We start from the raw sequence: 72,089 nt of genomic DNA on the forward strand, positions 1-72,089 counted from the left end.
TCAACAACCTTACCAGTCATGCATGGCACATCTAACCCTGCTATTGTAGATTTCTTGGTGTCCTTTCTAAGGTTTTCAAGATGATGAAGTTTTCCTCCACCTTGGCTGCTAGGATTCCCTACAATAAAATGACCTAATAAATGTCACATTGGGTTACTCTGAGCTGCCTAAAAGGGTATTAAGTGTTCAATAACTGTTTTAATTTTTAAATTTTAGCTTAATGCCATTTTAAATATATAGGGATAACCATTTATTCAACAATATTTTTTCAGAAATATCACTATATATTTTCATGTTGGTTTTAGTTGTTCTAAACTATGTTCACATTCCATGTTCATAAGATCATCTTCACTAAGACTAGTTTTTATTTATATGGTAGTTTTATTTACTTCAACATTCTCTCTAGATTCTAGATTCATATGAGCACTTTGATGTTTGAGATCGTCCTCTATTTTTGTGGTAGTCTCCACTGCTTTACCACTCTCTTCAAATTCCCCATTCATAATACCAGTCTGCCTAATCCATGCTAATGACAACAACTTCATCACTCTTTTGAAATTCTAAGTTTGAATGTTTAGTTTTCCTGGCATTTATGATAATAGGTCAGTTTTGTGTAAGCCGAGATGATTTCTCAATCATTTCAAGTTCCTCTACCAATGGATAGTTCTTGTTAATATCTTTATTCTATGTTGCCATGCTGGTTTTGGCTAACTGCATGGTGTCTACAAGCATCAATTGCATTTTCCTGCACATTTAATATTAGTTCATTAGACTGTTGTTTAAGATGAGGCTCCTAATTTGTGATGATTGGTGGGGTTCCCATTAAAAGAAGAATGAGAGATGCTTTCCCTCATTATATTTTCAGACTTGATTATGAAGCTAAAGACATTGCAATGCTAAAATTTAGTTTCCAACAGAGTTCTACTATGCTAGGGTATTATCTATTTAGTGATCAAATTCCAGAGAAAATTCCTCATTTAGTATTAAAAAAAATTGGTAGCCCAACACATAGCATACTATAGCACATATTTTAAAGTATGTTTGCATTTCTATTAAATGAATTGAAAGAACTTTCCCTAAAAAATTTGTTTTGAAAAAGTCACCATAAATCTAGAGAATAATACCTTGTGATGTCATAAACCAGTAAGCTCCAGCTGCTGCTCTATAATAAGATCTTGTGATAGATCGAAATGACTCTTATCCGACCTGCAAGATGCCCAAAGAAATTTTTTGTCAATGAATTTGTAGTTCCTAATGAGGGCTATTCCATTGTGACTTAGTAAGCTTGAAGTTAAGAAGGCATCATACAGACAATCACGACAAGGGGGACCCACAAGCAACCATTTTTTCATATTCAACTGATGGTTGAAACTATGGGGAGAAAAAAATTCTCAAACAAAGTTATTATTAAAACTAGGAAAAAATCACTTATTAATCACCTTGGTGATAAATATATATTCCAAACTGAAACTATCAAATTGGATGGATTTGTTGTGTATAATGCAAATATATAGCAATATTCCTCCCAACTTTTCTTTCGCACTATCCTACCCACTACAACAGAAACTGGAAAAGATGCTATAAATCTCTAATCATAAACGACGACAAAGTACATACTTGGTGATAAGGAAAATGTATGTTTTAAAGAGTTATCAGGTTGTCATGCAATATAACTTATTGTAACATTGCCATGGACTATTTTGTTTTCACTCCATTCTAGAGATTTCCTTGGCTTCAATTTGCAAAGACATTCTTCTAATAAGGCCATCCATAGCTAAGTTCTCTTGCCACTCAAACACCGCCAAGAAGTGAATATAATGAATATGCAAGTAAATTGCCCTTTTTAACATTATAGCAAGAACTAGTGAATCATGCATGCAATATTTCCTAAACAGATCCAAATTGTATGCACAACGTTGAAGCTTTTAATTTTTTTATGGTTTCCTTGTCCAACATTATCCATAAAGAAAAGTTGCATGTCATACTTCAGTGGACAATTTTGACTAGTAATTGTGCAATGTGCATCAATATGCATTGCTTGCTAAGTTGTCTTGACTCCTAACTCAGGAATGGCTTGTAACAAGACAAATTCCTTACTAAGTTTTCCTGACTCCTAACTCAGCCAACAATGGCTTGTAACCAAACAAATTGAAAATGAACTTATTGATAGAGCCTACATCTGGAATAAAGAGGCCTGCTCATATAGGTTTTTTCTATGCATCAAAAGAACACATTGGTAGAGGTGTTTAGACCTTCAGGTGCAACATAAGAAGCATCTGAAAGCATTAGTACTAGAGGAAAATGAATAGTACCATGCCCACATACAATGCAATAAATCCATAAAATAAAGGACCAGTTCAATTTTCATTTGCTCATCCTCTTCTGTAACCAAAATGCTATAAAAAGCACCTTGCCAATTTGAAATTTGTATTCAATTTTCCATTCCCTCTCCATTGGTACCTATTGAACATAAGTAGAGTTAAAAAGTTAGAAGGAATACACTTTAGGCATTTTATTTTCCAAATTTTACTCCCTTGCATTGAATGTCTTGTCCCACTGATTATATCAGGCCATTTCTAGACATCAACAAATTTATATTTATCTAAACACACATGCACATACCGACTAACTTGTCAAAACATCATCTTCAAAAAGATTTACCAATGAATTCCTTGAGTGTCTCACGCTTTCAGAATTAAAACTCATTCCACAAAATCAGGTTCTTCCAGTTGAATGGAACTTGGAAGGGATATATATTAGAAAATTTCGATGTATTTCTCATAGAAAATTGCTATAATGCTTTTCCACCAAAAAAAAAATATTTTACAAAAGTCGCTTAAGGGGTTGGCTAAACACCAAGCCAAAACACAGCACAACCATGAAGGAAAAATGGAAAACAAAAGTAGAAACTACATAGATCAGCGCACATGGCTCCATGAATTAATTCAATTTCTTTATAACATAAGACATACTTGTACATTATGATTAACAATCAACCTGTAAGCCTTTATCAAGAAGAATGTGGATAGAAGTCTCCGCTACTTCAGATTGTTGGACATGAACTGGCAGAGTAGAGGATGGTGGTGGAAGAGTAGGTGACTTGGTTGCAAAAGAAGCAGTAGATATAGGTGACTTTGAAAAGTGTGGTATCATACATGGAAGATTTGCAGTATTCACACCATCTTTGGAAAATTGAGGTAGCAAATGTATCAAGACAACCTTCTTGAGCTCTTTGAGTAATGCTCTGATTCTCTGTGACATCCAACCCAACCAAATTCTATGAATGTTGCAATGGGATACTTCCCATGCTATCTGAATGCTTTCTAAAGCCAATTCCAGGGATTCCATTGACAACATTAACATATAGCTGCTCTAAATTCCTTCTATCAACTAGTGCATCAAATTGGCAAGATCTTGGTCAACTGCAATGAATAGAAATATTAAAATTCTAGAAGATCCATCACTGTCTTCTAGTTTGTTTTATTCTTCCATCATATTATCAAGATCCTCCTCAGAGGTAACAAAAACAAGAGCATCAAGATCCTCACTAGGTATCTGATACTTCATAATAAGAGCCAGGCCATAAATGTCTCTAATCTTGTGAATGAGCTCCTCATAGATAATATCCTTATTCACATTGATGATGCGGGTCTCACCCCCCACATACCTGAGCTTCCCATCACTTGGCCTGGGTAGGATTGTTCCTCCAAAGATGCACATGAACATTACCTTCCATGAGGGAGAATCATTTGATGTCCCTGAAAGGTAAGATTGATATGTGGAGTATGAAGACATTTGTTGAAGTCTAGTTTGTCGAGAAGATTGAGAAACAAATCCTCTATCCAGTTGATACATATCATCATCAACATAGTGGGAAGTTTGCATTTCTTGGAAAGATTTAACATATATAGGATTCAATTTTCTCCCAAAATCATTCAAGTTGCCTTTGTTTATTTCCCACATAGAAATTTCAAAATTTCTACCCGAATCTATTCGACCTATGTAAAGTATGCATGTTATATCCTCATAAACATAGGGGTTAGCCTCAAGAAAATTCACCTTCGGAATTGGTATCCTTCCAAATCCATATCCATTCTAGATCTTTGATGCTTCATGTGAAAATTATAGAGCAAATTCCTCACCATTTTGCAAGTAGTGATTTGCAATGAACATTCCTCCATTTGGTTTAATTAAAGATTATATGAGTTAAATTTGATGGAATAAATTTTGACTCACATTCTATCCCCTACCCTGATTGTAAAAATGCCTCATTTGTGATAGCTTGGGGTCTAGAGCCATCCTTCCTGTAAACATTGGTGTTTTCAACTGGCCTCTCCACTTTTTCATCCATCTCAATAATCTTTGCTTGATGGAGTAAATCTTGTTGCCTTGTAATGGGCATGAAAAAATTTCTCAATTATAAAAAGAAGAATCACAACCACCCTATGTGTTTCTTAGAGAAATGAAGAACAAAAGTAACTACTCCATTTCCATTTGTTCCCTCCAAGTCATTTCAACAGAGCTAAATGTGTAAGGAAACCTCAAATCCCTTGTATTAAACTTTGATCAGTGTCTAGAGATAATCTATCTACATGAAAGTCCTCTCAAAACTAAAACTTCAACTTTGCTTCATGTTTAGTGCTTTATAAACCATATCACTCTTGAACTTTCTCTCCACATAAAACTCCAATCTGAGTACCGAATACTTATAAGAGGATACCAAGCTATGTGTTTGGGGAAATGACTCAGACAAATTTTGGCAACTGAGGCACTACATAACCTGGTCGTTTTCATATATGGAAAAGTTTAGATAGATAAAGAAAGATAAAACTTATATTAAGAGAATAGACTATCAAAAATGATTAATGGTTCTGGTTGGTTCGTCATGATTAAGAATATTTGATCAAGTACATTGTCAAGGTTGCATTGTTTAGCAGTACTAATGATACTATTGACTATATGTGTGCCTCTTCCACTATCCTTTAGTGACTGGTATGAAGCTATGAGTTCACTCAGTTGTTTTAAACCTTTGTATAAGCCAACATTCTCTGTTGGAGGTGTCAGGTAACTTGTATTGGTGTAATTACAGTGTTTGGCTATAGTAGCTTGAGAAGGATTGTTTGCAACATAGTAGTATATGTTGGGGATATTTCCTATCAAACTGTCTGGGTAACACACATCACTCATCCCCACTTGCTTTCTAAGCATAAATTCCAAGGATCCATGAGTTCCAAAATGCAAGACAACATCGACCTTAAAGATTTTATCCAAAAATGAGTAATAAGCAACAAATCCATGGTGTGGACTTGCTGATTTTGTGAAAAGAAGCCTCATTGGATTGCCTTCATATCTGAAAGTTGGTTTCACTCCAATGAAATCATTGCCAAACTATTTTCCATATACAAGTAGGTTCTCCCCATCAAAATTAAAGTTCCCTGGAGGCTTGCCCTAATTTTCTTCCAAAGCCTTAGCATAAGGTGTGAGCTGTTGGTACTCTCTCACATTCATTTTGTAAGAAATATTAAGATTTGGGTTGTTGAACTTAGCTTCTTTGTCATGAATTATGTCTTCAATTAGTGCTTCAGAAGTATATGACAAACCTTCTACATTAGAGCCATCTTTATTTAGTTCTTGTAATACACTGAAAATTGAAGAGAACAAGAGGTAGGTTGCAGTGCCAACATTACCTTTGTCGGGTGGGAAGCTAAATTATGTTATGGATATTTTCTTATCCTCCTTTAGCTGAGCCCACTTGATAGCCCTTGTACAAAGATGTTAAAAACGCTTATGAAGTGCATGAGACTTACCTACACATCAATATAAAGAATTTAGAAACAAATTTTTACAACCACTTCGAAAGAACCTTGCAATGGGTAGAGAGAAACTTTGATCCTACATATTTGTATGGTACCATGGCCCTGTTTTGGTATTCTGACATTGATGTAATGATAATATGGGTTTCACAACAAGGTTAACAATTTTAGAGAGATTATATTGTCATGGGATTATCTAATTCATGAACTTGTTGAAACAGTGTTTAGAAAAACAATAAAACCTACCCATTCTTGCATCACAACCCGAGAAAAAAATTGGCTCCAAACCACCATCAAGCTCAGGATGAGCAACCTACAATGTAAATTGAATTGGATGCAATCCCAAAGTGCTAATAATCCATTCCTCTGTAGTCTGGAACACTAGTGGCAAGGCCACAATGTAGGGAACATCAAGCTTGGACAAAGCTTGTATAGCACAAGGATGATCCTATCTAGTAGTTCCAACCACAAGTGAAAATCAATCCAAGGAAACCATGACACCTACAAGAGATTTCTTTGTTATTGGATCATACAAGAAACACTCCACCAATATTAATAGTCTTACCAAAATTGGTTGGACTACTAACAATACATTAATAGTCTTAATATTAAGACCAATATTAATAGTCCAACCAATAGTCTTACCAACAGTACAATGATGAAGATGTGTATTCTTCTGAAATTGGTATTTCATCTCTATGGAGTAGTTCTGATTTCAGCTTAGGAGGTGGTGCTACAAATCTGATTGGTTATTCCTGTTGACAAATAATTTAAAGGTCCATTTAGAAAAAAGAAACCCCCATCATTAAAATGCCAATGTGAGAAGCTTCTAGCAGCTAAACAAGGATGGTTGATGAGGTGCAGAGCATGTTGTCTTCACGTAGAGTAGGCATGGGAGGAAGATTTGTTGGTGTCAGGGATTGAATCTCATGGCTTGTTGACAATTATATGAATGGCCATGCTATTACCCCTAGCCATCCTGTCATTCATTATCACTATTTTGCTACAAGTAGAGATGTTGTTAGTGTTGTGAAATGTTAACTAGACTTGAGTAATGTTCAGAAAATAGCTCTTCAATGACTTCTAATAATGCAATAGTAGATTGGGCATGAAATGCTACTTGAATTTTGGGTTCAGTAGTAAGTGTTGTTCAAGGGATTGTCAAATATGCAATTCAAGATAGCCTGCCAACAGTACAATGATGAAGGTGTATTCTTCTAAACTTGGTATTTCATCTCTATGGAGTAGTTGTGATTTCAGCCGAGGAGGTGGTGCTACAAATCTGATTGGTTATTCCTGTTGACAAAAAATTCAAAGGTCCATTTAGAAAAAAACTCTCATTAAAATTCCAATGTGAGAAGCTTCTAGCAGCTAAACAAGGATGGTTGATGAGGTGCAAAGCATGTGGTCTTGATCATGTAGAGTAGGCATGGGAGGAAGATCTGTTGTTGTCAAGGATTGAATCTTGTGGCTTGTTGACAATTATATGAATGGCTATGCTATTACCCGTAGCCATATTTTCATTCATTATCACTATTTTGCTACAACTAAAGATGTTGTTGTGGAAGATGGAGTCCAATTGTTATTTGTGTGTTTTCCTAGTCGGTACACGAGGAATGCCTCTAACAAGTATTGAAAATTTTTCTTGTTTATACTCCAATGAAGTTTTCTCCCTTGATCTAAGTTGAAGAGCATGGTTATAGGTTTTCTACAAAACAACATATGTCACAATAGAAACCCAGTACACTGCAACCACAAAACCCACAATCTTTTTCTCTTTTACTACAAAACACAAATGTTAGGCTACACCATGCTAATTTGATTTAAAAATTAGGAATCAGAACAACATCAAAAGATGAGGATTTTCTTGGCACCTAAATATAGACCATAGAAAGTTTTTCAAAATCATCACTATTGGAAAAACCAGATACGAATATTGAATTAAGAAAGCACCCACACCCAACATTTGTCAGTGCTTCCATAATACCACCACTTCAGCACACTGATCCCTTCTTTCTTTTAGGGAAGGAAGACCTGGGAAATCTTGTTGCATTAATTGAAATTTGACAGCTTTGTTGGGGTGGGGATGGGGGATCTACGAACAAGTCCCTTTTAGGAATAGGAACTACAACCAAAACTTCAGAGACATGGTTGTATGGATGGTAGATTCGCCGAGAGGCAGGGACGAAGTGGTAGTTATTAAAGAAAAACCCTTCATTCTCACTGAGAGCTCAAGTTTTTTATAAAAGTGGTCCAACAAGGTAAGCTTTATACTTACAGACAATAAGGATGGTTCAGGCCTAGACACTTACTTAAGGTGAAACAACCCCCACATTTTAGGGACTGCTTGAGCCTACAGGATTACTTCAATGTGACCTAGGGATACCCTTTCTTTTGAAGCATGAATGAAATCGAAACTTGCCAAATCCATCTACATTTCAGCCCAAGAGTGAAACCTGTCAGACCACTTCGGTGTGCTCAACATATCAGAGAAGGATTATTGAACATAGTGAATCTCGATGCTTGAATTCGAACACAGTTAGAACCTTGGGAATTCACTTCTAATTTCATCTAGGCTCGATGATGATCCAAACTCCACGATCTCATTACAATGCTCTTGGGTGAATGCGGTGAATCATGGAACCAGAACAACCAAATAATGAGAATGGATGAAGAGTAGCGGGAAATTAAATGATTAGATTTTAACAATTTGTCAATTGGGTAGTGGGAAATTAAATTTTAATGGTTCGAATTTAGATTTTAAAGTAGCCAAAGATTAATCAATTTGTCATTTTTTTATGTTGCCATTATTGAGTTAAGTTTTTAATCATTTAAGTAAAAGGAGGTCACTTCTATGTAAGGAGGTCACTTCACATAGAGGTTATATATTTAATATTGTTGAAGGCTTAGAGAGTGATAATTTTGGCTTGAGGGTATCAATAAAAACTATAAAAAACCTTATTTTGAAAAATGTTTTCAGTATCCATCACATGAGAGTGTAAAAGACCTCCCTAAGAAAGTATGTTCACATAAAGAGGGAAATAGGACATGAGGTTTACACATAAGGGGAATATAAACTAACCCTTAAGGAGGTGGAAAATATATCTAATTCTATGAATAATGTTATTAATAAACTCAAATAGTCCTAGGTAGCCCATTATTTTTTGGGAATAATGTTATTAATAAACTTCAAGTAGTTGTAGGTAGCTCAAAAATACCCTATTAGAAGTTAGCCATAGTTTAGTTTACATTAGTCCTTCACATTAGTCATTTTTAGTTGTATTACTTATTAGCTAGTCATATATTTTAACCTGTGACTAAATTTGTCATTTATGTTAGTTTTTTATAGTTGGGTCACTTAAAATTGATCATTTTTTGTAGTATAAAGCTATGGTGACTAACATTTTTAGTTACCTAGTCACTAATTTCTCATTTTCTACTAGTGAAAGTGGCCTCTGAGGTCACTTTAAATTTGGGAGCTTTAGGAATGGAGGCGAGCTTCACCTTGTTCCCATTCCTCCATGTGGACATGCTCACGATATCTTGGCATTTTACAATTGCTTAACTTTCTTGCACTTCTTTCTTTTGGAGAAAATGAGTAAATAATACTGATCGCCTATAGATATTTAAACTATTTGTGCCTTGGTACATGTTTTAAAGTGCATTAATGGAATAATCATGCTGGTGGATGCTTCCATATATTTATGATCTAAGCAACTATTACCCCTCAAAATGCATGTCTTTCTGAGGCACTTTTCACAACAGTGTGATGGACATTTATAGTAGTTATATTCAACATCCCAAGTAACAGTCTTTTATATACATGTTAAGGTATTTTCGAAGAGCTTTCAATTGTTGTAGGAAGGGTGTACACTTAGAGGGGGCTTAATACTCCCATTTTTTCCCTCATCCAAAGATAGAAGTAAATATAACAGGGATCATGAAGGAGAAGTAAAATCACTTGCCTTATTTAGATATATTTAAGGAAGGATTAGGTAGCAGTATTCTCAAGACTTTCCAGAGATATACAACCAAAGACATCAAGCCACAATATAGTGGGGATATAGTCCATTGGGATAAAAATAAATAAATTTCTCATTCTAGGCATAAGGTTGTTATTCTCATTGCTAGCTCTGACTTTCTCCATAACTGTTTTCATGTCTTGATGGGCTGAGAGTGTTAACGAGATCAAGTTTCAGACTTCTCAATAAGGAATACATTTATTTATTTTTTCCCTTGAGCACTTTGAGCAGACGTTTCCAGCAGAATGAGGTCTTTATGCCAATTCCTTGAGGAAAACTTGTGTCTTTGAAGCCTAGGGCCGACTTGTGTATTTTAATGATGAACAAGTATTTGTATACCTATTTGGGGGCACCTTTTGGTTTTTTATTTGGTGGCTGGTTCAAAACAAAATAATATTTATTAGGTGATTCTGTTTCATTTTATTATCTCGTATATACTTATTAAAATGGCACCATGCATTAAATATTAAAAGACAAAAAATTATGATACATGCACACAACTAGGAATATTTCTTGAAGGCTAAATTGAAGGTGTTTACAAAGAACATAAACTTCAAGGAATATGTGGACGATTAGGGAGAATCCAGTGATAACTTATATGGAAAGGCATACCCCAGATGTCACTAAAAGAAATATCTTAAAGCACAATCAAAGCTTGGGAGCAACTGAGATTTGTATGCAGGGAGGTACCCTTCCAGCATATTGTGGGAAGAAATCTTTGGATATTTTGCAAGAGTCAAAAGAAAAAAACCTAAGGAATGTATCAAAATTTCAACAGGCAGTGAATAAAAAAGAATACCAAGAAGCTTGTAAACACACCTGTCCATAATGGTTAGCAATTTATTTCTCACATCCTGGGCTCTCCTTAAAGAATGGATTGCACAAAATTTTCAAAACACCAGGGACCTGAGAATTTTTTTTCCTTCCAGGCCTCATACACAACTAATAATGTTAAGTGGTCCCCTTTTGGTTGGAAAAACTTTGCCCTTTTTTGGTCATTCTAAGCTTTCTTCTCTCGAGGCCTGTAGAAAATGTTTTGTGTCTGAAGCATTGTTATTATGGTCAAGATCTCATCACTACAACCAAGATCAACACTGGAAAGGAGCATCTTTGAAAAAGGAGGTTCCAGTGGAAATTCAACCATTTTCCTCCCCAATTTGGTTAGAAGACCCTCCTCATCCAAAGCTCCTAAATTGTACAATTGTTCCATTGTAGATATGAGTGCTTGAGGAGGAGGGGGATCCATAAAATCAAAGGAGAGGAGGTCATTGAGTCCCATGGCTTTCATGGTGAGTGTCGTGAGTCCAAGATTAATCCTCTGTATTTCTGGCACAGTGGTGGGCAACATCTCATTGTGATATGCACTTTTGGTGTATAAACTATAGCACTTACTAGGACATGTATGACCAACACATCCAACATGTTGCTTAGCCAATGCTTGAGAAATTGGTGTAATGACCAACGAATCCAGACCAAGTTTTGGATTGTATACATTCTGCTTAGAAAATCCAGGATCAACAACATAGTAGATTCCATCAATGGTCAAAGAAGCTTCTGCAATATTGGTGGCCACAACCACTTTTCTTTTACCTGGAGGAGCAGGCTAAAAAATTCTTGATTGCATCTCACTGGGAAGAGCACTGTATATCGACAAGATGATGAGTTTAGGAACATTCTTTCCAAGTCCTTTCATTCACTCATAGAGAATCTAACATGCAGTATCAATTTCCTCTTGTCCCATTAAGAAGAGAAGAATATCACCTTCTGGTTTTGTCAAGTGAATCTACATGATTGTGATCAATGCAACATCCAAATAGTCACTCTCTGGTTGCTTGGTATACAATATCTCTATGGGATAAGTCCTCCCTGGGTTAGTGAATATATTGTAGTTGAAGAAATATCCTGAGAATTTCTCAGCGTCCAGAGTGGCAGAGGTGACAATTAACCGAAGATCAGGCCTGCATCTAACCAACTGCTTCAGGAGCCCAAACAACACATCTTTGTGAATTGTCCTCTCGTGGGCCTCATCAAGCATGACTACTGAATACTAAGATAGTTATTCATCAACTAAAATCTCTCTAAGAATAATACCGTCGTTCATGTACTTAATCACAGTCTCTGGCCCAGTGCAATCCTCAAAATGAATGGCATACCCAACCTCCTCCCCTAAATGACATCCAAATTCCTCCGCTACTCTTTTTGCTATAGACATAGCTTCCACTCTATGAGGTTGGGTATAGCCAATCTTACCTCTAGTAGTGTAGCCTACCTCTGCCAAATATTGGGTCACTTGAGTGGTCTTTTCAGAGCCAGTCTCTCGATGACAACCAGAACTTGGTTGTCATTCACCGCCTAGATCAATTCCTTCTTCAACTTGTAGATGGGAAGGCTCTGCCTATGTTCCTAAATCGAGAGCTTTGACTGCTGTCTGAATGTTGGTGCTTTTCCAAAAGCATCCTTCTTCCACTCAGGCATATCATAAGCAGAAAGCCCCACCCCTCTCAACTCTTATGCAAGATGCCTCTCACCTGTCTCTGGCATTGGATCCTCCCATGGTCGATTCAAATCCTTGGGAATGGAATCCAACATGGTCCTCTTTTTTGTTCTCGAAGCTCCATTCGCTCCTTCACAAGTGTTGACTGTGTCATCGGTTCTCTCTGTAGTGAACCATCTGGATTCTTCACAATATTCACAAGTGAAACATTGATCGAGTAACAAGTCTGCCCCTACAAGAAAGCAGGCTCATCCTCATTCAACTCGATCTTGAGCTCCTCCTCAACAGTACCCTTGTCTTGGTAAAGCATGCCATCACCATCTTCATCATACATAGGATATTCCCTCACATCCAAGACCTTGGATGCAACCAGCTGCTTTGCTTCCCACTTCTCGGGAGAGCTCATTCTCTTCAGGGGCCTTCGGGAAGGCATGTTTTCCTCCTCATCCACAATGGTGATACCTAAAAGTCTGGTCCTCTTTGTGGGAGGCTGATTGGAACTGAGAGGATTGGCCCTCAGAGCATCATCATCGATTCTTTTCTTCATTGGAAACAGGTCCTCACTGGTTTTCTGATCAACATCCCTCAAGGAAAGGCTCATTTTCTATCCTGATATAGAAATGACTTTGACCCAAACCTCCTGGTCTCTCTTAACGGATTCCTTTGCATTAACCACTCTTGTTCTTGTAATCTGTGAAATATGGACCAAACCCTCTTTCCCTCGAAAATCATTCAATTGAACAAAGAACCCTGTATCCATTACCCTGGAAACCCTACCCTGATAAACCCCAAATAACTCAGGCTCCTTATTGTAGTTGTTCTACTCCTTATTGTAGTTTGGTATAACAAAGGGCTAGCTTGAGAACCTTGGAAAGGGAAGGTTTCGAAGGAAGTGATGTCTCCCCATGTTGAAAAAAATAAAATTTTCACCATGTTGAAGAAGGCCCTAGACCTTAAAGTTGATCAAATGAGTCAAGAAGAAATCATTTTTGGTCCTCCATTTGAAATTGATGAAGAAGAAATTGAAGAAAAATTCCCAAGTTCAATGGAAGGTCAAGAAGAAAGAATTTTTGGTCCTCCATTTGAAAGTGATGAAGAAGAAATTGAAGAAAATTTTCCAAATTCAATGCAAGGTCAAATTCTGGTTCTAGGCATAGATCTTGAAATATTCTCAGGAAAGGTATATGTTGCACAACCTATGTCCATGTCTAGCCCCAATACAAGCCCTCTTTTGTTTGAGGAGTAGACCCAAGCTTCAGTTTTCATAAAGGAATTGAGTAATTTTGGTACAAATTTGAGAATTTATGATAACATTTTGTCACATGATGGTTTTGGTACAAATTTGAGAATTTATGATAACATTTTGTCACATGATGGTTTTGGTACAAATTTGGGAATTTCCGAGAATAATTTGTCACATGATGTCTTTGTCTCTTCTGAAAATCGATTTTGGTCCATAAATTGTAAAGAATGCAAGGTGAAACTGCCATGAGTATACTTGAGCCCATTAAAGATGCATTATACATTAACACAACAAATAAGTCATCCCTAGTCATGGATATGAAAACATACTGATTATTTTAATATTTTTTAAGTAGGGGTAAAAGGTTATGCATGCCATAAGGTGGAAAAAACTTTTTCTTATTGCCCAAATTTTGCAAATCATGAAATCAACAATTTCTCACACATGCATTATCCTATGCCTTCTACCTTGATGATATGTTGGTATTTGACACTGAGTGTGATAATGAACAAAACATTAATTTCATTACAGTCATGTTACAGGTACCAGTTAAATATAGCCAAAAAACTTTGTGGTAGGTATTTGCCTTAAGAATGAAATGTGTCTCTTTCAAGAAACCGATGAATATGTTGACTTGGTGAATGAAGAATAGAATGGTGACAAATAAAAATTTTGTTTAATGAAATTTATTGATAAGGAACAAGAAAAATAATGCTTCCCTGATGGCATACATTTTGAGGACATGATCTACCCTATGTGTCCCAACACTTGGTCCACATAAGAAACAATCTCAATCAATAGGAATATTGAGACACAGGTATCCTCTTGTTTCACCAATGACACTTTCCAACTTTCAAACCTAAAAAATCCATGCCCTTGATCCATGACTTCTAATATCTATGATCTAGGTGATAATATTATGACTAATTTGATGCACATTAAAGGATCTAATTCCATGATGAATCACTACCTTGAGAAACAAATGGCCCCTAGTTTTAAATAAATTAGAGGGGATGATGTTTGCATTAGTTTTCCTAACCACATCTGCCTGGATGTAGAAAAAACAATGATGAGAGAAAGGGCTTGCTCTTGTATTTTCACCAAGGTACATATATTCGATCAATTCATCATGTATTATCACATTAATAAAGCAACATCGATCGGTTGGTGGCATAAGCATCCAATGGAAAATTTTGTGGAGGAACGTTGTTGACAGAGATCTCTGGGATATAAAATATGGAGAGATAGATCAAGTAACAACCTCAATCGGTAATCATATTGAGACAGAGGTCTACTCTTGTTTCACCAATGACACTTTCCAGCTTTCAAACATAGAAAATTCATGCCATTGATCTGTGACTTCTAATCTTTGTGATCAGGGTGATAACATTATGACTAATTTGATGCACATTAAAGAATCTAATTCCATGATGAATCATTTCCCTGAGAAACCAATGGCCCTTGTTTTTAGAGATATTAGAGGGAATGATATTTTCTTTAGTTTTCCTTACCACATGTGCTTAGATGCAGAAAAAACAACGATGAGAGATAGGCTTGCTCTTTTATTTTCACCTAGGTGCATATATTTGATTAGGTCATCATGTAGTATCACATTAATAAAGCAACATTGATTAGCTGGTGGCATAAGCATCTAATGGAAAATGTTGTGGAGGTAAACACAACCACCCATTCTGGTGGCCCTCATGTTTATGATTAGTCACGTAGAGGTGAAAATGAGGTGTTAGCTATATCTAAATCAAATACAAGTGGCTTTATACACCAAGCCCAAAATGATGTTGACAATTTAGATATTGGACAAAAACACTCATTCAAACTTGTAATTGATGACATTGTTTCTACAAACCAATCTTTCCCTAGGGAAATAGTTCAAATATGTGAAGAAAGGTTTATATGGAATACAGTTCATATAAATTCGAGCAAGAATGTTGAGATAATAAATGGTCTCCTCTTTTCCAGATCTTCATGGAAACCTATGAAAAAACTTGAGGATACCTAGGGCACTATGGTATATCCTTGGTTTTAATTTTAGTCTTCAACACACTTCTTTTCTGAGATTGGCACAACAATATATATATACTTATATGACAACATAGTTACATGTCTGCTTGGGATAAATTATCGGTATACTAGATCAGTCCTCAAGATAGAGTTGGAAGCAAAGTAGGAAAATATTTTGTGGTTTGATTAACATAGCACGATGCAAGGGTGTATCAACTAATTGTTGAAAATGCAACAAGATGATGGAGCTTAGTGGAAAGGAGTCGCCTTCACTAAGTGGTCTCGCAGGCTACTTTTGGCGCAAAGTCTATTTTTAGACATATGGATCATGGTCTATGAGTTGCAGGATGCTATTTGTGGATGATTGGTCATGTTGGTAAAAATAGATGGACTTCTATTTTTAGACATATGGGCGGTTTCTATTTTTAGACTGCCAGGCTAAAAATAGAACAATTGAATATTATTAGCTCATAATAATATTTGGACTATAAACATTACCTCATCCTCTTGGAGCACTTCAGTTTGAGCTACAGATGTGGCACATGCAGCTGTCACAAGGAAATACGCTTTTCTTATGGGTCAGTTGAACTATTGCATTAAAGACTTCAGTTAGAACTCATGTGGTTGAGTTTGGTGGAGTTGATGATGGAGTTGATGGAGTTGTGTTCAGTTTGACTTGGTTGAACTAGTTGTATTTTAGTCTAACTAAAGAATACACTAGTGATGAGTTGTGTGAATTAATTATTAATTAATTCACTAATTATTAACTCATAAAGCAACTAAAGAATACATTAGTTAACTTAGTGCATGGACAGTTCAGTGGAGACAGGTGTTAGAGGTGGAGATTTCTATCAGTTGTGACTATAGTTGTGCATGAGATTTTGCACATGCATGGATTGAGTATTGCCAATGAGGATTGCATGGTTCAGCCAAGGAAATACAAGTTTGGTTTAGCCATTCATCATTATTCTCATGCAGGATTGCGCAGTGGAGGCAGGCAAATAGTGGAGGAGATTTGAGGCATCAGATCTGAGCTAGTTTGTGTGTAACAGGTGGAGATAGTGCTGAGTACTTGTGAGGAGTATTGTACTATGTATTGTTACATGCTATCAATCATTATAATATACATATAGTGTGGGGTTTTTAGCTGTATGCTTTCCCCGGGTTACATACTGTGTTAATGTGCGCATGCGATTGGTGTTTCATTGTTTTTAATTCCGCAAAATTGATGATCAACGTAGAGGAGGTTATGTATTATGCATGTATTCTGCAATAGTGTATAATCGGGATAATCTCTGTGAATAAGTGTCATATTATTCAAAATTTCTACATGGTATCAGAGTAGAGTTGATCATCAGATCTATTATTCAGAAAGTGATTACATTTTATTTCTTCAGGCAGAGTCTGTAATCGGGCCAGGTAGCCACTAGATTCATCCTTCTTTTGGAAGGTGAGATATCCGGTAAAAGCCCATACATTGAATCTCTGTACCAGAAATACTTTTTTCTCATGAATTTTAGATCAGAAGCGGTTGAGTTTTGAGCTGGTGGAATTCAAATTTGCAGCAGTGTTTTCTTGGTGTCAAAGCTGAAATGTCTTTCTACGGATTGTGATTGGAGTATGCTCTTGAAGGCAGCTTGAACTATATTGCATGGAAAGACAGGATGGAGGCGGTGTTAGATGATAATGGGTTGAAGGAGTTCATAGAGGTTGAGGTCCCAAAACCTACTGATGCTGCTGAAGCTATGGTTTGGAAAAAGAAGACAGCAAAGTGTCGAAGGATTCTGTTGGAGGGCGTGAAGGATCACATTGTGTCCAGCCTGCATGGAAAGGCTTCTCCATACTTGATGTGGAAAGCGTTGACAGATTTATTCCAAAGCAATAACAACCAGAGGAAGTTGGTGCTCAAGGATAAACTTAGAAACATTAAGTGTGAGAATGGAGACAGTATGCCCAAGTATCTCACAAAGTTCACCCAATGCTGGGATGAGCTGGGAAGTGTGGGGCTGACTATCAATGATGAGGACTTGGTGAGCTTGGCTCTCCTTGGTCTTCCGAAGAGTTGGAATTCCTATCAGGACTATGTCAATGGTCGGGAGAAATTGCTAGGATGGGAGAGACTTTGGTCTGATCTTGTGCAAGAGGAGATCAGGCGGAATACTAGGGACGGATCTTCATCAAAGGCATCTGATGAAGAAGATTTCTCTTTGGCTACCAAAGCAAAGAAGGGGAAGGAGAAGGGTTCTCTTTCCGAATCCAGTTCTTCCAATGATGGGAAGAAGGTTGACAAGTCGAAGGTGAGATGCTTTCGTTGTCATGAGTTGGGTCATTATGCTACTAATTGCCCAAAGAAGAAATCCAAGAAGGGATCCGGGGAAGGATCTGAAGGTGAGGCACTTGCTTCACAGTTTGAGCTGGATTTCACACTCTTCGCGTGCATGGTTTCATCCATGGTGGGAAGTGGTTGGTTTGTTGACAGTGGAGCTTCTTTCCACATGACTGGTGACAAAAGTTTGTTCAGTACTTTGGAGGAGAAAGATCTCCAGATACTCATAGCGATGGGTAATGATGAGAAGTATAGTGTCTCAGGTGTAGGCACGGTTATTTTTCAGAGGGAGCATGGAGCTCGCCTTACCTTGACCGATGTCAGGTATGTACCAGGACTGAAGAGAAACTTGGTGTCGATCGCGATGCTGGAAGACAGAGGCTGTGATGTAGTCTTCAGTAAGGGAAAGGTTTTCCTTAGACACATCATCACTAGACAGGTGAAGCAGATTGGTTCACGAGTCAAGAACCTGTATGCTCTTGAGATTCAAGATGCATGCAAAGCCTTAAGCAGCGAGGCAACTGATGGAGACTTGGTGGTTGAGAGGGAGCGTATATTACCTCTCAACATGCAGAGCCAGAAGAAGTCTCAGACGATTATGAAGGAGCCACGATTGGTGCAGCAACTTTAGGAGGTTGTGGAGCAGCCACAACAAGGGAAGCTGAGAGGAGATCGAGTAGAGACATCTACTCATGCAGAGATCTCCAGTAGGGGGAAACTTTGAGCCAGGTGGGTTGAGGGATCACATGCAGCCATACCTCCAGGTAGGAGGTGGGGTGATGTGGATTGATCGTCCCAAGTAGGAGGGGCAGGATCCTTGAGGTACACAAACTCTTGGATGAGTCCTTGCTACGGGAGCCCCGATGTGGAGTAGCAGGAACTGACTAATTGGGTAGAGACAGATGCGGATGGAGCAGCAGAGAGAGCGACAGTGTAGGGAATCCCAGGATAGCGCATAGCTAGCAGGCTGCAACAATGTGAGAGGCACAAGTGTTTTGCATAGTGCTAGGTGGCACAGAGAGGTGTGAAATGGTGCGAGATGCATGGAGATGTTGCAGTAGCGCAGATGTCAGAGAGGGAGCACTTGTCAGCAGCAGGTAGAGCTTCAACATCAGAGTATGTTCCTAGCCCAACGGAGTGGTCAGTTGGGAGTGTTTTTGTTCCAAGTGTTGTTGGAGCAAGTGGACCGAGCAAATGTGTTGCATGCAGAACATTCCAGAGTTGCAGGATAGGGGTTGCAGACAATCCATATCTTGTTGAGAGGGAGTGTTGAAAATGCAACAAGATGATGGAGCTTAGTGGAAAGGAGTCGCCTTCACTAAGTGGTCCCGCAGGCTATTTTTGGCGCAAAGTCTATTTTTAGACATATGGATCATGGTCTTTGAGTTGCAGGATGCTATTTGTGGATGATTGGTCATGTTGGTAAAAATAGATGGACTTCTATTTTTAGAAATATGGGTGGTTTCTATTTTTAGACTGCCAGGTTAAAAATAGAACAATCGAATATTATTAGCTCATAATAATATTTGGACTATAAACATTATCTTATCCTCTTGGAGCACTTCAGTTTGAGCTACAGATGTGGCACATGTAGCTGTCAGAAGGAAATACGCTTTTCTTATGGGTCAGTTGAGCTATTGCATGCAGGACTTCAGTTAGAACTCATGTGGTTGAGTTTGGTGGAGTTGATTGTGGAGTTGATGGAGTTGTGTTCAGTTTGACTTGGTTGAACTATTTGTATTTTAGTCTAACTAAAGAATACACTAGTGATGAGTTGTGTGAATTAATTATTAATTAATTCACTAATTATTAACTCATAAAGCAACTAAGAATACATCAGTTAACTTAGTGCATGGACAGTTCAGTGGAGACAGGTGTTAGAGGTGGAAATTGCTATCAGTTGTGACTATAGTTGTGCATGAGATTTTGCACATGCATGGATTGAGTATTTCCAATGAGGATTGTGTGGTTCAACCAAGGAAATATGAGTTTGGTTCAGCCATTCATCATTATTCTCATGCAGGATTGCGCAATGGAGGTAGGAAAACAATGGAGGAGATTTGAGGCATTAGATATAAGCTAGTTTGTGTGTAACAGGTGGAGATAGTGCTGAGTACTTGTGAGGAGTATTGTACTATGTATTGTTACATGTTCTCAATCATTATAATATATAGATAGTGTGGGGTTTTCAGCTGTATGCTTTCCCCGGGTTACATACTGTGTTAATGTGCGCATGCGATTGATGTTTCATGGTTTTTAATTCCGCAAAATTGATGATCAATGTAGAGGAGGTTATGTATTATGCATGTATTCCGCAATAGTGTATAATCGGGATAATCTCTGTGAATAAGTGTCATATTATTTAAAATTTCTACACTAATCCTCTTTCATTTCATATCAAAATTTGACATAATAGAAGATGTTTTTGATTGGTAGATACATAGGCTTATTCACAACAAAGTAGTGACAAAAATCCAAACTTGCAACAATCCATATTTTTACATCTCACTGTTTCACTTGCTGATGAAGCACATACAAAAGGGATAGTGGATTGATGGAGAATTGAAGTGGATGAAATGGCTACTTGAATTCACTTAGCAGCTTAATAGAACACCAATAGTGGTTTCCTTAATCTATTGGTGCTCTCTTAACAATTTGGAAAAAAAAAACTAGGAATTAGATGGGTTTCCACGTATATCCAAGAGGATAAACCTTTTACACAGTAATATGAAACTTTAACAAAATATATAGACAAATATGGGTTCTTCAACATCTTACATATGGATATGGATGCTTAACCAAATGACCAATCTAGGGTCATCAACTCAGGTCTTCAACAAAATACCCATTATCATTAGTTTTGTCATCATTCCAATAGCTTGTGAGATATACTTTCTATGGTATAGGAATGCCAAGGGAGGTAAAACTTGAAGGGTTCCAATCGAATATTTAGATATAGCTATAGTAAATTTCTCCACAAAATGTTCATGGTGCAGAAACAGTTAACAAGTTGACCTCAGCTAAATCAAATTTCAGTAATCCGAAGAAGTTTTTTAATGTAGGAAGAAAAGTATGATGCAGGAACAAGCATGTCCAAAAATTAGTACATGGTTAAACCATTTCCTATCCAACCATGTAGACAATTAGTGTTGAGTCTTCATCATATGTTCAGACAAAATATGGCTTAGCTATCATACATCCAATGAGTGATGGAAGAAACAACTACTAATCTTATATAAAACTTGGTAGTAACTTAACATTGAGTACTTATGCTAGCACAAAATACATGTATGTTGGTGATTCAAAGGAGAAAGAGAATAGCCTAAGGACGAGATATGAACATCAAAATATAGGACATACACAACTAATGGCAATAGCATGAATTACTAGCATCTATAACCAAAGCAGAAATATATGACATGAATGGTGTGTAGTCATAGACACATTTTCATATAATCTTGTTTTCAAATAAAAAATTTGTGCCTACAATTCATTGAACTCCCTAGGTCATATTAAATTTGTCTCTCTGTAGGTCGTTGATATCTAAAGGAGCACATCATTAATAGTTAGACACCAATGCAACAATTGTACACAGACAATGCCATTTCTCATTTAACTGGGCTACATATCGCAGAAAATTGGAATGGACATGGTAATCATTTTCCACTGGAGTAGTAAATGCTATCAATACCATATAATAAGCACAACCAACATATGGTCAGTAATACCAACCCTGCTTAAGATCTCAATAGTCAACTGAAATTTTTTGGGACAAGTAACATGACACATGCATGGTCGTTGCTTGTTTCTCAATAGAGATATTGGAATGCCTAATTTCCTTGGCAAAAGCCAAGGCCTGGTTACAAAGTTTTCTCCCAAGTGGTTCAAGCAATTCTTTAGCATATTGCCTCATAAAATTCTTCACTTTCCTCATATATCCATTTCTATTGAGATTTCTAGTACGAGGTAAACCATCTGAAAGAGATAAAGTGTGTTGATTCGAATTACTTATGTTAAACTCCACCATGGATGATAAGGCTTTTTCTTCAGTTGAATTAGGATGCTCAACATGCTTATTGCTGCTAGAGCCGTCTGCAAGAGCGACAAAGCCTAATGGATCAGATATATTTAAATTACTACATAGATTTTCAATTGGCTTCACTTGAGGTAAAAAATAATTCTAAAGGACCAAATCATCATATACAATAGGAATTGCTCATGTCAATGTTTTGACAACAAATTCCAGATAAGGATCTCGCCAAAAATCTCCAAAATATGAGATAATTGGTGAGTCATCCCTTTTTTTGTTCAAATCAATTTCTCCTTCAACACTTTCTTTTGTTGGTCCTTTATGAGGACTATTTTCGCTCTCATAGACAACCTCAAATTGCTTACAATACTAGTGCCTTGGCACGTCTAAATTCTGTGTGTCTCGTATGATTCTAAGGAAATCAGAGACATCACACACACACACAAACACACATATAGGTTGGTTCATTCATCTAAAGGAGCAAGCCATGAGTTTCTGGTACTTCTTCACATATAAAACTCACATAAATATAGGCATAAAATAGTGGAGGCTGAGTAGTTCAAGGACTTACAGTTTAATAAGTTTTTGTAGAGCAATAAGAGAGGATAAGAAAAAAGAGAAACTCATCACATAGAGCTTAAAGCATCAATAATTCTACATTTAACACATAAATCTTGAAGCATTAGGAAATTCTACACTTATTTTAGTTACGGGTAGATATAATGGACCAAAGAGAGGCTGAATGTTATGATTCATGTAGTGCAATTTTAAAGATATAATCTCAATAATCCATACAGGCACATGCATTAATAATTCAATACAAATGAATATGTGAGGAAGTATGAAATATTTCTTGCAGCTATAATTGCATGAATTCAGAGAAGAAACATGAACATAATGGGTTTTAACAGAGGGATAACATATTGTAATACTCAAATGGGGAATCACCACCATTTACTTGATATCCTGAAAGATCTCTATTATAAAATCATACAGTCTAAGCATAACATGTATCTTTTTATTTAGGATTTCTGAACCTTTGTAGAGTGTTGCTTTCCCCTATTTATCTAGAGAGGGGAGTGTTGAACATTCATTACAACAAAATATATTTGATTGAGTCTTAGTTGTCAGGTAGACTAGTTGTCTCGGCCAGGGATGGCTCTGTGGCCCAAAAATATTATGAAATATTAATTGCCTCATTTAATGGCAGCACATTACAAGGTAATAAAACAAGTCAACAGTTAGATAAGAATGTTAACAAAATATCTTCATGCCCATCCCCGTGATAGCTTATGCTTCATGTTGAATTTTGCTCACGGTCTGGCCTCCTGTGTTACTCAGCTGACTCCCGTCGCTTCTGCCTTTACTGCTTGAACCATTCATCCTTTAAAATTGGGAGTGGGTGCTATCATTTTCATGCTGCATTACTAAAGCAGAGGAACCCTGGGTGGTACTTCGTCTTCCCTCTATATGGGGGCACCATGCTGGATAATCAAGTCCTCCCGAGCTACTATGTCCTTATTTACTTCTGTCAGCGTCGATCTGGATTTCGTGTCACAAGGAGCCTGTCTGGGTCTGTACATGTCGAGTTTGAATGCTCCATCTCCTTTATTAAATGCCACCATTAGGGGATTTTTGAGGTCTAAAATGGGCCTCCTAAGGAAATTATAAAATAATAATGAAAATAATGAAAATAAGATTATATTACATCCTCAAATTTTAGAGGAAAAAAAGAAAAAAACTATTTTTTCAACTCGTATTTTCAACTTATCTCCCCATGGGTTTGCTCAATTTTCAAGAAAAAGCGCTCCTTGGATGTAGAATTTGATTCCTCATCGAAGTAGTACCCATGTTGCATACTTTTGATGGACCCTGCTACATGAAAAATGAGAAATACATGAAAAACGTGATTGCAATCATGTTTTTTTCATGTATTTCTCATTTTTCGTGTAGGAGGGTCCATCAAAAGTATGCAACATGGGTACTCCTTCAATGAGGAATTAAATTTGGAATCCAATGAGTAATCTCGCTCGAAATGTTAGTAAAATCATAGGGAGATAAGTTAAAAATACGAGTTGAAAAGTAGTTCTATTATTTTATTATTATTTATTATTTTTACTTTTTTACTCCAAAAATGGTGCATCATCCCCCATGGTTGACATCATCATCTTGAATCCTATTGGTTCTTGTAAATTTTATTTTGGTTGTACATTTTTCTTAGGAAGCCCATTTTAGACCTCAAAATTCCCCTAATGAACTGCCGACCCACCTTGCCTTAAAGTTCTGCATTACCTGGTCGTGGCGTTCTCACATTTTAGATTTTCCATTAAAAGCCTTTACAGGACGGGGCCTTCAAATCCACTCTAGCCCCTTTTGATTCATGAGACGGGGGCTATGATCAGGTGTTTAGTCCTCGAGTTCTAGGGCCTTTAGACTCCCCTCAGGGGGTGTTTTTCTTTTGTTACGTGGAATACCGCATACCGACGATTTATAACACTTTTCCTTTGGTATCTCCCCTTGACACTTGTGATTGTCGATCTGTGGAATCGGGCTCACCCAGGATATTCCAATCGCAATGCGGGAGAGAGACCCTTTTTACCTCCTTTCATAGTGCTGGCTAATTATCTAGACGTGAAACTTTCATAAGGTATGACACATAAAATATCACATCCAGGAGGGTTGTTCGCATATCATAATCGCAGGTCGAGAGGGACTTCGACGAAGGAGGGACTTTGCTTTGTGCGATCGCCGATTTGTGATGGGTGATGTCATCGCTGCCAAGTGTCACTTTGTGAGAGGTGACACGTGTCACTCAAAAATGCCACCTCACGACCCTGAAAATTCCAGATCAGCATGCCACATGTCCTCCATACCACCATGTCATCTCTGTACTATCACGTCATGATGACATCAACAGCCATGTGGATTTATAGGGACCAATGATATTCCACTGTGTGGCCCCCTGGTGGAGAGAGAAAAGGGCCTGCTCGACCTTGTTTTTTCGCTGCAATCCTTTGTTAAATGGTCTTTGGTCCCTCCCGACGCTTGACACTATATCAGGACTTATCTGCTTCACAATCTTTTTAACCTTGGTCCTGTCCAAAATCACCGATCCCCAATATCGCGGGACCTACCCACCACCGATAAGCTAATAGACTGCACCCGGGGTCCTCTGATCACTGATAAGCTGATGCACCATGCTTTGGGACCTGCGGATTTGCGATTTGTGATATCAGCAATCGGTCGATCACAGATTTTGCTACCTTCCCCTACTGCTATTTTAGAAAATCCCTGATTGTGATTTGCGATGAGCCTGACCCTTAGCCATTTTTCCTTTGTTTTCTGGCTTTGAAAGGGTATCTTCAATCTTCTCTAACTTCTGATCCAGGAGTCCATTTTTGGACTTCCACCTACCGTTGGAAATCTTATTCCGAACACTATCCAGTGGAGAGGGTCCAATTTAGCTTTGAGAGCTTATGTGGCTTGGAATATGGATGAAAACCTCTTTGTTATTTGGTACTCTTTGGACAACTTAAACTCTATTTTCAGAAGGTGACAACATTGCTCCATCTGGGGATAGTACCTTGCTAACAAGGTGTTGAGAACCTACAAACTGTGAACTTCTCCTTTGGGCATGGAGTCTTTTCTAAACAAACAATAATTTTGTGAAAGTGGAATTTTCAACATAAACTAGAAATTTCATATAACAATTACAATACACACACCAGTATTTACAATGAGTGCAAGACAGGTACCTCTAGTTTTGGAAATAGAGTTTGAGGAATTAACACCGACAGTTGCAACGATTCATCGTCCATATTTTCAAGCATGTACGTGTTATTTCCTCTCTCTTCTGCAATCTTGAAAGGGTCGAACCATAGCGGATTGAATTTTTCGTGTTTTCCTTTGTCTTCTTGTCAGATGTCCCATCGGAGAACTAAATCTCCTGGTTGAAGAGGTCAATCCTTGAACTTCTTGTCAAACAAAGATTTCATCTTTTGTTGGTAATTTGAAAATTTGGCCCCCACCTATTCTCTGTTTTCATGAAGCTCGACCAACTGATTTATCCTTTGTGTCAAGGCACTTGGCTCTTCCTCAGCTTCTTGTAGTAACTTCACCACTGACATTGCTAATTGGAACAAGAAGACTGTAGCCTTACCATACACTAACTCAAAAGGTGATTTCCCCGTGGAGCATTTAGGAGTTACTCGGTTAGCCCATAGGGAAAACTTCAGTTGGGAGTCCCAGTTCCTCTGATTCTCGGTGATGGTCTTCTTCAACACCCTCACCATAGTTTTGTTTGAGGACTCAGCCAAGCCATTACCTTGGGGATAGTAGGTAGTGGAGTTCTTGATAATGATATTGAATTTCTAGCAGAAGTTGGTGAATTTGGCAGATTTGAAGACCTGAGCATTGTCAGTGATAATTTTGATAGGACAACCAAAGTGAGATAATATGTTCTCCTCCATAAACTTAATTACCACTGATTTTGTAGTGTTTCTAGCTGGGATGGCCTCTACCCACTTGGTGAAATAATCCATGGTCGTTAATATCCATTTGTGTTGGCCACTGGACAATGGGTTTATTTCTCCTATGAAGTCTAGTCCCCACTGTCTGAAAGGTTCTTCCACATGCACTGGAATCAAGGGGAGAGGAGAAAGCTTTTGTCTCTCAGCAAACATTTGGCATTTCTGGCACGACATGACCTGGGAATGAACATTTTCAAATAGTGTAGGCTAGTAGAATCTTGCCTTGAGGATTTTATGTGCTGTGGTCTTCCAGCTGTAGTGACCTCCACAAACTCCTCCGTGAAAATCCTCAATCACTTTATGGGTTTCGCCCTCTACCAAACATAGCAACAATACTCCCACCGGGTCCTTCCAGTAGAGTAAACCATTGGATATGATATATTTTTGTGCTTGCAATCTCAGAGTTCGATATTTGGATTTATCCAGCCCCAACAGGCACCTCAGGAATAAGAGATAATGAACGATGTTCTTATACCAGGGTGATCCCTCATATTTAGCATAGATCTTCTGCTTGGATGTTTTAATCTCGTTCTGATGATCCTCTCATGAGCCTTCCTCCATTATCAGGTTTATCCCTAAAGCTTGGCAATTAGATTAGGATAAAACCTTGGCCAACCCTTGGCCTTTTATGAGATTAGTAGGCTTTATGTCTAGCTCATATTCTTGTATATTTTCTATCCACCTATCCCTTTTTCCTTCATTGTCTCCTTGCACCAGGGTGTCCTTGACCGCTGTCATTGGGACAAATGCTGTGATTTACGATTGTAGCACATACATACGAAATGCCTTCAAAGCCTTTAATAATGCATAGGCTTGTTTCTCCAAGATGTTATATTTCAGCTCAACACCCCTTATGACTTGGATGAAGAAGGTGATGGGCTGTTCATAACCATATTTATTTTTCTGCAGTAGAACTGCGGCAATATTATGTAGAGAAACAAAATAAAAGATATAGAAAGGAACTAAATAGTCGGGGCTGACTAGTACTGGGGCTTCAGACAAATCTTATTTAATTCTAATGAAAGAATCTTGGGGGGTAGTGCTCCACTTGAATTCATTTTCCTTCTTAAGCATGTCTGTAATACCCTTGACTATTTCTACATAGTTGGGTATGAACCTCCCCAAGAAATTTATTCTCCCCAAAAAGGCTTGGACCTCTTTCTTATTTCTGGGTAGACGAATATGACTGATGGCTTTGACTCGTTTAGGATTGATCTTCACTCCTTCCTGCGCTACTAGGTGTCCTAGTAGCTTCCCCTCACTCACGGCGAACCGAGATTTCTTAGGATTCAAAGGAATACCATACCTCCTACATTTCTCAAAGGTGAGCTTTAAGTGGACAATGTGCTCTTCATAAGTCTTCGAAAAGACTGTGATATTGTATAAATAAGCCACCACGAATTTTTATTGCTCCCCTATGAAAGATATATCCATATCTCTCTAAAACGTGGCTCCTGCATTAATAAGGCCAAAAGGCATGCTAGCATACATGAATGTTCCCCACAGGGTGGTGAAAGCAGTTTTCTTCTAATCATCAGGGTGGACTGCCACTTGGTTGTAACCAGAGAACGCATCCATCATGAACATTCTGACTGAGACAAACACCTTCTGCAATATATAATCCATCTTAGGCAGCGGGTAGTTATCTTTCAGTGACACCCTGTTTGGATTCCAAAAATCTACATATAGCCTTATTTCTCCATTCTTTTTCTGGACTGGGACTAAGTTGGCCACCCATTCCGAGTACCTTAAAGGTACTATGACTTTGGCCTGTAGAAGTTTCCTCACTTCTTTTTGAATGGAGGGGAGTAAGAGTGGATTTATCTGCCTAATTTTCTACTTGCATGGTTTTATTCCACTCTTTAAAGGAATCTTATGCTGTATGATGTTAGTATCAAATGCTTTTAAATCCTCATAAGACCAAGAAAAAACATCCTTGTAGATTTTGAATAGATTTAAATACCTTTGTTTGTATTGCAAGGGGATTCCTTTTGATAGCCTGATCATATGGGGTTCCTCCTCTGAGCCGATATTCCAATCTTCTACTTGATCGTCTATCTTTAGAGCCATTTATTTGGAGGCTATGTCATCCTTATTAAAAACACTTTCTAGTGGGACTAGTTCGTGAGGAATGGTATTCCCCTTCACTTGTAGAATTTTGCGTCCAGCCACTGTGTCTTCCCACAAAGGAGTTTCTTGATTTGCTTCTTTTTCTTCTTCTTGATTCATGGTGGAGTTAGCGAACTCCCCAACGACTTCTATAAATATTTTCACCTACTCTTCATCCTCAAATACCTGCTAGTGCTTGACATTATCAGGTATAGAGGGTTTGTATTTGACTTCCACCTCATACCTGAGGAGCGGATTTTGAGGGGGCCTGAAATTGCTTGCTGCTACTGCAAGGGAATCAACCATTATGTTTCCTTCTCTGGGCAGAAATTGGATATTAAAGGCCAAGAAGAATTTATCAATTAGGTCCCACACTTCATTCTAGTAAGTCCTCAATCTAGGGTGTTTGGCCTAGCATTGATTTCTGATCTTCCTTACAACCATCTCAGAGTCTCCGTAGACCGTTAGGCATTCAATACTCATATTCTTTGCCATTTGTAGCCCAAGGAGCAATTCTTCATACTCCTCCACGTTTTTGGTTGCCTCAAACTCCAGCTTGAATGAGAGGGGTATCAAGCTTCCCTCAAGAGATACCAACAATACTCTTGCTCCATTTCCCTCTTTAGAATTTGCTCTTTCAAAGTATAATTTCCATACTTTGTTTTCATTTGCGTGTTGGTGTTCTAACTGCCTTGTTAGGTGTACTGATGTTTCCTTTAAGATGGTCTCATCTTCTTCTAGGAACAGGCATGAGAGGTCGCTTTCTTTTCCGTGCACTAGGGAGGTTTTTGAGCCTTTAGCTGGGGTCACAGTTTTTGCAAACCTGGAATCTCTGTACAACCTCCTTTTCTCGCCTCCAAAAGTGGGAATAGTGGCATAAGTTAGATCTAACTTAATAGAGCTCCCGACCTTGGAACCCCAAGACCTAGATAGGAGCATGCCGAATCGAGGGGGAATATATACCACTAATATGTCCATTACCATGCTCTTCACAAGGATTTGAGCTAGGTTTACCACCATATCCTTTATCATTCCCAAGCATTTGACCCTCTTAGAGTCAAAGGAGTATAGGTCCTTGTAGGGCTTGGTGATCTGCAAGCCCAACTGTTCCATCACTACTAGGGGCATGAGGTTGTGCGAGGCTCTGGAATCCAACATGCAATTATGCAATAAGAGGTCATGGATTACTAGGGTCACGTAGAAGGGTGCAGTAGAAGGATCAAGTTCTTCCACATGTGGCCCAAAAACAACCATTGGCCTCTCCTCTTGAAGGTTTAAACTGTCATGGGTTGGTGCTGAGGTGGATGGATGCATGAATTGAGAGACTTGAGCTTTATAAGTAGGCTGCTTTAGAAGCTCAATCAGAGGAACATGAATCTTTACCTTTTCAAGCTCCTTCTGAAGATTGAATGTAGGTTGGAATTTTTCTATACCTCCTGGATATGCTTCTCCTTCCTTACCACTGGAAGCTTTTTGCAGAATAGGTGTGTCCTTTTCTGTGTGTTCCTCAGAACTATTGCTTTCATTATTTGAGGAGACTTTAATCTTGGGCGAGTCAAGATTCAACTTACCTTTCCCTTTATCTGGTACCTGGGGAATATCTTGGGGAGAAGTTACCTCTTGTTGTTCTGGCTCCCTTGATCTCTTTCTTAAAGATATTAGATCATATTTCCAGTGTAGATGTGCTTGCATGAAATCCACAAATTGTTTAAAATATTAATCTATATCCTCCTCATTTTCTGCTGCTTCTCTATCATGACTGGTCTCCTGGTGAGCCATATTTTCATGTTCTTCTTCAGAGAAAGCGAAATATAAGTTTCCCTGCATCTCATGTGTATCCGACGATTGTTCATCGGGATCATCTTCTAAATATAGAGGATGAGGAATCTAATCGATTTGTTCCTTTCTTTCCCTTGTAAGTATCTTCAATGGAGGCCTTCTTTATTGCGGGTTATAACCATGGTTGTTGCCTTGAGCATTCTGTTTGGAGAGACTCTTGTTCTCAAGTTCAAGCTTTCCAACCTTATGTGATAAACTCCTGATGAGTTTATCCAGTTCATCCCACTTCAGATCTGGTGATTCTTTATCTTGACCAGAGGAGGATGCTTCTTCTTTCCCCCTTTTATTCTCAGTAGGTTCTTGCTTTCCTCTTGACTTCCCTACCGAGGTGAAATTTTCTTCCACCTCCAGAGCATCGACTTGGAGTTGATCTAAAGTGAGAGACTTCCTTTCTCTTAGGGTAAAACCAAAGTCAAATTCAAAGGCTCCCAAAAAAGCTACGTGAGCAGTAGCTGGAGGAGGCTTTATCTCACCAGGCAGGTTATTATATAGCTTATTGAACCTTTTTATAAATTATGAAGTGTCCTCTTTCGACTTCTTCCTTATAGCATTAAACTCTGTGAGGAGGTACTCATGATTTCTCTTTTCACCCCATTTTTGTGTGAAAGAGTTTTCAAGTTCCTCCCAGGTAGTGATGGAGGCATTAGGTAGGGATTTAAACCATTTTCTGGCTTCTCCATCAAGGGATTGTACAAAGATTCTCAGGACCACATCCAGTTGTTCTACATTTAGATTCCTAGCAAAAGCATAGAAGGTTTCAATGTGTCTCTGTGCAGTGTTTTCATCCTCCCCATTGAACCTAGGCAAAAGATTTAGGTAGTCCTAGGGCATAGCACTTAGGGGTTGAGGTAAATCAAGAGGGGCATATTTATTCAGTAAAAAACTCGGAACAACCATCTGAATTAATGGAGGGGGATTGAGATTTGCTAGAGGAACTTGGGTCAAAACCACAGTGGTTGGAGTGGCTAAACTGAAAGAAGGGTATGTAAGGGTCTTAGGAGTAAATCCCGAGGAGTGAGTAACAATGGGTTGGGAACTAGATGAGGAAGCTTCAAAGATTGATGAGACGTTAGTACAGGTAGTAGGAGTTTTTTCCTTCTAGACTTTCCTGAAAATTAATTTCTCGGGGTCGGATACAAATGGGGTTTTCTGCTGAGAGGTATTTGAGCGAGTGTGAGTCTTTTTAAAATCTAGGATGATAAATGATAATGGGGTTTTTGGAGTCACCAAGGTGATGTGGATGAAATCAGAATGCCTATGCTCACCTACACAAAGAGTGCTCAACTTGTCATATCCCAGGGGAAATATCCTTCAATATGTTCCTTGACAACGACGCTAGAAGATGTTGTCGCTTCCAGAGACAGACTCAGATTTCTTACAAGACCAGTGCCCAGGCACATCTAGATTCTATGTGTCTCGTATGATTCTCAGGAAATTGGAGACAACACACACACACACACACACACATATATTAAATGATATAGGTTGGTTCATTCATCTAAAGGAGCAAGCCATGAGTTTCTGGTACTTCTTCACATATACAACTCACAAAAATATAGGCATAAATATTGGAGGCCGAGTAGTTCAAGGACTTACAATTTAAAGCATCAAGAATTCTACATTTAACACATAGCGCTTGAAGCATTAGGAAATTCTACACTTATTTGAGTTACAGGTAGATATAATGGACCAAAGAGAGACTGAATGCTATGATTCATGTAACACAATTTTAAAGATATAATCTCAATAATCCAGAAAGGCACATGCATTAATAAGTCAATACAAATGAATATGTCAGGAAGTATGAAATATTTCTAGCAGCTATAATTGCATGAATTCAGAGAAGAAACATGAACATAATGGGTTTTAACAGAGGGATAACATACTATAATAATCGAAGGGGGAATCACCACCATTTAGTTGATATTATGAAATATCTGTATTATAAAGTCATATAGTCTGAGCATGACATGTAGCTTTTTCTTTATTATTTCTAAACCTTTGTAAAGTGTTGCTTTCCCCTATTTATCTGGGGAGAGGAGTGTTGAACATTCATTACAAAAAAATATCTTCGATCGAGTCTCAGTTGTCAGGTAGACTAACTGTCTTGGTCAGGGACGGTTCCGTGGCCCAAAAACATTACGAAACATTAATTGCCTCATTTAATGGCGACACATTACAGGGTAATAAAAAAAGTCAACAATCAGATAAGAATGTTAACAAAATATCTTCATGCCCATCCCTGTGATCGCTTCTGCTTCAGGTTGAATTTTGCTCACGATTTAGCCTCCTGTGTTACTCATCCCACTCTCGTCACTTCTTCCTTTACTGGTTGAACCATTCATCATTTAAAGCTGGGAGTGGGCACTATCAGTTTCATGCCACGGTACTGAAGCAAAGGAACCTTGGGCGATACTTCATATTCCCTCTGTATGGGGGCACGCTGCTGGAGAATCAAGTCCTCCTGAGCTACTAAGTCCATGTTTAATTATGTTAATGTCGACCGAAATTTCGTGTCACAAGGGGCTTGTCTGGGCCTGTCCATGTCGATTTTGAATGCTTCATCTCCTTTATTAAATGCCACAGCTGCCGACCCACCTCACCTTAAAGTTCTACACTACCTAGTCGTGGAGTTCTCGCATTCTGGATTTTCCATTAAAATCCTTTACAGGACGGGGCCTTCAGATCCACTCCAGCCCCTTTTGCTTCATGTGACTGGGGGCTATGACCAGGTTTTTAGTCCTCGGGCACTAGGGCCTTTGGACTCCCCTCAAGGGGTCTTTTTCCTTTGTTACATGGAATACCGCACACTGACAATTTATAACACTTTTCCTTTGGTATCTCCCCTTGGCACTTATGATCGCCAATCTGCGGGATTGGGCCCACCCAGGATATCACAATCATAATGTGGGAGAGAGAGCCTTTTTACCTCCTTTCATAGTGTTGGTCGATTATCCGGACGCGAAACTTTCATAAGGTATGGCGCATAAAATATCGCATCTGGGATGGTTGTTCGCATATTGCATTCGCAGGTCGAAAGGGACTTCGACAGAGGAAGGACTTTGCTTTGTGCAATCACCAATTGCCGATTTTGGATGGGTGACGTCGTCCCTGCCAAGTGTCACTTTGTGAGAGGTGACATGTGTCACCTAGAAAAACCCCCTTAAGACCCTGAAAATTCCAGATCAGCATGCCACGTGTCCCCCATATTGCCATGTCATCTTTGTACTGCCACGTCATGATGACGTCAACAGCCATGTGGATTCATAGGGACTAATGGTATTTCACCACATGGCTCCCTTGGGGAGAGAGAAAAGGGCCTGCCCAACCTTGTTTTTTCGCTGCAATCCTTTGTTAAATAGTCTTCGGCTCTTGTTGACACTTTACATTATATCAAGACTTCTCCAATTCATAGTCTTTTTAACCTCGGTCTCGTCCAGAATTGTCAACTGCCGATATTGTGGGAGCTCTGATGTTGCGGGAAGTCTGATATGCGGGACCTCCCCACTGCTGATAAGTCAATAGACTATTCCCAGGGCCCTCCAATCGCCAATAAACCAATGCGCCATGCCTTGGTATCTGCCGATTTGCGATTTGCGATATCGGTGATCTGACGATCACAGATTTCGTTGCCTTTCCCTGTTGCTATTTCAGAAAAGCCCCGATTGCGATTTGCGATGAGCTTGATCCTTAGCCATTTTTCCTTTGTTTTCTAGCTTTGAAAGGGTATCTTCAATCTGCTCTAACTTTTGATCCAGGAGTCTGTTTTTGGACTTCCACCTACCATTGGAAATATTATTCCGAACACTATCCATTAGAGAGGGTCCAATTTAGCTTTGAGAGCTTATGTGGCTTGGAAGATGGATGCAAACCTCTATGTTATTTGGTACTCTTTGTATAACTAGAAATATGTTTTCAGAAGGTGACAACAAGGACAAACATTCTTAAAAAGAGTTATTTTCAATTATTCTTCACCACTTGCAAGTCAAAGTATTCAGCAAGGCAAGCAACATAAACTAAAACTCTTGAAAGGCATTAAATAAGACATAAGAAATAGAAAAACGATGACAATATTGCTGCTAGTAAAATTCCTCCCTAAAAATCTTTAAGGATATTAATACAAGAAGCTTTAAATATTAAAAGGAGTGTAGTGGATGGCTACGAAAAATGAAATTTACATCAGTAAGTGGTTTGCAAGGCTATGTGAGAAATAAAACGATAAGAGAGAGAGGATGACCTCTAGCAAAGATGAGGGCATCTAGTGTGAAGGCCCTCGATAAGATATTAATCAGGACGATGGTTTCAAGATTGGATCTATAAGGGCATATAAATCAAATGCAGATGAACCCACAAGCTAACCCAATGACCACACTCCTTCACTTAGTGATAATTGAATGAGATCTATGGGATATGGAAGATGGGATCGATTAAGTAACAACCTCAATCAATAGGCATATTGAAACAAAGGTCTCCTCTTATCTCACCAATGACACTTTCCATCTTTTAAACCTAAAAATGTCTGAAACTTGATATTACCAGGGTTCAAAACTCCTGCAGTTATATGATTAAAAATATAAAGGGAAAAAAAATAGGGTACAAGCACAAAATCAAACCCTAAGCATGGTCTCACCCTTAGAAAATAGATTTGACATTTGAAGCACTATATAGACATAAGTCTTCGAAGAGAACGTCTGAATGAAAAAGTATGATAAGATGGCCATTGTCAAAACTCCAAACATCATCTACCTCAGGCCACCCTGTTGTTGTTGTTTCCTACTTGCAAGTGCAACGACTTACTTTCCTCTTGCAGGTGATGCCATGATTATTAATAAGATTAATGTATAACACTCCTTTCAGAATGCTCAGACTAACTCACATATTGAAATCGCTACAAACCCTATGAAAAAAATCAATGGGGTTTTGGGGAAAAAAGGAAAAATGAATAAAAGATCAATGGGGTTTTGGGAAAAAAGAGGAAAACTAAGCTTAGAAGATAGCATGGAAGCGTTGTCCAAGTGCGAGTCGAAAGTTAACATTTTCCCTATTATATTTAACGTGCTTCGAGACACCAAAAGAGATTCGTATCTTTCCCCCTAGTTAAAAAGGGGTCAACAATCCATTTCCCTTTGTTTCAACGACTACCAAAACTTCTAAAACATCATTGTAATCTTGAGGGAGATTGTAGGAGTCTACTAGGCACCCCATTCCCCATTCCCCAAGGGGATTTGTGTTTTGTCTCATTTTCTTGGTTTCCTCAATTTGGTTAAAATTTAACTTAAAAAATTTACCAAGAGAACTCTCCACAACATTTGACAACATATTTCATTGGGCCACGATTAAATTTTCCGTGGTTTCTTTTCAACAACACATGCATTTAATTTTTGCACTAGTCTATCTTGTTATTTAAATTTGTCAGTTAATTATCTTCTTGTCAATCATATAAATTATATGTTGTTGGTTAATGTATGTTTGTGTATCGAATTAACCCCTAGAGTAATTTATTGTTTTTCTATAGTTTAATAAAGCTCATTTATTTTAGGGACTACCCTAATGACACACCATGTTATCCTTTAAGGTCTTTTGTAACTTTTTCCCTTCTTTAAGGTCTTTCGTAACTTTTAACAAATGATTTCCAGCCAAGTGATCAGTGCTCAAACCGAGGATCAACCCCTGTCGATAAACACATGTTTTCACCACAATCGAGATCAAGTGAAAGTCCCAGCTATCTCGACAACCCAAGTAAAAATCCTGGTGACCTCGACCACCCATTCATGTGGCGGATTTCAGTGGACCCCTTTATAAACAAACAAGAAAACATTAATCTACAATAAATTGAGGACTTGTTGCTACAGACTCGGGAATCTTTAGCGAACTGAGCTTTTAAAAAGAATTAGCTTTGTGCATACTTGAATAATAAACATACTTAAAAACACAACCTAGTAATTTACAACTGTAGCTACAAGTCATTAGTTTATACATGTCATGGTTTTCCTCAACATTTAATTACATGAAATTTACGACTTCTTGCTACAGTGAATTGAGCATTTTAGAGAGTTTCATTCTCTGGGTATTCATATTTTCACATTCATGTTTCACAAAACCCTTGAACGTTAAAATTTTGAAAAACTTAATTAACCTAAAAATTGGAAGAAAAATTCAAGTTAGTGACAACTAACCATAATTTAGCTCACTTGGCGTCGATAAGTTGTGGCTCTTTTATCTTCTTCCTCTTCCCATTCTATTGAAGCTTGAGGGCCTCCTGCAATCCATCCTTGACAACGGACTCGACAACCTCCATGGCTCTGGAAGCTTCAGTCATGTACTTCTCCACATCCCTGGCACCCTCGTCGGAGCGAGGGTCACTCTTCTTCATAATATTTGTCTGCCTCTTTAGGTAATCGTCCACAATCTTCTCGATCTGGATTTCCTGCGCCTCCACCTTCAACTCCTCTAGTTTATTCTCAGTGTTCACGTGGCAAAGCCTCCTTCTGCTCATGTCATGGCAAGCATCAAAGTTGTTGGTCTTCTTTTGGTCAGCCTTGGTGGCGGTGCCCCTTAGAAGAGATCTAAAACCCCCTTTCCCCCCTCTCAGCTGGAGGAGGAGATGGACTTGTGGGTACAGGTTGTCATGGGCGGTGACTAAAAGAGCATCATCAACGATTTGGCGGGTGCCTGAAATGAGCCTCTGAAACTACGGAGGGATTTTCATCAGATCGAAGAGCATGTCCTTCAAATATGAGACCACAAGGTGGGGTGCAGACACCTACAAGAATTTTGTTCTTCCATCCAAACCCTTGACGAAGATTTGATACATGATGGTAGATGGTCTCAAGTTTGAAGCTTGCAATGCTGAATTCGAGATTTTTTTTTCTACTAATGGGGAAGCAAACACAATGCAGATAGATATTCTCATAAATTATTTATGCTTCCACGGGAGAAGACTCATCATCTACCAATATCCATGTAAATATATTAGGCTGGTTAGGTCGGTTGTGCTGTGATGAGTCGATCAAATTCATAGACAAACTTTTATGAAAGTGCCCATCAGAACTATTTATTTAAATAGAGAATGATTAAAATGTTCTGGTTAAGATGATTAAAATATTTATAATAAAAAATTTAATATGATAAATATAAATTTCCAAAATGATAATAATCTCAACTTTTTACAATATTAATATCCTCTTTGAAATATATTGACCTAAAGAGGAATATATTATTGTAGAAGCATTTTCACACATTTAAAAAAAATAACTTGAAAAAAATAATATTAAAATTTAATAATATTAAAGAAATAAAAATAAAATTCTAATTAACTTTGTAATTATTTAAATTAATTTAAATTTAGATAATAAAAAATTTATTTAAATTTAGATAATAATAAAATAAAATAAAATATAAAGATATTGTTATGCCACAGGAAAACTTAGATTAATTAAAGTTTCACTTATCCTAAAAGTTTTTATTAAATTTTGTGAAAGAAATTGTTTTGTTGTAAAATTAGGTAACTAACTTTACTCTTACTAAAATTCTCTTACACTATTAACAATGATGGAATAAATAAATAAAAATTCAAATTCAATTATCTGCAACTCTAGACATTATTGACAATGATGAAATAAATAAATAAAAATACAAATTCAATTATTTTTATTTATGAAAAATAATATTTACAAATAATTGTTTCACAAAAATAGTTTATATTTGCACATTAATTAGTAGAACTTGAGTGGGCCTAATGGTTAAGAGCATGTGTTTCCTTTAAGAGGTCATAGGTTAAAAACCGGAGGCTGCAGAGTATGTATGCCTTCGTAGACTTAGTAATCAAATCGTTGCGTGGAGGTGAGTCCCTTGTCCCACAAAAAAGGGGGTCTCATACACCAATTTGGTGTTTGGCTTGGTTGTAGCCTTAAGATTAGATAATAATAATAAACATTACTTATTGATCAAATAAAAGTACAACTTCAATCAGCATCCTTAGCGGTGATTGTTATGGCACGCAGATTTTTCCCTACTGATGGGAAGCAAACAAAATGCAGAGAGAGCTTCTAAAAAATTATCTATGTTTCCACGGAAGAAGACTCCTTGTCTACCAATATCCATGTAAATATATCAAGTCAGATGGGTCGGCTATGTTGTGATGAGTCAATTAGATTCATAGAAAAACTTTTATAAAAGTTCCCATAACAACTATTTATTTAAATAGAGAATGATTAAAATGTTTTGGTTAAGTCCATTAAAATATTTATAATAAAGAATTTAACATGATAAATATAAATGTCCAAAATTATGATAATAATAGGATGCATTTATGTTGTCATTAAAATTAAAATGATGTAAAATAATTTTTATCTATTACTAATAGTTTTGGTGTAAAGTTTTATTTATTTATTTTGAAACATATAATCTTTCAATTTGATTTCCATTTTCAATTTAATTTTAATAAAAATTAAATCTCAAGTAAATTGATTATACTTTTTTTCAATAACGGGAAATCCTATTATAACTTAGTTTTCAAACCAGAAGTGAGGACATCCATCTCTAACTATTATATACCAATGCATCCTAACTCACCACTGCTATTCAAGGAAAACCACATCACCTCGAATGACCCGTTGGTTGTCCATAAATGGGCAGGCTTTCATGCCTGCCAAATGCCTGCCAGATGCCTCTGTGTCTTGGCCCATTAACATATTTCCTTATGTTCAATGAAGATGAGCTCTTAGCCAAGAATAAGCAGTTTTAGGGCACACTCCAGGCCTAATCGATTAATTTAGATTTCAACGAATATATTAAAATTAATAGTTAATTTTTATTTATTTATCGAATTCTATATTTACACGTGTTGCCTTTAGTGCAAGATTTGTTAGCCTTACATAGATGAAAGCAACCCATGATTATCTTTCTATTTCCTTTTCAAGTAATGTTTTCCTAGTTCTAGAAGGGTCATACACCAAAACATTGGAGGACTGAGGAACTTTCACAGCCCAAACAAATTAGGCCTCTCTAATGGAAGAATAACCAGCTCATAAAGTTCCTATTTAACCTATTCTAACCCTCCAATTGAGTCAAAGGTTACATCAATATCATCTATATTTATAACATAACAAGCTACCACAACATGTAAGAGAAAGGAATCACAATCCGAAAAACACAGTGCACAATTAAAATTACTAACATAAATAACTAATTTATATTATTGTAGTACTTTTGAAGTAGACGTATTTTTGTTCCTAAACTAAATTAGTCATTCACATTAGTCATTTTTAGTTGCATTACTTATTATCTAGTTGTATATTTTAACCCGAGACTAAATTAGTCGTTTTTAGTTGGGTCACTTAAGATTGCTCGTTTTTGGTAGTATTTCACTTGGAATAGTTGTGGTGACTAAATTTTTTAGTCACCTGGTCACTAATTTCATCATTTTCTACTAGTGTACATAGTTGATGTCACAAAATATACATATAACCAGCATAATAGGAATAGATATACAATGGACATATCAACCATCAAAATCCATGTATACATCAATACTTTTACACATGAAAATCAAGGGAATGAATTTCTCATTAATGAATGCAATGGACCAACTGGAGATGGGACTACCATGTTCCACCAGACCATAGAATGACCGAGCCAAATCTCTCTTCAGCCATTCACTCCCGTTCCATATTCCAAGCATGAATGTGGGACTCAAACCAAAAGAACTCAACCAGGTCATACCAAGGCTAAACCACCTCACCCTCATCAATAAAAACTAGGCTTTACCGCAATCCATCCTAGATCACTAGGCTAACACAATGAACACATCATAACAAGATTTACCATGATCTACACCCGATCACTAGGCCAAATAAGCATGGATGCCACCGTATTTGTCCACCTACACCGTGAGGAATTTTCCTGTCTCCTAGTCTCTCAGGCTTTACCACAATCCAAACCCAAATCACTAGGCTCTAAACTGAGACCCACTCTCCAAGCTTTACCACATATCCCAAACACAATATTACTAGGCCCAACGGAGAGAAAATCACAATCTGGTTCAAGGGTTACTAGGCCATGTGTTCGATCCTTTCAGAGATCCACCTCACTCGGCTTCAAATCCATCGAGCAATCCAACTCAACCAAACATGAGAACCCATCACACCATGGCTATCTGGAAATGGCAAGGCTAGGCTGAAAAACACTGTCACACCTGACAAAACCCATGCCATGATAGAAAAGAACCACATGCAATACCATGCATGCAAAATCTAGCAAGGAAAGTACACATGCAATTCGATGCCTACAATGAAGCTTGTTGTATCTGCTTGATCTTGCCTTTCCCCGCTTGATCTTTTCTTCCTCTTTCCTTCTTTGCCTTTCTTGATCCCATGCATAACCATAGTAAAATCTTGAGCCAAGAGCCTACACTGACTAAGAGCTTAACATTGAAAAGAAGAAGCTTTCCAACTGATCCTCAGAAGCCTTTTTATGAATGAGGCCTCTATTTTATTAATTTTCCATTATTATCCTTCATTTTCCTCATCTCATGCAACCTATGACCTTTCACCTTACTTTTCTCCTAATTTCCTTTATTTTTATAAATAAATGTCCCAAAATGCCTTTTTGTCTTTCGAAATCCTTAGCCATTGCCTTTGCCAATTTTCTTAGCCATAAACAACCAAATGAACACCCCCTAGGATGTCTTTCCCAACATTCAGCTTGGAATACGTGTCCCATCATCTGTGGTATTTATATAATTTTACATGGAATTTTCACCAGGGTTGTTACAGGCCATATTCATTGTAATCAATAATCTAGTCATGAAGGCGATTTTCCACAATGGAGTGATTCTAGTCCACCTACAAATTCAACAGATTAAATACTCCAGCCCAAATAGATTTTGCAAAAGTAAACCTCAGAAATAGATACAGAAATTTTAGGGGTGAAATTTTGCAAATGGGTTATCTTTTCGACATTTTGTGAAAAAAATATTCACTAGTTTTGTTAAAAATTGCCTATTTTTCCATATATATGATTAAATGGATGATATTAGCAAAAAATTTACCAATTTTAATAGTAAATTACGTGTTTTTTGTTGAATATTTGCCTACATTCTATACATATGAATTTTCAAACCAGAATAGTCGTCTACAATATTATACATAGGAAAAATATTAAATCCTTAAAAAATACTTTGGAAATAAATGCATCGAACCCACAATAGCCTCCATACATAATGTGCAACATCTAGGACCAACAAATCCTCTCCGGCACAGATTGTCCCAAGTCAATATCCTTTGTTGCCAGACTAGCCAGGAAAAGACCTACTAGACTGGTTGGAATATGCCACTTTCAAATATGCATAAACCATCTACATGATTTTGTTTGATGAGATGAAGGAGAAATGTACCAACATTCCTCCTTTACCAGTAGCTGACCCTGCACCAAGTTACCGACCCCACACAAATTTTTCCTCATCATCATTGAAAGAGATGCTTGCTTTTGTAAGATCCTGAATGTTTATATTCCATCTAATACGATGAACACCAAATAAACCAATGTCAATAGCCTACATCCACTTGGGGTTGTAGAAGTCATCATTACTAGAATTTGGTTTATATAATAAGTGGAAGATTATGAATCCTCTGAAGAATATCCATTGGAAGAGAATTTTCCCCCACAAAGGAACAAATAAGGTCTAAACCAATTTCTATATTTGAGTCATTACCAATTTCCCAGTTGATATTGCTCATGAGCCATGAACAAACTTTCATAAATCTCCTCCAAATATATGATATGTCATAAGGAATGTGTGCTCTGGTCTTTATCTTTAACAACCTTCGTTAAAATTTCATGCAAAAATATATAAGACCACTGTCATGGGAGACATATTCCAAGCTAAATGGTGGGCAAAACACATCCTGGTGGGGTGTCCCTTCGATTTATTATGACTAAGGAAATTGGAAAGGGAAATGGAAAAGGCTTTGGAAAGGCATGAGGCATTTATTGTCATTTTATTTATGAAAATAAAGGAAATTAGGAGAACATGGAGGTGAAAGGTCACAAGCTACATGTGAGGAAGAAATTGAAGGAAAATAATGGAAAATGAAGAAAATAGAGGCCTCATTAATAAAAAGGCTTTTGAAGATTAGTGCGTAAGATTGGCTAGTTCAGTTTTGGAGCTCTCTCTCTATTATCTCTCTCTCTCTCTCTCATATTCTTGGACACTTAGAGTTTTCTTCGAGCACTCTTGGAGGAGTGTGGAATACTTGGAGTTTTGGAGCAAGAAGGCAAAGGAAGAGCAGGAAAGTGCAAGAGGACATCAGGATCAACAACTAGAATGGATTTGGCTTGCAGGTACCGAGTTGCATGTATGTTTTGCTCACTATTTTTGGCATGCATGGCATATGCATGCGGTTTATTGGTCATGATCTGTCATTGTCATGGAGGATTGCGTAGATTCATAGTGGATTTTCCTAGCCTTTCCATTTCCTGGATAGATATGGTGTTGTGGGTTTATTTCTTTGTTTTTCTGGTGGGTTATCATGTTTCCTTAGCATGGGTTGAGTTACTAGTTCTTGGAATCCATGGTTAGACAAACGCTCTAGAATCCATGTAACAGCTTGGGTTGAGTTACTAGTCCTAGAAGCCTTGGTTGGAAAAACTCTCTAGAAGCCCTAGGTCAGTTCAGTTACTAGTCTTGGAATCCCTAGTTGGACAAACACTCTCGAAACTTGGAATAAGTTGTGGGTTGAGTTACTAGTCTTGGAAGCTTTGGTTGGAACAAATGCTCTTGAGCATTGGAAGGCTTGGGTAGAGACCAATTTGATGATGGTTTTGTGATGTTTGACCATGAGGTGGAATCACTGTTTGATGGGTTGAGGTGGTTGGCCTCTAGAAGCCCTAGACGGTTTTGGATTGATGTGTTTTATGAGATCCCACATTCATGTTTGGAATATGGCACGGGGGTGACTGACTGAAGAGAGTTTTGGCTCAGCCATGTCCAGGTCGGGTGGTACGTGGAGGTCTCAAACCTAGTCAGATTTTCCTACGCTTAATAAAAGCTAAGTTCTCTTGCTTTTGTGCTTATTTATATGTGGATTTAATGGTTGTTATCTAACTTTTATTTTCATGGTTTTATGATGGTTATAAGCATGGTTAATTGACTAGTTCCTATCATGGTTATTTCATGTATTTACTTGTAATTGTTAAAATGATGGATTTAAGACCTAATTGATGTCATAACAGTTCAAGGGAGAATATGGTGATCCTTCCTGTCATGTCTCATAAGCATTTTCAGTCATTCATGCTCTGTCTTGTATCCTAGACTTGTAGATTGCATTGATGCCAAGTGTTTGACCGAATTTCAGTCCCGGTTGGGGATCGTAAGGCCTAGTCATGGAGTTAGTTCTTTGTTTATTAGTCTTTTTATAATGTGTTTAATGGATTGCTGAAGTTACAACAAGTTCTGGCCAGTGGCCGAAATTATGGGCTGAAAAGTGCCTTAAATCTTGCAGACTCTGGCATAGGTCTGCTGGAAATAGTCCCTGGACGTAGGCATGCAGGCTTGTGGGAGCATCCAGAACTATTTAGACGTTGGCAATCCCATAGAATGGGAGCGTCCAGAGGTTTAATAGCTTAAAAACTCAATAAGACTCAGGGGCTAGTTAGCAGAAAGGTTGGGATGGTTCTTAGGAGTCCTATTGTTGATGTTGAAGGTCTGTATGGTGTGTTTTTGTCGGTTCCACTTCCTTAACATGAATTAGGAGGTCAAATCATATCATAGTAACTTCTTGTCTCATTATTACCCCGGTTGGTTAGTTACTTGGGTAGATGTGGGAGGAAGGTGTTACAGAGTGGTATCAGAGCATGGTCCTCCAGTCTGACTCAGACTGGATGGGTGGTGTGTTGATCATGGTTGTAGTGATGTGACTCTATGAAGGTTGATGGTGTTGTTGTGGGATGTGTCGTCATGAGTGTATGGGTGTATATGCATTGTTATGCGTGTCAGTGTCTATATGCATGCATTGTAATGGTTATGGTTATGCATGTACATACATACATACATACATTGTGAATTCATTGTATACAATTAGATCATCATGATGATATTGGTTTGTTATAATGCTGATATGTTGGTGTTGTCTAGGCAAATCCTCTCTGCAGACAAAGATGATTCCTCTAGACTAATGAGTGGGACTAGTAACCTATGTGACAATCTACAAGGAAACTTTCCTAAATTACAATCGACATGAGAGAAGAGGAAGATGGCCTACCTTGTTTTGATGCTATAATGTACTCCTTTATGGAAGACCTCGAATCACTTGTGCCTCAAGCTCAGCACTACTGCTCACATCATTTGGATACCTACACAAGAGATCAAAGATACAACAAAACATACAAGTACAATAAGCATAACCGAAAGTAATTCACTTAACAGATCAAGGAGCGTTACGCTAAATGATGCATTAACACAAACATCTATGGAATGTGAACCAACAATTGTATATATTAATGAAATAAAGGAGGAAGCATACAACCAAGCCTTTATATCAATAAGCTCTCCTTGAATGAATGTCCAAGTCCAGGCTCAAGCTCTCCAAGCACTCCTTCCCCAAGCCAAATGAGTAGAATGTAGGTACTATCTCAGCATACTTAGGGTGCAAATAACCAAAGACCAACCATTTGGGAATGAGAGAGGATGAATATATAGGTATGGAAAGGGAGTTAGGATCTCTCCAAAGATAGGAGAAGGTCGTCATCTCAAGGTAGCTCATAGGGATAAGATCAAAGGGAAATATTGGGAGAATTCAACCACATCCACACCGAACAATCTCCAACTCGTCGTTCTGGAAGCCTCTAGATCATGAAGCTTCTTGTCCTCTTTGGGAAAAATTGCCTTTTAGGGATCATAGCAGGTATCCAAGCAAAAAATGCGCTGGTATCACGAGGCTAGTATAGTTCAACTAGATATCAACATGAGTTTCTAGTGTCAGGGTCGTGTTGATCCTAAAATTAGGGTTTTAGAGCTCACTTCTTCAGGGAAGGCTCAAGGCATATTTCCATCAGTGTTTCAGGGAGAATCTGAACTGTATATCAGGATGGGTACACTGCATGATTTCCAAGTTTTGGGCATTTCAGGGTATGACATAGGGAAGTGTAGGAGGTGTGAAAAAATATTGTGTAACAGATGCCCCTTAAAGCATGAAGGCAAAATAGGGAGTGATGGATGAGATGTTTTACAAGATTTTGCAAGGACGAAAACAAACACTGCTAGGAGAGCTGCAAATCAAGGACGCATATACATATACATATCTGATATCAAAACATGAATCCACAGTATGGACGCAACCATCTGGATAGAAAGGACTATGTGAAAGGATCCACAACATGGGAGCAACCATCCAAATGAAAATAATCATCTGTAAATCGAAGATCTAAGGCATGGATGCATCCATTCAATATAGAAGGATCATCATCATAAGTATAAAGTCCCACGGTATGGTCACAACCATTCGTAGAGAAGAACCATGCGTACAATCGCGAATAATACATAACTCCACGCACCCTGAGTCATATCAGACAATACTCAGGGTCTTGCGCTCCATCCCAACCCAATCAAAGTACGAATTCTAACATGCGAATGAATGTGTCGAAGTCAAACATGCTAGAAAACCACCTGATTACCGAATAATTATGTGGACCATTAATAGGTGCGAGAGAAACCACCAATAATGACAACGGTCCTCAAGGAACAACAATACAATCCATGAATGTGAAAATGAAGCTAATGTGAAACACTCATGGAATCACCCGATCGAAGGTCAATAGTGAAAACCTATCGTCGGATGCAAATAACTTGCCATTAAGGCATACAAGCTCTAAGGTACTAAAAGGGAGTCTCTAAATCACCTTCTTAGATAATGAGCTGAAGTCGACAGGAAGTGACCCGTTGAGGGAGGGTCATAATGATTCCCACATCATCGACACAAACAAGGAATAAAGTGGAAATGAATGAGTAGGATACAAGACTGCAGAAAAATGTCAGACAATGTATAGGTAACAAACTATAGATAGGACTTCTCTTGAACATATCGGCGACATGACTCCCGAGTGTGGAAGCATTTGACTAAACATAGGACCATGGGTCATGATGAAAAAATAGAATATTCAGATGAGAAGCAAAATGGATCACCCAAACCTGGAAAGACAAGTGACTGAGTGAGGATATCCCAAACTAGACACTAGACACAGATTGGTGTCATGTTCAAGAGCGACATGTTGCCTATACAAGAGATATTTCACTTTCATTTTTCCCCACTATATCTAGTGAGTACCCCAATTATTTGTATAAAAAGCTTGAAGGGGATAGCATCCGCTTGTCATATAAGTTCATTCTTCAAATGAATCCATCCTAGTAAGTTTTACAAGTCCTAGGAAGGAGAAACTCGATCTCGTCATGGTGACAAGTCTTTCGCCGTTTAATTTTTAACAAGTCTGACGGAAGAATAACTTGGTATATTTTTCATATTTAGAGAGTTTGAAAAAGATACAAAAAAGAAAAATCCATCATGTCCCTTTTCTTAATTTGTCTCTCAAATCCGAAAACGTAGAAAACAATATTCGGGAGAACTTGTTGGCCATGTCGACCAAGGTGTACCTTTTTTGTAAATAGTCAATCCCAACCCGAAAAATTGGTAAACGTATAGTTCAAAAAGGCAAGTAATCGATGATCTTTCATATTCTAAGAGTCAGAAAATATCTTAAAGATGACTCTAGGGGGGTTCCTTTTTCGTTTATTTTTAACGAGTTCAAAAAAGAGATAAAACAAAAACTCGTTGAATCAGTAAAAAATGATCACTGTAACTGCCGAAAAGAACCTGTGATTGCACAAAGACAACCACACATTAGTATCGAGGAAAATAATAAAATTTTGGAAAAAATGTGTTTAAAACTTATAAATAGACCAAAAGTAAAATCATTTTTACCATTTCACTTGGAGTAAATTGGAGAGTGCATTTTACCCCATTTTCTTCGATTTTTCAGGTGAGCAGTGTGGGAGATCCAGGGCACCATTTCATGAACCGTCAGCTGCAGGTAAGAGATCTGCCTTTCCTCTTGCTTTTTAATTTACTTTCATGCTATTTATTATGGTTTTTATCACCCAGAAGAAGGGATTTCAAAATTTTAAATCAGGGGTGATCAACGTGGGTTTGATCATCAGATCCACGTTGATCGCACTTGAGCTCGAAAGGCTCTCGTGCTGCCAATGCGATATTAATTAAAACATTTGCGTTGGCCACAGGGTAGAAAAATTGAAGAGAAATCTTCCCTTTTGAGTGAAATTGTTTATTTTTTATTCAATGAAAAAGCATTTAATCATTGTTAATGGTTGTTTTGCAGGAGATTTCGACAACATGGTCATCGAATGGAAGGAAAGAGGCCATGAGGCAGAAGATTACCAAGCTTCCCAAGATCCTGAATCTGTCAATGATTTGAGGAACTATGGACTACTAAAATTCTTCCAAACCCTAGGACTCAGAGCCTAAAACTAGTTGCTACACTATCTGATTAGTTTATGGGATGTCGATTGGGAGATCTTCCTCATTGGAGACCAAGAATTGGAGCTGGAAGTGGCAGACATTTACTTCATTACTGGATTGTCCAGAAGAGGGGAAAGGGTTCAACTCTTCGAATCTCATGCTGGAGGTGAGAGAACCAATGCCCTAATCAGAAGGCATTTCCCGGGTGCAGAGACAACAATGAGCGGGAAGGTGAAGATATTGACTATCGAAAATCTTCCCTTGAGGACAATTCTACACACCATGGCTCGTATAGCTGGGTCGCAGGCTTTACATAATATTTCAAAATCTCAATTCCAGTATGTAGTAGACTACCTTACTCCAATAGTGTTCAACTGGTGTGAGGGGTTATTGGTCAACATGAAGAGGCAACTGACCAAAGGCAAGCGGGGAAACTTGAAGTAGTTCGACTTTGGTTCGATTTTGGTCACTTTCTTTTTGCAGCACGTGCCCCTATTTTTGTATTAGTAGACAGAGGTGCTAGATCCTGCCCCACAAGATCCGAGGTTGCTTAGATGGAGTGAGCTCATGCCTCGTAAAGGAGGGGGCCAGTGGATGCATTTTCCTCCGCAGTTCTTCGGTTGGTTGCGTCGACAATTGATCGTTGTGGATGACTATGCCTATGCAAGAACGAAATTCATATGGGATCTAGATTTGCCTCTACCACTAGGTTAACAATGGACTGATGCAAGTAAAACTTTTTTTTGGATTTTTCAAGTTTTATGAGTTTTTTTTATATATATTAAAGTGTATCTAAGAGTTTACTTGTGATAAATATGTAGATATGGGACCGGAAAGGCCTCCTGGCATGTCACTAATAGCATTATGGGTAGCTGTTATAGGGAAAAGTGTCTACACAGAACTGCTTATCCCACTAAGGTGTGATAGCTACCTTAGAAAAAAACAAAGTAAAGCTACTTTCGTTTTTCCTTTATGAAATATAGATGAGAGAAGAACAAAGAAGACCAACCTCTGTCTTGCGCTAATATCCTAGTTCGATTCCTCTCTCTCTTGATAGTCTTTCGCTACTTGCTCCCTTGTATGCTCAGCTTCACAGAGTACCTGTAAGATCACAGTAGCATAACACTATATAAGAACATGGACCTATAATCATAAACAATCTAGGATTAGATGTAAATTGACCATACAAATGCATAAAACATAAATGACATAAGAGTATGGAGGAAAACTTTAATAGCTTTTATTGATAAACAAGAAAAAGCAAAGGGAGTTACAACCAGTTGTTCTGACCCAGCATCATCCTCTCAGCAAGTAAGCCCCTCTTCACCTCATACAAAGCTTAGATCACCCAACACTCTGATGTTGTCTCAAGAAACCAACAACAATTCCTTACAATATGCAAAATTCCAGCCTCTGGATCTCTGGGATGAGGGATCCATATATAGATATCTGTAAGGGAGATGAGTCAGCTTGTGATTTGATTAGTGTCTTCCCTCTGATAGTTCTTGCTTCCACTTGGAGATTGATGATCTCTTACTCATCCTTGGTCAAATTCAAAGAGGCAAGTGTCACAGGAGAAGTTTCTGGAAGATTCCATGCCTCTCCACCTCGCGGAATGACACTGCCATTTGTCACTTCTCACCCATCGCACCCCATAGAAGGGCTTTTTGAAATGCAACGCACCCACATAGTGTATTTAGGTGAGATGCAATGCACTTTGCCTATGGAGCAGCTGAAATGATCCTGTTTTGACCAGTTCTGAGCAGTTTTTCATGGAGAACTTCTGGGAGAAGCTGTAATCAGTTGACCTTGTTCCTTTAGGGGTTAGAACAACACTTCCAGGGACTTAGGAGCCCTTGGTTTATGGACATTTCATGCTTGGGGTTGTAGTGCCCAAAAATTTCTATAACAGTTGCCCCCTAAATCATGAGGTCGTTAATCTTTTGATGTCGGGTGAAATGCTTTATTATGAGGATCCGAAATTCTTTCCCGGGAGGAGACCTGTAATAAGATACAATACAATACATTATCTTCATAATATTTTCATGATCTAGCTGAGACGGGCATTCCCATGCTCAGATTTATAAATTCATTTTCATGTACATAGGACAGACAATCGTCTGAGTGTAGACTGATGATTCTGGTAGAGCCATCATCCCTTTGATTGGATGATTATCTGTATAGCAATGATGTACATTTGATGTCTTTATTTCCCTGAATATATATCACAACCCGGATGGATGAAACTAGATCCAGGGTCTTCAATCTCATTCGATCTTCACTCGAAGTACAAGTCTATCCATGTGAGATGTTCTGGAGTCGAACATGGAAAGACATCGCCTGATTACCAACCAATGATGTAAGCTGTTAACAGGCGCGAGAGGAATCACCGATAATGATAATGACCCTCAAGGGACTGCAGTACAATTCACGTGGTGTGAATAAAGGACTTGGCGTCGAACACCACACAAAATATTTCGGTCGAAGGTCATTGATGTAAACCTGTCGCCGGAAGTGAGAAACTTGCCATTGAGGCATGCAAGCTTCAAAGTACTAAACGGGGTGTTCCTAGATCGACTTCTTGGATAATGAGCTGATGTCGACAAGAAGCGATCCGTCACAGGAGGGCCTTAATAAATCCCACATCAATGACACGGAATGGAGCAAATGATTTTAATGGAGGTGAAAACAATATGATGACATAAGGTTCAGGGTGGCGGTCATGAAAGAATGGAGTGTAAATGTATTGTAGCGGGTGAGACACAGGTGAATTCTCTGAATGACTTCTCTTGAACATATTGGCGACACTGACGTGATGGATTGGTAGCATTAACCCCAAATGTGGATGGTGTGATGGGACCATGGTGATGTGACTGGTGAATGAAACAACCCAACCCGACTTGGATGCGGAGTGAAAGTGTCATGTTCAAGAGTGACTTGCTACCAACAAAGTTTCTTCAAGTTTTCTTCCCAATTTTTCCCCAGTCATTGCTGACCAGTACCTCTTTATTTTTGTCAAGCTTGAGGAGGATAACATATGCTTGTTCTATAATTTTCCCTTCGGGCAAACCCATCGCTATGTTTTAACGAGCATAGCGATAGTGAAACTCGTTCTTGTCTGCTATGGACAAGTTTGTCGCTATTAAGTTTTAACGAGTTTAATGACAAAGATAACTCGGTCCTTTTCAATTTTAGAGAGTCTGAAAAGGAACGTAAAGGAAACTCCAAAATTCCTTTTTCGTCATCTAATCCCTTAATCCCGAAAAAGTATAAAACAATACAGAAGGGATGAATTTTTGATACTTTTAACGAGCCGAACAAAACAAGCGCTCAATATTTTTGTGTAATAATCCCTAAGGTAAAAAAAGATTAAAATTTAGAGGAGGGATAGCACTTCCGGTTCCTTTAACGAGCTGGAGAGGACAATGGCTCGGCAATCTTTTCATATTTTACGAGTAAGTTGAAAAGAGCTTAAAGGAGACTCGTCTCTTGAGGAACGATTGATAAAATTGGGTAGCAGCTGATTCCAGTTAAGGTTTGGAATTTTCCAATCACGGCAGTGTTACAAGGATGGCTAGTGAGATCACTCTTCGCAGCTGTTCCTCAAAAGGGGTAAACAATCAAATGAAGGTGAATGATCGGCTAATACAGAGTGGAGGTGATGATGAGAACACGACCAAGGCTTTTAAAGGCTGAAGTACTACTTTCACGATGGTTATTTACCGGGAAATAGTTCATTTTTTAATGAGCTTAAAGGCGGGGAGAAACATTTGCTCATGACTTATATTTATTTTTTAATGAGCTTGAACTATGTGCTAAAACTACTCGATACAACGATCATTTCTTGACTTTACCATAAATAGCTTTGTTCTTTCAGAGATTGTACTGCATTTTCAATTGCTTCATCAAACTAGTTAGAAATGAACAATATATGTTTGAAAAATGAGTTAGAACACTAATATTTTACTCGAATTACGTAAAAAGTAATGTAAAAGTGCTTTTACCTCTCATTTTACCATTTCATTTGAAATTTGGTTTGTTGGAGCTTTGGAGGTGCTTTCCCCCCTTCATCTTCATCAGCTGATTCCGGGAGATTCTGTGGACGATTCTCGGCGTCGTCTAGACCAGGTAGGAGCTAAACTTGAGCTCTTTTATTTCATGCTTTCCATTTTGCATTCTGAGCTTGATTCCTGTTTTTCTGAGCCTCTGGGGTTTGAAAAACTCGCCCTGGCTTCAGCGCACCCCTTGTGTATCGAAAGGTGCGTTGGATGTTGGCCTGTCTACTGGCCATCTGACATGCAACGCACCCAGAGCACTACTGTAGGTGCGATGGGCGCAAGGAGGGAACTTTATGCACAATTTTTGATGGAAATTTTGCCTGTTTCTCACCAAAATCAGGATCTAACTCTTCTCTTGTTTGTTTTCAGAGATTTTTGGAGCAAGATGACTATTACATGGCGAGAATGTGAGCATGAAAAAGAGGACATGCTTTCTTTACATGATCAGGTTACAGTAAACGCACTGCGGAACTGTGGCTTGCTGAAGTTTTTCCACATTTCTAACATGAGACAACAAATCAACTTGCTGTAGTATTTGCTCGATGCTTGGGATCCTACCAACTAGGTGTTCCAGATTAGGGTCAAATCCATCCCCTTGACTGTAGTGGACATCTATTTCTTGACTGGCTTGTCAAGGCGGGGTGCCCCCATCTTTTTATCAGGTTCGGCTCGAGGAGGTGAATCTGTGAGAGATTATGTTCGCTAGTATTGCAGAGAGGGATCTCAGCTGAGTAAAGACGGCAAGATCATCATCCGTGATGTCACTGACAGGTCCCTCAGCACTATTCTGTTTACTTTTGGTAGGATGGCCGGTGGTGCGGCTCTTCATGTAGCCAACCGATCTTATATGCAGTATGCCTTGGAATGTCTCCAACTGAAGGTGTCCAACTAGTGCGACGCAGTACTTCTTGTGATGAAAGAACAGTTGACCAAGGTGAAGAGTATGAGGTTGAAGAACTTTGGGTATGGTTCTATTTTGACCGCCTTTGCCTTGGAAAAGATACCACTGATGCAGCCGCAGTATATTGCACTCGATTTGCCTTCACCGACTGAACCACGTATGCAGAGATGGGTTGACCATATGTCTAGGCATGCTGGTCAGTCTCAGATTTCCTTTTCTTATACCTTCTTCGGGTGGTTTGATCGTCAGAAGATGGTTTATTCCGAGTATCCATATGCCGGTATGGACTTTCGGGGTGATCCAGATTTAGTACTGCCGGCTGGCGAGCAGTGGGGCGCCATTGGTAAATTCTTTGACCATATTCTTGTTTATCGTTTTTCTTTTATAATGTCCTTGTGCTTTATTCTGTCAAGACTTAATCAAACTCGTGTGTTCATGCAGATGTTGGTCCCGTTCGGCCAGTAGTACGCCTGAGAGTGCCAGCTGCCGCCCCAACAGGAGAGGCTGTTGGAAGGGCTATCCTTCGCGACCTCGATGTGGCCGAGACTCTTACAGCATTACAGGAACAGGTTGAGGGCCTCACTCTTGGTATTCCAGATGTGAGGACTGATGAGCTGCCTTTGAGGTTGCAGCGACATACTACTGGTGTGCCAAGATGATGGACTCGGCTCTTACACATGATCGCACAGGCTGTGACTTGCTATCACGAGCATCATTAGACTAGGGCGGCCCCTAGCGTTTTGAGTTTTTGGTCATTTGACCAATTTTGTCTTGGTTACAGAACATTATGTGTAAACCATAAACAATTATATATATATTTTTGATTTTCGAAGTTTTATTTTGGTTAAGTTACATGATCCAAATGCAAATATTGATGGTATGCTTCTTTTTATAAATGTTGCAAATGTATATCTAACACATAATTTGCCAATGAGTCAGTTAATGTGTTTAAGGTTCTGGAAATATGCTGATATTGAATAAAATCAAATTTCCTTTCCAAAATCTTAACCCTTAGGAACATGCGATAAATAGCTGGATTTCGGACAGAGTAGATACCAGTGAGTTGTAGTATGACGAGCTGTGAGTCTAGCCTGACAATCAGTCGACGTATACCATGTGTGATGGCATCAGAGAGAAGTTCTATCAACGCGCTATATTCAGCGATGTTAATCGTTGATCGACCAATACATACCCCTCTGAAACTTACTAACTCGCCACTTGGATCAAAAATGGCCCAGGCCGCGGAAGATAGGTTCCGCGAACTACGACTCGCTCCGTCGGCATATCCAACACATGACTCCAATAGGTTTGAAATCTGCAATAAATGTAAAAAGTGGATTACTTGACCAAAACAAAAACCTTAGCGGAAACAAAAACATAACAAAAGCATACAGGTTACTATACTGAATCACGCATAGTAACGCTTGAGGTACAACCCGTTACGAGGTTGTGCCAATGGAATCCCGTCATAATCCATTAACTCGTAGGCTCCTTTTGCTAACACTCGCTTAACAATATAGGGGCCCATCCATAAAGACTTGAATTTACCTGCCCCCAATTTATCAGATTCTTGGTCATAAAGCAAGACCAAGTCACCTTCCGAGAAGACACGGGGTTTGACATTCTTGTCGAACTGTGCCTTGACTCGTTTCTTATGGGCTTCGTTAGTCAAAGCGGCATCACGACGAGTTTCATCCAATTGGATTAGTTCCAAGAAACGAGCCTCCTCTTCTGAAGTTTCGGGGAGAAGGTCAATTGCGAGTTTGAGGGACAAGATTTCACACTGGATTGGTAAGACTACTTCCAGGCCATATACCAGTTGGAAAGGTGTAAACCCGGTTGCATTCCTTACCGATGTTCGGTAAGCCCACAAGGCTGAGTACAAGATTAGGTGCCAACTTCTTTTGTGAACTCCAATCATCCTTTGCAGCATGCGCTTCAGGACCTTTTTGATTGCTTCAACTTGTCCATTAGCTTGCGAGTAATATGGAGTAGAGCTGTCGTGAGACAACCCTAGTTTGGCAGCTAATTCGACCATCACGTGATTGCGAAAATGTGATCCATGATCTGTGACTATAGCTTTTGGGACGCCGAATTTGGCGACTACATGATTGAAAAAGAAGAGGGCAGCTGTTTCACCACTATTATCCAATGTAGGCATCGCCTCGGCCCATTTGGTAAAATAGTCAACTGCGACTATGATATACCCATGCCCCCCGGTCGAGGTGGGGTTACATGTCATGAAATCGATGCCCCATTTGGCGAATGGCCTGACAGCAACTATTGGCTGCAGAGGTGCAGGTGGTCTTCTGGTTTTGCTATCGAAAATTTGACAAGCATGGCAACTTCTGACTGTGGTTATGCAATCTTTGAACATTGTTGGCCAGAAGTATCCTGCTCATAATTTTTTTTGCACTGTAGCATAACCGGATTGATGCCCCCCACACGTGCCTGAATGGCAATCATTCAGGAATTTTTCGGCCTCCTCATGGGTGAGGCACCTTCTCAGAACTGTATCGATACCACGACGGTAAAGTGTATCACCGACGATCACGTAGTCTTTTGCTTGGTATCGAATACGTTTTTGTTCGGAGCAAGAGGTATTTGGCCTATATTTTTGGGTTTGGAGATAAATGATTATATCCCCATACCACAGATTGCTTGAAGATATTAGAAACAAATTTTCGTCCACGATCGTTTCTTCGGATGTTTCATCATTGGACGACGATGGGAGATCGCATAATAATTCTACGAATACGAGAGCTTTCTTTGAATTGGATTTTACAAATTCCAGATCAAACTCTTGTAGAATTGCTATCCATTTTGAATATTTTCCCCCCAGCAACTGTCGCGACAATATATAAGTCATGGGGTTGCAATCTGACAGAATGGTAGTTTTTCGAAAGAGGACGTAGTGTCGAAATCTTTGTATCGCTTGAACAGCTGCAAGCGCTAGCTTTTCAACATAAGAATATTTGCTTTCTGTATCATTTAAGTTCTTACTTAAATAATATATAGGATGTTCAATTCCGTTGTCTTCTTGAACTAAAACCATTGCGATGGTTGTATCCGCTGCAGCCAGATACAGGTTAAAGTCTTTTTGATAATCGGGAGTGTACATTAATGATGCTTTCATTAGGGATTCTTTTAAAGCATCAAAGGAAGCTTGCGCAACTTGATCCCAGACAAAGGGTACTTCCTTTTTCAAAAGACACGTATAACCTTTAGCAAGTTCGGCGTAATTTGGAGTGAACCTCCTCAGAAAGTTTGCTTTCCCTTGGAGTTTCTGAATCTGAAGAAAATTTGAAGGTGGAGGAAAATTTATGCTTGCCTGAACCTTACATGGGTTGAGACGAATCCCGTCTTTTGAGACTACAAAGCCAAGTAAACGACCAGAACTGACACAAAATACACATTTGTGTGCATTGAGTCATATCTTGTAGTGTCGGCAACGTAGAAATATCGCTCTTAAATGCTGCGGATGATCAGTCAGCTTTTTCGAATGAGCCGGAAGGTCGTCGAGGTATGGTTGAATGATGTTTTTGATGTCATGGAAGGCATAATTCATTGCCCTAAGAAATGTTGCCCTTGCGTTCTTTAAACCAAAGGGTAATTTTCAATATGCGAATGTGCCCCACGGACAAATAAATGCAGTCTTTGACTGGTCCTGTGGGCAGATATTTATTTGATTATACCCGGAGAATCCATCCATAAATGAAAAGATTTCACATCCGGCGCATTCATCAATTATCTGGTTGATGAAGGGTGTAGGGTAGTTGTCTTTTGGACAAGCTTGATTTACATCCCTATAATCGACGCACACTCTAATGGTTCCTTGTTTTTTCATAACAGGGACAATATTCGATACCCAATCAGTTAGAGGAACCGGGTAAATGAAACCAGCATGGAGAATTTTTTCAACTTCTGCCTTAATGGCAGCGGCTTTCTTGGGGTGCACCTGCCGTAGCCGTTGTCGTACTGGTTTGACATCTGGATACATCTTGATTTCGTGTTCAACGATACTCGAGTCAATGCCTGGCATTTCACTATATGACCAAGCAAAGACATCTCTGAATTCGCAAAAAAGAGCATTATATATTTCAAGTTCTGAAGGAGAACTTCATTTGCCAACATAAATATTCTCTACAACATCTGTTTTGGTCGAGATATTTATGGCGATAGTCTCTTCAATGTTGGACAAGTTTCGCTCGGAATCCACCGTGTTTACAGTATTTGATAGAAAATAAAAAACTGAAGGATGATAAAGGTCATCAGGAGTATTTTCTTCACAATCCGGAAGAAGGGAACGATGGTGGTAATCATCCCATGGTGCCCCTTCAATTACCATTGATTGAACAATTCCTTCATCGGTGACATGCACTCGTGACCAAGGATCTGAAGGGGTACCATATTCCTTAGACCTATCTATCCAAACGCTTGATGAGCGTTGATTTGGGTTTGCCTCCCATGCTAGGAACATTGATTGCTACAATATTTCTGTTGGGCTTGGAGGCAAAACCTGCGCATGATCCATGTCGATATCGTTTTCTGAGATCTTTTTTGAAGATATCATATTGCAGGTTCCTATCGACGCTACTTCCGCCAAATTGATTGGAGGTGGAAGGGCGAAAGTTCCCATTAATATAGGATCTTTTAGTAGGCCTACTCCGATATTTTGAAGCAAATGGGGTTTCCATGGATCATTGGAATGCTTCCCGTAACTTGAGAACCATTGGGGAGAAAGTTTTGTTGATCGACGGTTGTAATCCCTCCTTGAAAGGGAAATGCAATCTTCCTAAAATAGGTCGACACAATAGCAGCCATAGCATATATCCATGGTCTTCCCAGTAGGATGTTGTAATTGAGATTTCCGTCGATTACCTCAACATCTATTTCTACTGTTTTCCCTCCTAGTTCAACCTTCAAGTTACTTAGAATACCATATGGGGTATATGTTCGTCCGTCAAATGCTTTTAATGTCGTCGAAGATCGCGACAAGGTTGGAGATCCTAAAGTTTTCCAGCAACTCATCGACATAATACATGTAGATGCCCCCTCATCAATAATTGTTCGATGAACAGTTTTGTTGAGGGCTTTCACTTGAACGAGGAAAGCTAGTTGAGCTGGTAACTGAGGATCGTATCCTTTATGATTGAAGGATACAAGATTGGAATCCTTTGGGTCTATCCCACCAATGGCTGATAATAAAGCTTGCTTTTGGGATGGGCAATTTTGTAGTACCTCAAGAGTCGACATAGCGGATGGCGATTGGGCCAAATCTTCCACTATATTATAATGCTGTGCCGCTCTAGCGCGGGGATTAAACGTCGACTTGTGTACTACTCCCTTTGGCGGTTTTATTGTCAACTCGGGAATGATGGGTGGCGCAACTTCTGTCAAAGTTGTTGTCGAACTACTAGGTTGATCTTTATCCTTGTTGTTCGACAGCTGTGGATTCCCATAATCTTTGTTCCTTGTCGATATCAAAGCATCATTTTGCTGTTTGGAAACCGACAACATCAGCACTTGAGACGGGGAAGCATTTCCACTGTCAACCAGATTTGTTCCTGGATTCATAAATGGATAAGTTAATACTACTGAGGTCTTTGTATTCTTGAAGAATTTTTTAAGCTCAGCTCTGTGTGGACAATCTGCGGTCCAATGATCCTCATCGCATATGAAGCATGGATTTCTTGGTTTCCTATTTCCAGGAGGGTTTGCAGAAGATTTTTCAGGTGATGATTCTTCCTGTTTCTTCTTCTTCCCTTTGCCTTTCTTCTTGCCCCCTGGTTTCTTGGTTTCTTTACCTTTATCTGTCGATACAACATTTACTTCTGAGGCAAGAAGTTCCTCTTTTGCATTTTGACCGGAAATCTTACGGGCCTTTTTATATGTAGCCTTTGTCGATTTCGTGTCTGTTGCGCCAATCATGCCATCGTTGACATGAGAGTCATTGTTTGATTTAGGAGGAGGGAGAACAAAGAATTCCGGTCTAGGAGCGTCAGGTATTTTATCGTAGAGCGTGCTGGATGAGTGTAAATCAAGTCCAAATATTGCGCACGAGAGATAACCTGCTCTTCAGTGACGACTCCCCCTTTTGCCACATCTTCCGTGATGGAAGGTAGTAATGACTTAATAAACCATTCTGCTAAAAGCTGATCGGGAACATACGTTTTCACCATTCTACGATGACGTCGTCACTCATGTATATGATCAGATATGTGAGTGGTCGTCGTTTGTTTGAAATTGGTAAGAAGTTCCGTTCTCGTTTCGTACCTTATTGGTAACTGAAAATGGGTTAAAAAGGTTGTGGCTAGGGTACTAAAGTTGTCAAATGAAGCTCTGGGCAATTCGATATACCATTTTGCTGCCGGACCAGTTAACGTCCTCTGAAAAAGGCGAAGCCTAATCGAATCATCATTTAGGGTGTTTGATGAACACCACAGATGAAAGGTCATCACATGATTCGACGGATCTTCGCCCAAATTTCCATTAAATTTAGGAATATCTGATGGAAGTTTATGTGGAATTGCTGGCCACCAAGGGGCGTAAGCGATTGGATCATTTGTTAACCTATTTAAATCAGGTAACTCGAAAGTTGCCGCGAAGGGTAATTGTTGATTCAGGTTGGGCGAAGCATACCCAGGATAAAATGGGATTGCCTGAGCAATTGGTCTTTGCATACCAGCATAATGCATTTGATTCTGGTAACTCTGGTAAGGTTGGTGGGCATGACCATTGTAGAATGGTTGATTTTGACCGTTTTGAATATACGGTTGCCCACTATTCGCAAAGATTTGTTGCTCAGAACCTTGGTATACTTGTTGGAACTGCGGTTGTTGGTATTGCACTAGCCATGGTTATGACGCCATGTGTTGTTGCCCGATACTAATTGTTTGACCAAGATGAGGGGTAATTGTACCTGTTTGAACCTGTGTCATTCCACCAGTCGGCGATTGTGGTTGAGTTGCAGGGTCAAGAGGCTGTTGCATTACAACCTGAGAAACTTGAGGTTGGCATACAACAGGTAGCGCTTGAACTTGCGACACCGTCACAATAGCTGGCGTAGTTGGTATACTTGACATAGGTAAGCATTTTTGCATCGAATATACAACTCTTGGTTGTTAAGGTAGTATCTGTACCCAACCGCTTGACGTAATTCCAGCATAACCTGAATTTTGTTGTGAACTCCCATATGGCTGTCCTCCCGGAGGGGATAATGAAAGGGTATACTGCCCCCCATACGGTGGTAATCCGGTACTTAAGGGAATGGTTTGCCCTTGAGGGCCGGACTGCCCAAATTGACCTCCAAATGGATCAATTTGTTGAGACTCAACATAAGAGTTTCCGGATATTATTCTGGATGAAAAAACAAGAACAGACCATACCGTCGAAATGGCCCCTGAGTGGGCTCCTTCTAGCGATTGAGAGCTAGTTGGGATAGATGGTATACCGGCGAACATTGTTGGAGTGATAGCAGGAAGTTCTGCCGTCGCTGTGTCAGACGACACAATCCTAGATGTTGACGGTTGTTCAGACATTTCTAGTCTATCCAAAAGATTACCTAGCGATTCTACAGGAGCTTCTGCTGGCGGTAGACTAATTTCTGATGAAGAAGGATACAGAGTGATCCTGACTCCAAATTGCGATGGAGTACTAGATGGAGGATCTTCCACAATCTCTTCTATAGCAATCAGACTAGGTGGAAGGGGTAGACCGTCAGGTCCGTAGAATATTTCTGGTGCCGAAGAAGGTATGGAATCTGCAGCTACAGATGTTTGGGGAACAACACTCTCCGAACCGGTTGTAGATGGAACTGGTTCAGTGATACAAGTGTTTACCCTCAGACTAGGATCAATACTACTGTCCTTTTGTGGCTGCTGAACTTCTTCTGTAAAGGCAGGGATACCAGAAATGTTTGGAGTAACTGGAGTCTCTGATGTTGTTGGAACACTCGTTCTAACTTTACCAGGAGATTTGGAACCGGTTAAATGAGTTCGCTTTGTCCGTACTAGCTTCGATTCCGGAGACAAAGATGGTTGACTCGTAAGCCTCCACGAACGACGGGGTTTCAATTGACTTTCTTCCACGATTGTGGATTACTCGATCAACTAAAAATAAAGGGGAAGTATGTTTTCGAATTAGATGAATTTTAAACGCTTTGACACAACTTGTTTTTTCAATTTTTAAGAGTCGAGAAAAAACAAAAGATGACTCTAGTCGCCTTCGATTTTTAATGAGCCTGAAGTGACAAGTGCTCAGATGGACCTTTTCCGTTAAGGAGTCTGAAAAGGAACGGAAGGGACTGCTCTGGAAATCTAGGTAGAGGGATTACCAAACTAATCGCAAAACTGCAGAATACTTTTTACGGTACGGCAGTCAATCTTCCCGAATGCTGTGTTCAATGCATTGCGATCGATAGGGTGGTAGACACGGCTTACTATGGATAAAGGATTAAGCCTATTGTGGTCTCCCAAAATATACTCGACGGTACGTGGGAGCACAAGTCCGTACTGGCACTTATCGTCTCAAAGTGGAGGAATCACCCAACCATCAGTGAGAACAACAGTTACCAAGCTTTACGACACCAAAATACGTCTCTAGCCTAGACTTCTAAATGTTTTGCGTTAGGTTCCAAAGCGTTGTTAGATTCATTGAATTTATTTTATAGTTGATCTTGTTTAAGAAAGTTGCCTTTCAAGTTCACCACGAGATGTAGATGTATAATTCCTAAAATGCAATCTAAGATGATAAACAGTCTTTTATCTTCTTTGTGCAATGAAAATCCTAGCTACTAAGGAAAGAGAGACAATATTCTTTCACAAAGAGCAAAGAGCACACTCTAAATGCACTGTCCTAAATCAAACCAATCAAACAGTCTAAATGCAAATGCACATGCATGTATTTGTTTTCGGCTTTCTTAGTATGTGAATGGTAAAAAGAAAGTTGATGCACAAATCTGAATTACTTTTCAAGCGACAATTATTAACAAGTTTCTTTTCAAAATAAAAAATGGAGACAATCACAACATTTTACGATTTGGAAATGAATACTTGTTTTTGACACTAGAAAAACTACGAATTCAGACCAAATACAATAGTAACAGGATAATCGACTATCAATAGCAACCAAACTCTTTCCTATGACTGAAAACGACACTTGCGACACTTTCAAATCAAAGGACGATAGTACGATTACGTTACTTTTTGCAAAGGAGAACTGAAAATGACTCAACAAATACACAAAAACATTTACAGTTCTTTTGCACAAAGGAGGCGGAATAACAACAAGGAAAAGGGGTTTCAAACAGAGATATACTGATTACAGGCAGCAAAATTCATGAATAGAACTGAAAAGAATGAATCACAAAAACCAAAACTGAACAATGCCTAGTTTGATCAGCGCACCTGTAACACAAGGAATTTGAAATGCAGCGCACCTACTACACTCGGGAAGTGCGCTGAATTTCAGATTCACAGAACAGTACCTGCGTTGGGCCAGAGATGAGACTTTGCTTGGGTTCCAGGTCACAGTTTGCAGCTCAGTTCATGGGTTTTGGGCGACCAAATGGTAATCAGTAATGCAACAATCAGGGGTAGACCTAAGGAGGTTCTAAGAGCTACCACAAGGGGCAATCAGAGAGTTTGTGAATAAGTTGTTTAAGTCATAAACAAATCCCGAAGATTGACTGAAGCGACATTTATCTACTTTGCATTTTCATGGCAAATGCAGTTTGAAAGCTACCTGGCTCGACTTCAGGCTCTATCTGTAAGTTTATAAAATAGACAACAAGGAAGATAAACAAACAAACTAATTCGTCCCCAGCGGAGTCGCCATTTTGTTACAGGGAAAAGTGTCTACACAGAACTGCTTATCCCACTAAGTTGTGATAGCTACCTTAGAAACAAACAAAGTAAATCTACTTTCGTTTTTCCTTTATGAAATATAGATGAGAGAAGAACAAATAAGACCAACCTCTGTCTTGCGCTAATCTCCTAGTTCGATTCCTCTCTCTCTTGATAGTCTTTCGCTACTTGCTCCCTTGTACGCTCAGCTTCACAGAGTACCTGTAAGATCACAGTAGCATAACACTATACAAGAACATGGATCTATAATCATAAACAATCTAAGATCAGATGTAAATTGACCATACAAATGCATAAAACATAAATGACACAAGAGTATGGAGAAAAACTTGAATAGCTTTTATTGATAAACAAGAAAAAGACAAGGGAGTTACAACTAGTTGTTCTAACCCAGCATCATCCTCTCAGCAAGTAAGCCCCTCTTCACCTCATACAAAGCTTAGATCACCCAACACTCTGATGTTGTCTCAAGAAACCAACAACAATGCCTTACAATATGCAAAATTCCAGCCTCTAGATCTCTGGGATGAGGGATCCATATATAGATATCTGTAAGGGAGATGAGTCAGCTTGTGATTTGATTAGTGTCTTCCCTCTAATAGTTCTTGCTTCCACTTGGAGATTGATGATCTCTTACTCATCCTTGGTCGAATTCAGAGAGGCAAGTGTCACAGGAGAAGTTTCTGGAAGATTCCATGCCTCTCCACCTCGCGGAATGACACTGCCATTTGTCACTTCTCACCCATTGCACCCCATAGAAGGGCTTTTTGAAATGAAACGCACCCACACAATGTATTTATGTGAGATGCAACACACTTTGCCTATGGAGCAGCTGAAATGATCCTGTTTTGACTAGTTCTGAGCAGTTTTTCATGGAGAACTTCTGGGAGAAGCTGTAATCAGTTGACCTTGTTCCTTTAGGGGTTAGAACAACACTTCTAGGGACTTAGGAGCCCTTAGTTTGTGGACATTTCATGCTTGGGGTTTTAGTGCCCAAAAATGTCTATAACAGTAGCACGTCAGATAGAAGATGCTCTGTTATAGACATTTTTGTGCCTTACAGCATGAAGCATGAAATGTCGATAATCTAAGGGATCCAAAGTCCCTAAACATGTTGTTCCTACCCCTAGAGGAACAAGGTCAGCAAACCACAGCACTGAAAATCAGTTCTCCACCTGAAAACACTAAAAAACAAGCTAATTCTGGATCATGTCAACTGCTCCACTGAGCATCTGCGCTGAATGTCAACTGCCCCACTATGTACCTGCGCTGAATGTCAACTCTAATGAAGGTTACCTGCGCTGGGCGAGATTGGCCAAGTGGCACAGTCATTCTGCAAGGTGTCAAATGCCCAGGAAGCTTCCAAAATGACACTTGGATCAAGGAATTCGCCTTGTGATGAGTAAGAGGATCTAAATCTCCAAGTGGAAGCAAGAAACTCCAAGTGGACTCAAGAACTGAAGTATAACTGAAGTGGGAGAAGACACTAGTCAGCTTCATGCCAAACTCAAGCTGACTCATCCTTTCTCCAAATCTCCTATATATAGAGCTCTCTCATGAGGTCTAGGGAGGCTGGAATCTTGTGAATGTAAGGAAGTGCTGTTGGTTTGAGTATAGAACTATTGGGTGATTGCTTTGAAGGAGGTGAAGAGGAGATTTCTTTCTGCTGGGAGGTGTTGCTGGATTGGGCCTATTATGGTTGTAACACTCTCATAACTTTACTTCTTCCATTAATAAAGCATTTGAGGTTCTTCTATATGCATGTGTCTTTGTGGCGTATTGATGCTTGTATATTTGATTTATTCTAATCCTTGAATCAATTATGGATGTATGCTTCTTGTAGTTTCCCTTTCTTGTGCTTTTGCAGGATCTTTGTGTAGCTGGGCCAGTGAAAGAGCAAGGAGCTGGGAGCAAGCAGCAAGGAGAGAAGATTGGGTCAAACATTAGCGGAAGACAATGGTTAGTGGATCTCTTTCTCCCGTCTCTTACATCTCATAAAGAAGTAATCTTGAATAGCTTTGCATTCGGTTGTTGCTGAGGTACTATCACCCTTAGAGTGGGATAGGGTCATTCCGTATTGGATACTTTTCCCAACAACAAATTGGCGACTCCGCTGGGGATCGTATCTTGTTGGTTGTTTGTGTTTTTGCTATTCATTTCATAAACAAAGTGAGTACCGAATCGAACTGCATTTGGATCTTTCAAATGCAAAGTAGAGGGTAGCTACTCTAGCTCAGCTTCTGGGCAAGTTTATGATTTGAAGAGCTGATCCACAAGGACTCTAATAAGCTCTTAGTGATAGCTTTTCATCCTCCTTGTCATCCCTTAGTGTGTCCTTGACTGATAGCTTCTGATTTGGCCAAAAACTGTGAATTTTTGAGCAATCTGTGACCCGGAAACCAAGAGAAACGAAAGTTTCGTTCTTCAGTGCAGGCTGTGTGAAGGCTGTCTGCATTTCAGCACAGTTCCCGAAGGGGCTACCTGCGCTGAAGGTCAAACTGCCTGTGTACCACCTGCGCTGGACCAGTCTTGCCTTGTGCTACTGGGGTTTCCTGCTGTTTCTTGCCCTGTTTTCACTCTTGTTTTTGCTGCTTGTTACCAGTCAATGTGCCTATCTGAAACCAACTTTCCTTGCCACTATTCCGCCTCGGTTGTATAAAGAAACTGTGTTTGTTCTTTGTGTATTTCTTGTATCATTTACAGTTTCCCATAACGAAAGTGAACTAGTCTTGCTGTGGCCTCTTAGATCTAGACCTGTGATAAAGTGTCGTTTTGATCTTAAGAGTTAGTTTGTTTGCTGTTCATAGCTGATTGAGTTTTTGCTTTCGTCATATGGTTTGAATTTACATATTTCTAGTGTCGAAACAAGTAAATCTTAAGGTGTCTTTTGATTTTGGACAAGCTTGTTTGCTTTCACTTGAAATTGAATTCAAAGTTATACAACAGCTTTCTTTTTGTGTCGCACAAACATTAAGAAAGGGAAAAGAAATACTTGCATTGTGCATATGCATTACGACAGCTTGCATGTTGATTTAGGAAAAAGTGCATTAGTGTGTGCTCTATGATCTGTGTGAAAAGATGTTATCTTTATTTTCCCTCAGTAGTTAAGATTTTCAAAGTTGAAAGATTGAAAAGCTTGCTTATCATCTTAGATTGCATTTAGGAGTGTTATCATACATCTCGTGGTGATCCATAAAGGAAAACTGCTAAACAAGATCAACCTTAAAATAAATTGAATTTACATAACAACGCATTGAAACATAACGCAAACACATAGAGGTCTAAGCTAGAGACGTGTTCCGGCGTCGTTAAACGTGATATCTTAGCGTTGAGTGGTTGGGTGATTCCTCCACGGTGAAGCGATAAGTATCAATACGGACTTGTGCTCCCACGTACCATCGCGTATATATTGGGAGACCCCTATAGGAACAAAGCCTTTATCCAATAGGAAACCGTGTCGGCCGCCCTACTGATCGCAATGCAGTGAACACAGCATTCACGAAGATCGACCACTCGTACCGTAAAACGTATTCTGTGGTTTTGCGAAAAGTTTGGCACACCCTCTGCCTAGAACTCCAGAGCAGTTTCTTTTGGCCTTTTTCAAACTCTATAACTGAAAAAGTCCATCCGAGCATTTGTCACTTCGGGCTCGTTAAAACATCGAAGGAGACTAGAGTCATCTTTGGCTTTTTTCTCGACTCTTAAAAAGTGAAAAAGCAAGTTGTGTCTAAAGCGTCGTTATAAAATTTATTTTAAACAGAACATAATCACCTCCTATTCCTGCGTTGATCTTTAGGTTGAGAACATGGAACGCCCCAACCAAGGAATTCCACAAGATGGAAATCCTAGTCCTTTCTCCTCTTGGGGAGAAGTTGGTGCGCCCCACATGGCCACATTGTCGCTTCCAGGACTGACAATTGGCCTGCCTATTTGGCTATTCTCAACCAATGTAGTTCAGAACACCATGTTTCCTGAACAGTCGAGTCAGCAGTTAGATGAGTCTAGAGCTGCCCACCAGCCTTCAACTTCCTATAACTCTTCCTCCAATCCTTCATCTTCGCAAGGTAGAGCCGGCAAAAGCCAAGCTCCCATGGAGAAGAAGGAGAAGAAGAAGAAAGAGAAGAAGAAGAAGGAGCCTAAGGCGACTGGGGGCAAGCAAAAGACATCTGACAAAAATCCACACACAGCACAGACCAGGCCTAAATCGCCGTGTGTCATATGTAGAGGAGACCACTTCCATAGAGATTGTCCCTGTATTCCCCGGATACTAAGGGACTGGTCCCCTCGGTTGCACAATTCGGGAGCATCAACCTTTGATAGCCATGTTGAGTGCTTACCGTCAACCAGCGAAAGTGAAGGTTCAAGACAAAGAGGGGGAGCAAGATCCCCTTGCAAACTGTGTAAAGGCGATCACGCCATCCACCGTTGTCCCTTCTTAGACGAAGCAAAGAGAGTTTTGGAAGATCGCCCGGTTTCACCGTTGAGACTTCCTCCTGGATACAAAAAACTCGTGCCAAGTCCTTCGTTGGTTGAAAATACAGCTGGCCCACTCAAGTGGTCAGCTGAAGCGTCAGTCATTGAAAATGAACCTACTGAATCCAGACCAGACGAAAGTCTAAAGGTCGATACGGCAGTTGACCCGATTCTTCCTTCAGAGGTTTCATCCTCAAATGACACCGTCACTGAAGATTCATCTTCAAATGACACCCTCACTGAAGAGAATAAGGATGACACCATCCAGATTCTTTTCATCAACACCGACTCTGATGAGCATCAGGGCAATGCGCCCATTCCTTTATCGCAGGAAGGAACATCGTCAGGGTCATATCCGGCCGTGTATTCGGTCCCACCACCAAGCAACCTGGTTGTGTCCTTTGATTGGAACCAACTAGGCAGACCCCGGTTGCCAGCCAGTATACCATTCAGAATCATAGTCCAAATCTACAGAATGGTAATGGCTGGAACTATCATTGATGAAGGGGCATCTGTGAGTATCCTTTCCTCTATTGCTTGGAAAGCACTGGGTTCCCCAGAGCTTTTGCCTGAGATAAGAAATCTCTCGGGTTTTGATAAAGGAACCAGTCGAACATTAGGGATCCTCCCCGATGTGCCTGTTACATTGAAAGGGAAGACCGTTCAAATGAACGTGATGGTCGTTCAAGGACCCTTGGATTATAACCTACTCCTTGGACGAGACTATATATATTGCATGGGAGCTATAGTCTCCTCACTCTTTAGAGTAATGTGTTTTCCACACGAAGGAAGAATGGTCAAGCTCGTAGACCAACTTTCATTTCCGGGATCACGCATCGCAAATAGTCAAATACCAACCCTGAATGGTCTATTCACCCAAGAAATGTCTCCGCCCCCAGTCCTCCTTCCCGATGAGTGCGAGTGATTCGGAAAGATGGGACTGGAACCCAGGGGGCATGCATCCTGGTCTGCTTTGGGCAGAGGAAACCTTGGGTATAAGGTAGAATTTCCGCGAAAGAATATGACTAGTCCGTACCCCGTCCGTGGAAGGAAGAGGGGTTGTTCTAGAACAGGATTCTTTTGTCAAGGTTACTTGTTTGACAAAGAGTCATTCACCCTTGTCTATTTCGGTAGACATTGCCGAAGAAAGAGATTGATTTGCGGCAGCAAATAGAACCGTCTTTGGGTAACTAGAAAGAGGCAAGCCTCACCCATTAAAACAAATGTTTTAGCGGATAAGTAGGGGCAGCCTTGAAATTGTACTTTATACCTGGGGGCATGCAACCTTTTGGAGTGCAAGCAAGGGACGACTATTTATTTTTTTAAATTTGTAGGTCCTCCCTTTAAACCTGTAGGTCTAACCCTTTAAACTCGTAGGATTAGCCGTTTCCAAACTTGCATAAAGGAAGGATATGAGGAGCATAGCTTCGTGAGATAAAGCTCCATAAAAAATAGCTATCTCACAGGAGACATTTCTTATCTTATGACTGGTATATCGAGCAGTTTTACCGCGGAATTTATGCTCGTTGAAAAATAGAAAAGCGAGATCCGAGCAGTTTTAACGTCATAGTTCATGCTCGTTAAAAAATAAACATAAGCTTTTGAGCAAGTTTAAGCTCGTTAAAAAATGAACTTCCCGGTAAATAAACATTAAGAATGTACCCTGATCAACCGTAAAAAGACCTTGGTCGTGTTTTGCTGCAGCCATCACCTCCACCGTTCATTTGGCCGATCGTTTACCTCCATATGATTGTTTACCCATTTTGAGGAACAGCTGCGAAGAGTGATTTCACCTAGCCATCCTTGTGACACTGCCGTGATTGGAAAATTCCAACCTGTACCTGGAATCTGCTGCTATCCCTGTTTATCACTCGTTCCTCAAAAGACGAGTCTTCTTTGAGCTCTTTTCATCTGACTCGTAAAATATGAAAAGTTTGCCGAGTTTTGGCCTTCCAGCTCGTTAAAATGACTGGAAGAGCTATCCCTCCTCTAGATTTTAATCTTTTTGGACCTGAGGGATTATTGCACAAAAAGGTCGAGCGCTTGTTTTATTCGGCTCGTTAAAGTTATCGAAAACTCATCCCTTCTGTATTGTTTTATACTTTTTCGGACTTAAGGGATTAGATGACGAAAAAGGAATTTTGGAGTTAACTTTCTGTACCTTTTCAGACTCTCTAAAAATGAAAAGGACCGAGTTTTCCTTGTCGTTAGACTCGTTAAAATGATTAAATAGCGACAAACTTGTCTTTAGACGAGAACGAGTTTCCACTATCGCTAGGCTCGTTAAAACATAGCGATAGGCTTGCCCGAAGGGCAGGTTATAGAACAAGCATATGTTATCCTCCTCAAGCTTGACAAAAATAAAGAGGTACTGGTCAGAAATGACTGGGGAAAAATTGGGAGAATCTCAAAGCTTTAATGGTAGCAAGTCGCTCTTGAACATGACACTTTGTCCTCCGTATCACATCGGGTTGGGTTGTTTTCATTCACCGGTCTCATCACCATGGTCCTCGCCAAACCATCCACATTTGGGGTAATGCTACCGATCCATCACATCAGTGTCGTTATATGTTCAAGAGATGTTGTTCAGAAAGAGTCAACCGTGTCCCATCCACTGCCATACTTTATCCTTCATCCACCCATGATCGCCACCCTGAATCATATTTCACAGATTGTTTTCACCTCCACTAAAATCATTAGCTCCGTTCCGTGTCACTGATGTGGGATTCATTAAGGCCCTCCTTTGACGGATCGCTTCTTGTCGACTTCAGCTCATTATCCAAGAAGTTGATCTAGGAACAAACCCCCCAGTACTTTGAAGCTTGCATGCCTCAATGGCAAGTTTCTCACTTCCGGCGACAGGTATACATTAATGACCTTCGACCAGAAGATTTTACGTGGTGTTCGACGCCAAGTCCTTTATTCACACCACGTGAATTGTACTGCAGTACCTTGAGGGTCATTGTCATTAGTGGTGATTCCTCTCGCGCTTGTTAACGGTTTACATTAGTGACCGGTAATCAAGCGATGTCTTTCCATGTTCGACTTCAGCGCAATTCTCACATGGATCGACTTGTACTTAGAGTGAAGATCGAACGAGTTTGAAGACCCCGGATCTAGTTTCATCCATCCGGGCTGCGATATATATTCAGGATATAAAGACATTTGTTATGTACATCATTGCAGCAGATGATCATCCTACTCAAAGGATGATAATTTCAGCAGAGAATTATCAGTCTACCATCAGACGATCGTCTGTTATATGTACCAAAATGAATTTATAAAGCTGAGCATGGGAATGCCCGCCTCAGCTAGATCATGAAAGCAGAATGAAAAATAATGTATTGTATTGTATTTTATTACAGGGCACCTCTCAGCGATTGAATGAACTTCGATCCTCCTGATAAAGAATTTCACCCGATAAACGACCTCATACTTTAGGGGGCAACTGTTATAGACATTTTTGTGCCTTATAGCATGAAGCATGAAATGTCGATAATCTAAGGGATCCAAAGTCCCTAAACATGTTGTTCCTACCCCTAGAGGAACAAGGTCAGCAAACCACAGCACTGAAAATCAGTTCTCCACCTGAAAACACTCAAAAGCAAGCTAATTCTGGATCATGTCAACTGCTCCACTGAGCATCTGCGCTGAATGTCAACTGCCCCACTCTGTACCTGCGCTGAATGTCAACTCTAATGAAGGCTACCTGCGCTGGGCGAGATTGGCCAAGTGGCACAGTCATTCTACAAGGTGTCAAATGCCCAGGAAGCTTCCAAAATGACACTTGGATCAAGGAATTCGCCTTGTGATGAGTAAGAGGATCTAAATCTCCAAGTGGAAGCAAGAAACTCCAAGTGGACTCAAGAACTGAAGTATAACTGAAGTGGGAGAGGACACTAGTCAGCTTCATGCCAAACTCAAGCTGACTCATCCTTTCTCCAAATCTCCTATATATAGAGCTCTCTCATGAGGTCTAGGGAGGCTGGAATCTTGTGAATGTAAGGAAGTGCTGTTGGTTTGAGTATACAACTATTGGGTGATTGCTTTGAAGGAGGTGAAGAGGAGATTTCTTTCTGCTGGGAGGTGTTGCTGGATTGGGCCTATTATGGTTGTAACACTCTCAGAACTTTACTTCTTCCATTAATAAATCATTTGAGGTTCTTCTATATGCATGTGTCTTTGTGGCGTATTGATGCTTGTATATTTGATTTATTCTAATCCTTGAATCAATTATGGATGTATGCTTCTTGTAGTTTCCCTTTCTTGTGCTTTTGCAGGATCTTTGTGTAGCTGGGCCAGTGAAAGAGCAAGGAGCTGGGAGCAAGCAGCAAGGAGAGAAGATTGGGTCAAACATTAGCGGAAGACAACGGTTAGTGGATCTCTTTCTCCCGTCTCTTACATCTCATAAAGAAGTAATCTTGAATAGCTTTGCATTCGGTTGTTGCTGAGGTACTATCACCCTTAGAGTGGGATAGGGTCATTCCGTATTGGATACTTTTCCCAACAACATGCTCCATACCAGGAAGGAACATATCCTATGGTAGAGATGGAACGAAATCTGGAAGTGATCACCCGAGGGATTCCGGAATACGTGACTATAGATGACGTGCCACTGCGATACCCGAGTCATACAATAAGAGTATCTTCGAGACCGCGTTAGTTATTAGGCTGAGTGATTAGAGCAGTCTCGTGTTATCACGAGCATCATGTGGGAGAATAGCCTTTCTAGTAATTTTTTTTGCACTGTTGTAGGCTTTGAAAGCCATGTGTCTCGGAACACTTCATTTTTTAAGATTTTGATGAACAAAATTTGACATACGCGACACACACACACAT

General features: G+C 39.3%; 3 pseudogenes; all 3 read right to left on the minus strand.

Moving 5' to 3' along the window:
• Positions 1-4,836: 4,836 nt before the first annotated feature.
• Positions 4,837-6,063, minus strand: LOC149258322 (magnesium-chelatase subunit ChlH, chloroplastic pseudogene; annotated as a pseudogene).
• A 4,395-nt stretch (positions 6,064-10,458) lies between these two features.
• LOC149258323 (putative pre-mRNA-splicing factor ATP-dependent RNA helicase DEAH5 pseudogene) lies at positions 10,459-30,277 on the minus strand (annotated as a pseudogene).
• A 6,283-nt stretch (positions 30,278-36,560) lies between these two features.
• LOC149258324 (uncharacterized) lies at positions 36,561-37,459 on the minus strand (annotated as a pseudogene).
• Positions 37,460-72,089: the final 34,630 nt, after the last annotated feature.

This window comes from Pinus tabuliformis, chromosome 6 (assembly GCF_031772625.1).
Source record: "Pinus tabuliformis cultivar Carrire ecotype Pingquan chromosome 6, CPIR1, whole genome shotgun sequence".
Classification (NCBI taxonomy): Eukaryota; Viridiplantae; Streptophyta; class Pinopsida; order Pinales; family Pinaceae; genus Pinus; species Pinus tabuliformis.